This window comes from Lathamus discolor, chromosome 16 (assembly GCF_037157495.1).
Source record: "Lathamus discolor isolate bLatDis1 chromosome 16, bLatDis1.hap1, whole genome shotgun sequence".
NCBI lineage: Eukaryota > Metazoa > Chordata > Aves > Psittaciformes > Psittacidae > Lathamus > Lathamus discolor.
The window spans coordinates 3,884,169-3,954,735 of record NC_088899.1 but is presented as its reverse complement, the minus strand read 5'-3'; the positions used below and the strand labels follow the sequence as shown (position 1 = coordinate 3,954,735).

The 70,567-nt window shown below is 46.2% G+C and overlaps 3 protein-coding genes and 2 long non-coding RNA genes across 7 annotated transcripts; 1 reads left to right on the top strand and 4 right to left on the bottom strand.

The window, feature by feature from the left end:
• Window positions 1-18,902: 18,902 nt before the first annotated feature.
• On the bottom strand, window positions 18,903-19,522 carry LOC136022675 (uncharacterized). Its single transcript, XR_010616266.1, has 2 exons — window positions 19,412-19,522; window positions 18,903-19,277 (listed from the first exon to the last, which is right to left on the bottom strand). It is a non-coding gene; the product is annotated as an uncharacterized LOC136022675 (long non-coding RNA).
• Window positions 19,523-29,394: 9,872 nt separating this feature from the next.
• On the top strand, window positions 29,395-34,975 carry TARDBP (TAR DNA binding protein). 2 transcript variants are annotated; one of them, XM_065696283.1, is made up of 6 exons: window positions 29,395-29,502; window positions 29,944-30,196; window positions 30,643-30,806; window positions 31,718-31,858; window positions 32,503-32,673; window positions 33,051-34,975. In XM_065696283.1, the coding sequence occupies exons 2-6, from the start codon at window positions 29,959-29,961 to the stop codon at window positions 33,579-33,581; spliced, it is 1,245 nt and encodes a 414-aa protein (XP_065552355.1). In that variant the 5' UTR covers window positions 29,395-29,502; window positions 29,944-29,958; the 3' UTR covers window positions 33,582-34,975. The 2 variants fall into 2 exon arrangements, with proteins under 2 accessions (XP_065552355.1, XP_065552354.1); XM_065696282.1 differs by having other exon boundaries at window positions 29,417-29,526.
• A 3,577-nt stretch (window positions 34,976-38,552) lies between these two features.
• On the bottom strand, window positions 38,553-48,490 carry MASP2 (MBL associated serine protease 2). The gene is given in 8 exon segments (XM_065696284.1): window positions 38,553-38,712; window positions 39,782-39,903; window positions 39,906-39,938; window positions 39,941-39,976; window positions 46,378-46,509; window positions 46,740-46,917; window positions 47,919-48,138; window positions 48,425-48,490. Coding segments are annotated over 8 exon segments (804 nt in total). The 5' UTR covers window positions 48,433-48,490; the 3' UTR covers window positions 38,553-38,637.
• Window positions 48,491-49,323: 833 nt separating this feature from the next.
• Window positions 49,324-64,293, bottom strand: LOC136022674 (uncharacterized). The gene is made up of 3 exons (XR_010616265.1): window positions 64,144-64,293; window positions 55,022-55,119; window positions 49,324-50,645 (listed from the first exon to the last, which is right to left on the bottom strand). It is a non-coding gene; the product is annotated as an uncharacterized LOC136022674 (long non-coding RNA).
• Window positions 64,294-65,461: 1,168 nt separating this feature from the next.
• CORT (cortistatin) lies at window positions 65,462-70,259 on the bottom strand. Of its 2 annotated transcripts, none has more exons than XM_065696598.1 (3): window positions 70,171-70,259; window positions 68,802-68,922; window positions 65,462-65,801 (listed from the first exon to the last, which is right to left on the bottom strand). In XM_065696598.1, the coding sequence occupies exons 2-3, from the start codon at window positions 68,901-68,903 to the stop codon at window positions 65,586-65,588; spliced, it is 318 nt and encodes a 105-aa protein (XP_065552670.1). In that variant the 5' UTR covers window positions 68,904-68,922; window positions 70,171-70,259; the 3' UTR covers window positions 65,462-65,585. The 2 variants fall into 2 exon arrangements, with proteins under 2 accessions (XP_065552670.1, XP_065552671.1); XM_065696599.1 differs by having other exon boundaries at window positions 68,802-68,897; window positions 70,171-70,246.
• Window positions 70,260-70,567: the final 308 nt, after the last annotated feature.

Here is a 70,567-nt window from a genome sequence, read left to right as displayed (position 1 = left end):
ACCCAATATACAACTTACACTGATGTTTATAATCCTATTGAGAAATTAGTCCTGTTGTGGTCATAGTGCTGAATCTCATGGTTTTAACACCACCACCACCAAGTTAGATCTGATAACTTACAGCTGGCTCAACTTCATTTAAAAGGCAACAGAAGGAGTGGGGCAAGAGGGGATCCATTACACTAAAATGGAAGTCAGACATTAGGATATAGATTGTACGATCTATAGATAGAAAAGGAGTAAAAAGGTCCCATCCAGATCAGTTCACAGTATGTGCAGACCAGCCACTTACTGGTATTTGGAGATAAGACTAAAATGCATTAATGAAAGATAATTACCTCAAAGATCAGCATAGACAAAATGGTCTGTAGAGGGGGAAACAAGCAGAGTATTCTCAGAGCCAAGGGGAAAAAAAAGGGGGAGAAAAAAAAATCACTGGGAAATGATAAGAGAACCCCAAGAAGAAACTGGGAGGTCTTTGACATGGAATATTCGCCAGCATTTTTAAGGAGGGGTGGTGAAGAAAGTGCTATCACCAAGGAAAAAAAAACAAACCCTCTTTTCCAGTAAATCGATGTATTTTGCTCTAATTTTATTAGGAATATAAAAGGAGCCTTTAGAAAAGTGCTTAGAGAGCAGAAAGAAAAAAAGAAGAGATAGGGAAGGCTAGCAGTGGAAACATTAGTCTGTCTGTATTAGGAATCCCATACTCACATTTTATTGTTACTGTCAGGATGCAAAAGGCAGCGCTTAAAACAAAATAATACATAATGTATTACAGGGGCATAAACATCAGCAGTCATTTTTATTTTAAAAAGAAAATGCAAAAAAAATGGAGATAGCTTGCAAGTGAGGGATCCAAGGCACAGCATTTATATCTGTGTCCACTGAGATAATCAAAAAGGTATTAGAGCAGCTGATGGAACAAGGTACCACAACGGACTCCTCAGCAGTTTACCACTGCTCTCATTACAAGGTGCCTGTGGAAGGCTGTTCAAAGAAATCACGGGGGTCAGTTTTTAGGCTGGGTGGGATTTTACTCCAGCTCTAAAGATGAGAGGGTATTTAGGGAAATGAACTCCACACTTCTGAATGACTAGTAAAGAAAATGGGTTTTGTACATTTGTGCATGTTTTAGAAGGAGTGAGAGGGTAAGGAGAGAGAGAAGATGCAGAAATAGGAGTCACTTGTTTTCCAGCCAGCCCTTTTCAACCATTAGCTTCTGTTGTACTTGCCTTATCTATGCTGACTTCTGCTTTTTTAGAGTGAGCTTTCTTAGTTTCTGCCCAGCACACCTAAAACTCAGTCTAAATCCAGCACCTTTTGTTATTACCATAAGTAAATACGCTTTATAGTAACTGCCTGGCACAGAAGCAAGCAACGCATGTGCCATGTCTTGTCTGATGGGTCTACTGGGGAAAACTAGGGGCTTTGTTGCAGCAAGGACCCTCTCTTCCACAGACTCCACTGGTCAAACACCCGAATACTGGATGTTTGAATGAGTTGTACTGTTTCCTTCAGGTATCCATCTACTCACAAGGCTTGTATCCTACAGTCAGCTTCCAGCAGACTTTGGTCCCATATTTAATGGACTGCTCTCCTACTTTGTGTTAGCTACACTCTGTTGCTGCCTGGCTTTTCCCCACAGCATCATGGGCAGGGCTCTGTCCTGCCACTGCCTGGTCTTCCACACCCTGCAAACTGCACAGCTGGCTCCACCTGCCTTCTTCAGCTTCCTGGTTCCAACATTGTCCATTCACCAGGAAAAGAGGAATCCTTTTCTCTTAGGAAGTTTCTAGAGTCACACCTGCATCTGAGAGCAGCCACTGAAGTCAGGAATGCAAAGAACACCATGGGAGTAACAGTGGAAAGTGCAGGTGAGATGCAATGAAGCAGCACTGCAAGGAGAAAGGGGGCATTTTATATACATAAAATATCCCCTTGAAATATTTCAGCTGACAGCTGGATCTAACACTACCCAAAACAGCTGGATCCTCCTCTGTAAGAAACAAACAAAAGCCACCAAGAAACCCACAAAACAACTTTTCCTTCTCATTCCCTGTGGTTCTCTGAAGGCCTCAGGGGGTACTGGATCCCCTTGTTTCCCTATCTGGTTGTACTGCTTTTGTCACAACATGTGCACGCTACCAAGGCACAGCCACGGTTTGCTGATGGGATGATGTCAAGAGGATGATGCTGCTGGTGGCCTGCATGGGTAGTCGTCTGGAGGACAAGGAAAGAGGACAGGGGAGGCAGATTGGCCAGAGGGGTGGGAGGAGGTGGGTGAGAAAAGGGAGAGGCAGAAAATGTGTAAGAGACAAGTAAGTTCAGGAATGGCATAAGATTTGGTAAAATTGGAAGTAGAAATGCAATAAACTGGCTTTTTAACTGCCTGTCACAGTAAACCACGACGTAGACATCTGCCAGAGCTCATCTCATTTACTCTGCAAAAGTGAGTGGGGCAAATCATACCTACCACAGAGCAGAACCAGATCACTTCAAATGATCTGGAAGACACAGGTCAGGAGCTGGCTCCAGGAGCCAGGGACTACCAAAGCTTAGAAGTCCCTTATTGAGGTGATATGCAGAGATGGATGAATTAAGGAGTTCCACAGTTCTGGAGAACTTGCTCTTGAAAACTGGAGAGGAGTTAAGAGCTAAAGCTGAGTTTCATGCCCAGCTATGTTACTTGCTTCCCTTTTCAGCACCTGAGATCAGCTACAATGCTTCATGGCTTCACCAAAAGAATTAAGGACCTCTCTCTTACAATGAGAACTCTGGAGATCATCAGCAGTGTGTTTATCTTTGTATAAGCACAGGTATATGGAATTTGCTGATTTCAGGTAGTGTTTGAGCACACTAGTTCCTAAAATGAAAATAACTGCACACATGCTCGAATGCTCTGCTTGGGAGAGAACTGTGAGTGGTAAATCAGAGCAAAGATGGAACTAACCAGTTGCTGGATGGAACTGCTTTATGAGAAGCTGCTTCAGGCCTTGAAAGGCACAGAGAACTCTTCAGAGAGGAGCAAATTGAGCATGTGTTTGGACAGCCTTTGCTGTCTCCTTCCTCTCAGTAAAAATCACACCATTTAAAGAAAAACAGAAAAGAAAATCGGACAGAAGACATTCTGTAGTGCGCATCTGGTGACAATCCTGCCCCCTGCCAAGGATAACCTTCCCCTTTCTCCTCTCATGCCAGCTCGTCCCTGGGACATCTCTCTACTTCATAAATCCTTTCGTGATTGAAAGACAGATCTGGGAAACAGCCTCTGGGGAAGCAGTTCCTGAAAAGCCTGCATCCCAAGCTACAAGCATCTTCTCATCGAGGTACAAAGCAAATAAAGGCCTCACACTCATTGCAACTGCACGAGAGTTCTTGGCACCATCTAGTGCCAAGAAAAGAGACTACGAAAATCATGCTGGAGAGGAGAGGTGCTTGGAGAAAGCTTGGACTATGTACTTGGGTAGCAGTCAGCTCTGCTAGCACAAGGAAGCCAAAGTGAACACTTGCCATCTCCACATGCTCCTTGTACAGTGGATTCTTCCTTGTAGCAACTAACCTAGAGGAGATGCTACATTATAAAAGGAAGGTATTATGGAATCTACGTGGAAGGCATTACCTGCTGTTCTTACTGGTAGCTTTTCTACTACAGGAGAGGCCATACATGCCAAAGGTGCATACCCTCCCTACTGCCCTGCACACAGCAACGGTATAGCCAGGGATGGCTTCCAGAGCACATGCCAAACTCTGGAGCCCTCCAAGGAAACATGAAACCCTGAGCTGCAAATGAAGTTGCATTAAAGGAATATGGATGACAACAAAGTAATATCAAGGCCACAGACTGTATGAAAATGGGTCTGACAGAGGGTGTAACTATCACTTTATGAGCAAAGGAAAGGCATTCATCAGGGTGCATTACTCATCCACTTCCCTCCTCTCCTGTACAGCAAGCATAGTAAACAGTTGCCCAAGTTACACAAAACAATCAGCATTTAAAACAAAACAATACTTCTCGTTTTTCAAGTCTTCCTGGAGCCACCTCCCTTCCTGTCCAGGCACATCATTCTTCATCATTCCTGAACACAGCCAGGCACATTGAACTGCAATGACACTGAACCCTAGTACTGAACCTCCAAGTAAGTTCCCACCTGGAAAAGGCTTCTGAAGTTGACATACTGAGGCCTGTGTGCTTTGGAAGACTACAAGCATCACGCCTGCCTGCAGTCCTCGGAAAGCAAGTGAAGGAATCAATGAACTATCCAGGAGTAATGTTCTCAAATCAACTCAGCTCTTCATCTTTCTAAGGGAAGCAAGCCAAGGACCATGCTGAAACCTTAACCACAAGGCCCAGCCACTCTGTGGACACGAAGGATGCCAGGGCAGTTTCCCAAAAAGCAGGTGTTAGCTTTGGCATCCTTGGCCAATATTTACATTCCTCCTTGCTCTTACAAAGCAGCCTTTCCATGCAGTTAAGAGCCCAGATCCCCAAGGGAATGGAGGCGCCTAATTCCAACTTCACTGGGAATAAGATGTCTCTATCTCTGAACCTGGCCTACAGTGCTTCAGGGTGTGGGAGAGTTGAAAGCCCTTTCTACCCTGTCCTGAAATTCATGTTATTGTTCATTCCTTATGAAGCAGTCTTGAAAAGCTCCCAAGCCAAAACTTCCTGTTTGCACAACAGGGTAATGATTTACATTCACTTTGCAAGGGTGCAAATGATACCTTGTGGTGCAAGGAAGCAATGGGGACCCAGACCCTGTGACAGTTAAATGGGAAATTGCTGCCATGGTAGCGGATCAGACAAGGTGGGTATAATCCTGTTCCCTGCAAGGCTCAACACTGGAAACATGCAGCACAGTGCAACACCATCCATTCTGCAGTTCTGTCTCCTTTAAAGACACGGACACATGCAGTTTTAAAGTGCTTTAAGCAGCTAATTAGGGTGTCTTCCCCTCCTTTATCCCACAAGATGATAATTGCATTATAAAAATGAATATGTAACTAAGCAGAAACCACAGGAACGGTGATGGCAGAAAAGGAGATGGAACCAGCAGCAGCCTCACTCCGCAGTCACAGGTGGAAGCCCTCACATTAGAGAGACTAGTGCTCCAGTGCGGTTTCTGTAGCTGTGGGGAGGAAAACCTCGAAAAAGCCCCACATCATTTAGAGTCACAAGAGTCAGCGAATGGTTTAGTGCTTAAACAATCGATGTCAGGAAGAGAGAAGATCTGTGAGAGCGTGTCCGCCTCTTGCTCTCTCTGCATACATCTCCGCAGAATGTCTACAGGCATCAGGGTAATTTAGAGAGGGGAAAAAAAGAGACAGACTTGGCTTGGCCTAACTGGGGCTATCACTGTAATCGTGGAAGGAAGTGAGAACATACCAGCATGGCCCCAGGGAGTAAAGAGCAAAGTGAGGGGAATGGAGACTGTATTTGTGGGACCCTGTGAAGCTGAAGTGTCAGAGAGCAGCACAGTGATGGCTGAGGGTGGAGCACAGCTGAGGCAGTTAGATCCTCCCGAAACAGCAAATAGCAAAGGATCCAAGTTTGGAGCACAGCCTCACAGCTAACACACCCTTAGGTTCCCCCAGTAGCTACCACTACGGATGACCAGGGAACCAAGCACATTCTCTATGCATTTAAAAATCGAGGCATCACTGTAAACAGCTGCAGGGATGATAAATATCTTTATGCCTTCAGAGAGGAAAGGGGAACTCTTCCTACCGCCAGTTCGTCGCTGCCCCCTGCGGTGCACAGGCAGCCTCTGTTCTGCCAGTCCATTCTTCCCCATGCAGTGCATTATTATGAGCCCTCCAGCACACACAGCTAATTAGGGAAAATATCCTTTCTAGCAATTTAAATGATTTTGGCATTTTCAGGAGGGCACATGTAATATTCAAATTACTTCCACTCTGCAGTGCCTTGTCTTGCCTGGCTCATCTTCCCAGGTGAATTTGTAGTCTCTGAAATGCTCTAATTTCCCACACAAGCCATGTCAAATATAATTTTGGTGCAAAGTTGGTAATTATACGTAACATCAGTCTGATGTTAAAAACACTGAAAAATTTAGCAAGAAGAGACGAATGGAGAGACACAAGTCTGAGACCAGCGAAGGAAAAGCGTGCGGCCCCCTTAGTATTTGCGCTCGTTAATTAATAATAGCATGTTTTCAGGAACTGAAAGGATGTGTTTCCCGAACTGACTGGAATTCACTTATGTCCCAATTACATTGTCTCAGTGAAGAACTTCGGTCAGGTCTCACTGAAGAGCCACAGCTAAACCAAAAGCCAAATCCAGGCGCCCCACTGAAGTCCGTCACAGGTGCAAGGGTATGTAAAGGAGGAGAAATCTCCCCCTTGGGCTCAGCCCCAAGGATCAAATTGTCTCCTCCTCCACCACACTCTGCTGCAAACCCCTCATGGAAGCAGTCAAACAGATTTGCATCAGTGAGTCACCAAGGGTATGGATATGTATTAGAATAAGTGTAATTATAACTGCTGGCCCCAAAGTATTGGGCAAACATTTTAACAGACTTGTTCCTTGACTCCAAAGAGAAGAATTAACACAAAGAGTGAATTATCTGACCCCATCATCAAGTCTTCCCCAAGGATTCTTGGTCTGCCTATTTCAAGGAACATCCCAACTGAGCTTGGGTTTTGACACTATTATCACAGCAGAGTGGCTGCCTGTCAAAACCAGTTGAGAATCCCTGAGTTAACCCATTCCACTCTAAAATCCATGCCTGCAATAACTGCTGGAAGCCACAGAGCCATTTGCTCTGAAACTGTTGCTCTTAGTAATCTATTTGTGATGTTAATACATTATGGAAGGGGGAAACCCAGGTATCTCATCATCACTGTTTGAACAGCAGTTTCTGGCTCAGGTGAGAACTTGGACCACAGCTGGTAAAGAAGGCTTGCCTCATTTCGATCCCAAAGGCTCTATGCCAATAGTCAATAACCACCACGTAAGTAAATTCAGCACATTCAAGCAAGGGTTTGACCCCAAAGGGTGAAATGAGAGCCACTGAATAAAAGCTGTTATTTCAGAGGAATGAGGGTTTTAAGAACAGACGAAGCTTAAAATAAACTTGAAGCTCCTGGACATAGGCAGACCCTGCTTTTACCATATACTAGCCATGTGTGATTGTATAGAGGGATCCAAGAGCTAGTCCTGAATTTCAGTCTTAGTGTTTAGCACGTCACACCCCTCTCTGTCTTCAATCTCACATTAAAGAAGAGATCCCTTGTTTCACAGAATTAACACTCCCTGGCTTTGCAGCTCGCTCCATCTACTCCCTTAAAAATCAATTCCAACTTCTCATATTCTTTCTTGAGTTTGTGCTGCTCACTTAACAGTGGCTAGCTGTGCATAAAAAGAAAATCCATCATGCTCAGAACACAGGAGCCAGAGAAACCCAGAAACTTTCACCACAGCTTCATGTGAAGAGATTAAAAAAAGATCTGTGCAGCTCCAAGGAAACAAGGAACAGGATAGGATTACGGATCCAGAAAGCATGACCCACAGTCCTTTAAGGGTACTGCATGTGGGTACCTGTTGTAGGAAGAGGGGAAAAGAAAGAAAGCGAAAAGTTGGAAGGGGTCTACAGAAGATTAAGGTATATATCCTGAGCAAATACACACTGATATTAACTAGCCAAGAATATGTTACTCCTTAGGTAAAGTACCAACATTGCTATTGAAGTTTGCTGCATTTATAGATGTGACAGCAAAACAGGACAACACAGACTTTGAAGGGGAAGCTTTCCTTTTTGCCAGATCTCCCAGGATATCATCTCAAAGCTGTTAGACCCTATGCACTGACCCTTTACTAAACGTTCATATTTTGCTTTCTACTAAATGCATGGCTTACACTTGACAAAAAGAAGACTTGAATTTTCAATGAAAACTCATAGGAAGCATCTATCTAGCCTCTAAGGAAGGCTCCTCTTATGCAGGAACCCACTACATGTATCTTGAGATAACTATTTCATAATCAAGCAACCCATTGCAACACAACACTAGACACAATCTCTAACCCTTACCCACTGGCTGAACACATCAAGAAGATGCATTTATACACTAAGTAGATAATCATGCACGTAAATACAACTGATAGGCAGGATACATTAAATTACTTGCCTGTTCTTGAAAATCTTGTCTTAGCCATTTGGATTCTTTTACAGGATTCCCATCTCACTGCCCACTAGCTCATTCTGCTCACTGACTTACTTGGAGTTACCACAGGCTACCTCAGATACATGCACTGTCTGCAGCTTGCTGGTATCAAGAATGCAGTTTGACTGTTCACATAGCTCATCAAATGCCTTCCAATGCCATCTCAAGTTTGCCAAAACACTTCTTACAAGAGCACACAGTAAACTGCATCAATAGACTCATCAGAAATAACCTTTTTGCCCAAAATTGGTTTATTTTAGCTTAGATAACCAAACTGGCCTAGTGACTAGTCCTGCAAATGCTCTGGGGGCACAGTGAAGAGGGTGAAATGGGGGCACAAAAAAGCAGTGCTTCCTTAAGCTTTCTTTACTGCTATGAAAGAGACAGAGAACTTTGGGAAAGCTGCTAGGAACATCCCAAAACCAAGTTGAGCATGGAAAGTCCAATTAAGCATTGCCACGGTCCTTGTCCAAACAGGCACTTTAGACTTCTGTGCCAATTCAGTAAGAAACCCATGCTTTAGCATGTGGACTTTTAATGTAACTGTGATGACAGACATCTCATATTAATAGATTCTAAATTTTGGGGGTTTAGACTCTAAATTCTTCACAGCAAGTCCATGACTTTACACTTTTGCACACTATCTATGGATAAACAAAGGTGTGAGGTTGTGCTTTATGAAGCCCTAAAGACTCTCAGATAAAAGCAGCTTTCTAAATATAAAGAGCGGTTCTGCACAGCTTTTTCTTCTCAGTCTGAAATGATAATGTGCAAGAAGCAGAAGAATAGAATGATACTTGACCTCCAATTTCCTGAGTGCTAACTATCTTTCCTTGCCATTTTGAATCAGGTCTGCCTTTGTCTCCAGTGGAAGGCCCTGCAGGATGTGGCGAGGTAGCTGGACGAATAAATAGTTCCTTTACTGCCATGGCAATGGTGCAAACAGACCCGAGCACATGCCAAAGGAAGTTGTCATAAATTACAAGTTGGTCGATTCTGTTTAGTTTCCAAGCAAGAGTTATACACACTGGTTGAAAAGTGCCTCACTGAGGAGCCACTTTTCATTTTCTTCAGGAAAGCAAAATGTTTTCTCTCTCTTTAACGCACTGCTTTGCACGTCATTTAGTCTTCTCTCAACTTCGGACCCGGTTCCTCATCAGGCCTCCAAGACATTAATTTCAGAAATAACCCCTATTTCCAGGGTAGCTGGAGGTAAAGAGGAGCATAAGGGTAAGACCACATCCCAGTGTTCAGACTTTTTTAAGCTGTATTTTCTGTGGAAAATAGGCACTTCTCTGATTTTTACGCCTATAAGCCCATTCCTTTGGGACTGAGACGACAAACTGGGGACTTTCTGCCCTTTACACTGGAGAATAAAACTTCTATGTTGAATACCATGCAGACACCACCAGCAGGAAAATGAAACCCAGCTTGTTCTCTGACAGCTATTTTGGTTTTGTGGGCTATGATCATTGAAGTGTCTGGGAAAGGAGGAGGTGGTTCTGTTCTATCATTCAAGAAGCTTCACCCTCAGCCTGCTTTATAAGGTACCCACTTGGCAACTCTCCCACCCATGGCTCTGTTACCGCTTGGGGTGGCCAGCTAGCAAAACTCCACGGCAAACCTTGCTGAGTCCTGTCAACACTGCATCTCATCTGGGCTAATTTAAACCAGAAACTCACCCTTAATCCCCAGGAGGGGTCAGATATAGTTGTAAAGCATGAGAGTGCTGACAGGGTCTCTAGCAACATGCTCCTGTTGTATCATTAGGTCCATATTCACTGCACCTCAGACTCCTCCTGGATGATGCCTAGGTTCATTCTGATACCAGAGACATTCTGCAGGCAGACACAGACTTCTTTCCAGTTCAGCCAATTCCAGTCTGCCCAATTCTTCCCCTTAAACTTCATATTTACAGCCATGCTGAGAATGCAAAACTCTACCCAGTCAAAACAGTAGAGCCTTAGTTCTTCAGATGCCTGATGTTTAGACAGCACAAAGCGAGGAAGGTTTTGGCTTCTTCCTGCTCTTACTGATAATCCCTTCTTGACTTGCAGCTCATGGGACAGATAGGACAGATTTTTTTCACAGGCTAAGCAGAAACGTCCTGTCCCAAAGCCTACAGAAGTCAGTGGAAAAAAAGCAATGGATTCCAGCAGACACCAGCTAGGTGCCAGCTCCCTAAGAACAGGAGAAACAGCCTCATCCACAGAAATATTCATAATTAACAGATAAAATCTGACAGTATTTGCATAAGGATAGGCAGTCCCCTAAAGAGCAACAGCCTATGTTGGTACTGGACCAAGAGAAGGCCTCCATGACTTAGTGGTTCCTTGTGAAACACACTGATTTCCTGAAGGGTCTTCCTCATTCATGGTCATTCACCAGCAAACTGTTCCATCTAAGGCAGCAGCAAGGAAACAAAGAGCTGGAAAAGGGATTTTTGCCTTTTTGTTACAAATGTCCTGTGGCCTGGCACAAAATACAGGACACACTGATCACTGTCTTCAAGGGCTCGGAAAGAATTTAATGCTAACTGAAGTTAATTCTGGACTCCTTGTTTAGACAGAGAGGATGAAGGAAGAGACAGAGTGAGAGCGCCAGGGGAGAAACTGATTTCCCGTCATTTCATTTCATTATTACCAGAATCAAATAAGCAAAAAACTCACGCATCAGGCTTTTATAATCATGAGGTCTGAAAATGAATGAATACATTGGATTACTTTGTACTGACCTGACTTCAGAGCCTTTATGGTGATAGAATTGCAGACTTCTTTTGGAGACTATTGATGTCAGAACTTGCCTTTGACTCATGCAAGCAAGAAAAAAAATCTCACCTAACCATAAGATTCCACAGCTGGGTCTTTAAATAAAATGTCTACTCAGTTCAATTCTACTCTCATCACTGTCTCATGAGGTTTGAAAATGAGTTCCCATTAAGCAGGGGGTCAGAATTAGACACAGGAGAGCTAAACTAAAATCTAGCCACACAGAGTGATGTTTTTGGTGTTGGTACTTAAAATAAACTTCACAGCACATGACACCATAGTTCTGTGCTTTCATTTTCTCCTGTTTCACTATCTAGACTCAAATAATCTTATGAAGTAGGCTGAATGGAAATAGAGGGTACCTTTGGTCAGCAGTGATTGATCACAAGACAGGCTGTAGCCTACAGATGTGGTTTACTCAAGCAGTGTGGCTACGAAGGTCCCAGATCAAAGTCCTGCTGCTGAAGCAGGTGATGAGCCACCTAAAATTTGGGATACATTAATGGTTTTGACTATGTAACAGTAGAATGGTCTTCTATATTTTTTTATGCTGAAACCCAGCCAGCCTGTTACCAGCATGATATAATCCAGCAGCATCTAATCGACTGCTGCCACCCTCTGCCTTCCCCCACCCTCAACACTGGCGGATATGTCAAAGCAAAAACATCTCTGCATTTCTGATCTCCCTGGGGTCACATCTGGTTTGAGTAAGGCTTCTCATTTGGTTCCAATCCACCGATTTCCTGCTACTGTCCATGAAAAAGAGAGTGCGACTCTGTGGCTTCCCCTGGGTGTAATGGTCTAATCTGTACCTTGTTGTGCACTGTAGAGGGGAGGGGGAACCACTGCTACTTGGGACCAGATCCCTCTTCCCGTATGATTGCATCCTGTTCTTATGCAAAGCACCTTTATTCTTGCTAGCAGTGGCAGCCCCAGATGTCCTGGTGCCCTTCTTGTATCATCCATATTCCTCCGGCCTCCTAATTGAATCCTTCCCTGGCTGGAACAGGCTTTCCTCATTACAACGAGCTGGATCCAATTCTTCTCCTTCCCCTCTGTCTCCCAGCTTTTCCTTGTGAACACAGGGCAGCCCCAACAGAGCTTCTGTGGGTGGATGACCGCACCAGTGAACTGTTCTTGCAGCTACTGTAATGTTCTCATGAGGTTAACAGAGCAGGAAAGCCCTAGACAGGTACAAGGTGGTAAAGGCATTTGCTCTGCCAAGATTCCGGCAATATCAAGATTCAGTTTAGCTCCAAGAAATAATACCTAGTTCTTTTAATCTAGGGCTTTCAGAACTATTTGTCTAAAACATCATGGGTTTGCAGCTGGTGAAGTAGCCTAAAAGTTTTCACCAGAACAGTGACAGAGCCCAAGAGCTGAATGGTTCTTTTACATCCTCATCCCATAGAATGCCCTCAATAGGGGGTCAGTATCTGTGAGGCATGTTTTGCTCGTGCACTGACAAGGCATAAAACAGAATACATGATCTTTTTTCACTCACTCATCTAGTGAAACATCTGAGTATTGGGGAAAATTGTTCAGTCCCCTTACTTTATTTATCCTCTTATTCCAAGATGGATTACCCCATGTTGCACCACACAGCATGCATACAAATACCCAAGGTTTCTATGAATACTCTCATAGAATGGTTTGGGTTGGAAAGGGCCTTAAGATCACCCAGTTCCAAACCCCCTGCCATGGGCAGGGACACCTCACACTAGACCATGTCACCCAAGGCTCTGTCCAGCCTGGCCTTGAACACTGCCAGAGACGGAGCACTTACCTTTTCATTCTGGAAGCAGGAGCAATGTAGCAGTATTACCACACTTAAAATGATTCTGCCATAATCAAGTTGTGTTAGCCCAGGCAGAGCACCACACTCTGTGTTGGTTTTCAGACTTTAACTGGCTTGTTCAGAGCTAGTTAGGGTCTTATTGCACGGATTGCACCAGGGCATGCAGGAAGAGCCAAGCTTACATCAAGGAAAGCTCAGGTAAACTGAGGCACAAATACATTAGCTATATTGACTTCAAGGCAAGTTCAAGAGTGTTTGGAGAAGACCTAGTGCTGCAAATTTCCCAGTGCCACCACTAATCCACACTTCTGCTGCATTTCACACGTCTGGATTTCACCAGAGCCTGGGTATTATTTAAAAAAAAAAAAAACAAAAAAAAAAAACAAAAAAAAAAAACCCCCAAATCTTTGGAAAACAAGACCCCCCCAAACCCACCAGAACAAAACCTCTGATCTAGAAGGCTTTTTAGCATCTTGGGGAGTGAGAGATGCTATTACCATTGCTAGGAAGGCTCTAAAGGCAACAGCACAAGGAATGATCTGTAGGGCGCAAGTATGTTTGTTATGAAATAATTTGGATCCACAGAGGAATTCCATATGTGGCTTCCCCTCTGGTGAGTAGAGGTTCCCACCTTGGCAGTGATCCTGGAGTCCCATGCCTACAGGCTCAGCAGCATGGAAGGGGAGTGTGGACGCTGGAGGAGTAATGGGATCATCAGCCGCTGAGGCTGCTGCTTGGCACGCCAACAATGTTTGTTTGCACCTCTTTGAAGATGAGAGATGAAAGTGGCGCCCACATGGGCTGCCTTTGATTAGCTTCTTATTTTTAACATTGCAGCTGCGATTATTTTTCTTTTTCTTGAAGCATTTCTTCCCCAGCACCAGAAACTGAGGTTCCCTTCTCTAGGGAGGTTCAACTTCAAGGAAACATAACAAAGAGAAGTGTGAACGTAAAGGAGACTGGACAACTCAGGGCCAGTGGGGAATTATGTCATTTTATTTTTAATTTTACTTCCATTTTTTCCCCCAATCCCCCATCCTCAGTGGGTCTCCAAAAGAAAATACTTGTTTACTTCTTTTTTAATAGGGAAAATAAATGAGTCCTGGGAATGTACAGAGCTGTCATGAAGAGGAAAATGTCTAATGGTTCAATTCCCAGCTCTGTCACTGAACCACTCTGGGACTTGGGGAGAAGTCAGTTCGCCCATCTGTAAAATGGGATTTATAATGCGTTGCTTCTCAGGGGGATTGAAGGAGTATGAGTAGCATTGATGGAATGCTCTGTACACCTTGGATAGAAGGGGCAATAGCCCTGTGAAGTGCTGTCCTTAATAGATACTTAGAGGAGTTTCCTTCACTGTGGTACTTATCTGACCACAGCAGCCAAGTGCCTCACAGCTACTGATGGATACTTTTTTTTCCTATTACCTCTTTGCATCATAGGCATGTTGCACAGGAAAGCAAGGCAAATGGCAAACTGAATGAAACGGACCCAGTTACATAGAGAATATGTAGTAAAGTCAGGATTAATCCTTTATTGCCAAAATTTCTGCCACATCCATTAGACTTTGCTCCTAGCCCTATGGATTTTGTGATCTGAAAGCATGAGGGAAAGCTACCTTCCCTTCTTCTGACACTGTCAGTCACACTCTGCCTGTCTTCCTGCTGCATAAGGAGCAAATGGTCTGAAAAGGGAGTCAATGTTTATTATGCAATAGGCTATTTACTATCGTAATATCTGTGTTTCTTTCACCTGCTAAGAGACATTTTCAGCCAGGCATTTGGTGAGATGTTAATCCAGTTCTCCACAGTGAATGCTCTGGCTTTAGCGGGATGATGTCCAGAAAAAGTTTAGCCTGCTGTTCCTTCTTTTCAGGACAAAGGTGGTAGAAGAGCTACACACAAGTGACACTGGCTCAAGTTTAACTTTGGCCAGAGGGCATTAGAAAACACTAGGCAGAACGTGATAGCTGCAATGTCAACTAACAAGATGGAAAAAGTTGGAGTGGGGATAAGAGTAACAGCCACAGATAAATAGCAGTCAGGTTCTCGATACTCACACACTTTGAAAGAGACAACTACATATTTATATTTATTCCTTTGTTATCTACGAAGACATCTACCAGCCAAAGAGAAGTGGAGGCACATGGTCTGGGTTCAGAAAACAAAATGCAGCATGTGTACACAACTCCAACCAACTCTGAGAGCAAAACCTGTTTCCACCAACGTACCTCCTAAACACTCAAACACTTGAGCCACTTGGCACGGCCAGTCCAAAAAGCTTATACTGATCCAGTCAAAGCATGCAATTTAACCAGATCTCTTTGTCTTTATGGCATTTCACCTGCTCCTAGGAAGAGGCAGCCGCTTGTTCCAGCCCAGTGCACCATCCAGCTAATCCCAATGCCCAAGCACCATCATGCTCCACCCAGCTCCTCAGGAAGACATAAGCCAGTCTTATAGGCTCTTCTCAAGCATATTATAAAGAGATATACTGTACAGGACAGCTTATAGTATACATTTACTTCAGATTCACTCAGAGAAACAACATACTCCAGCCCAACTCCATCCAGTCACACAGACTCCAGGACATTAAATTAACTCCCTGCCAAATTTACTGCAAGCCATCTGACCATACCATTTAGCCACAGTAAAGACAAAATCTATACGTAGCTACAGTCAGGAAAGCGGGCAACTCTGTTGAAAACCTATTTATATCACTCAAGGAGATCAATGGAGAGCCCAGGCCTGGAGGCCACTGACCTTGGATTGACACAAAACTTAAAGGGAAAAATTAATGGTGTCAACTCAAGAGACCACAGCTCTTATTTCAGAGGATTCTGCAGGCAGCCCTGCGGCTCGCTGATCACAAAAAGGTGCTTAAGGAGGGATCCATTTTTAGGACATAGAGCAAATACTCACCCATTGCTGGTGCAGGAGCGGCTTCCCCAGACACCCCGAGGGCTGCCAGCACCACACAGCAGGTCCCTGGCAGCAGCTGAACCTCCCCAGGTCCGTGCCAGACGTCACCAGATGGTGCAGGACACAAGCTGCGGTGCTTCTGGAAGAAGTTTCTCCTCAGGATGTCCCGAAATGAGGTTGTGGCGAGCCTTCCATGGGCTGTCTCCACAAGATCCTCCCTCAGGGGCTTTCTGCCCAAGGAAAGGTGAAAACAGCACAAGGGGGAAGCAGAACACTTGTCCAGGGAGTCTTCAGGCCGAGGGTTTCTCAGTTTTGCCTCAGTTCTGCCTCAGCTCTGCCTCAGCTGCAGCAGCCCAGGGCAACAACAACCCCTGAGGAGCCATGCAGGCCTCTGACAGTCACAAAATGGCTGCCGGTGGGGGAGAAGCTGCCCCATCCCCACCTCACTGAGGTACCAGCACTTCACCATGGAGATAACAAGGCCATCACCTGCTGCATGGACAATGAGGCAAGGCTTCCATGCCAGAACACCAACACCTGTGCTGTGCCACCAGCTCCTGGAGGGAAATGGTGGCTGCTCCAGCCCGCCAACAGGCACCTCAGCCTCACACAGACACAGGCCCTGAGGAGACCCTGACCCACCAGCCACAACACCGGCTGCTGAGAAACCTCTCCCTGGGGTAAAGCCCAGCCATGCTGAGGTAAAACTGCTGGAAAGGGCTTTTGAAGGTGCAAGAAAAGCCCCGACCCTGTCCCAGCTGGTGCTGGTTTAGAGACATCATCTGAAATAGGATTTGCCTCACCTGGCATGGCTGTGAGGTAAGGCCTGGAGGAAAGGAACATGTTTATTAATGTATTTTGCTGTTTATTCTTCAGTTAAAAAGGACAAAAATGAAGTCCTGGAAGGAGCAGTTACAGGCAGGGTGATGTTCAGTGGATGTTACAGAGACAGGTTTTATGTTTGGAGTAGCCGCTGGCTGCTGCGCAGTGCTGGACATGGGGGGTGCCTCTGCTGCCATTAATACCTCTCACTTAGAATCATAGAATAGGTTGGGTTGGAAAGGACCTTGAGATCATCCAGTTCCAACCCTCCTGCCATGGGGATTCACATCACATTAATAGAAAAAGCTTTATTTGGTGACCTTTTATTTTATAGACCATATTTTTGGCTATACAGGGCTGTGCACACCAGGGCTATGCTCTCTAACACAGCCATGCAGGCCCACTGAGATGCAAGTGACAGCAGCATGGCCGTCCTCTGAGCTTTCCTTTGCTATGAGGCTTTTCTTTTCAATTATTATTCTGATTTTCATCACCTTTTTTGCACTGGGAGAGCCAGGAGGCTGCTCCCCCAACCCGGGACCAGTAGCTCCCAGTCAATGTCCAACCCCAACGCGTGCAGCTTTCAGCGGAGCTGGCTGCCACATTGTGGCCCGCTCCCCCGAACGTCCCATCTGGCTGATGTAAAACACACATGTTTTGACTGAAGCTTTTTCTTTAAAATGCCAACATTAAAGGAAGGTTTGCTTTGTAAAACTGAAACTGTAAAACTCTTCTGAAACCCAATCTGGGGGATTAAAAGAACCACATGAAAAGGGATAAATATGACCTGGACATTTACTTCCTGTGCAGAAGTTCGCTCAACATGTGCCTCCCAGCCTGTCAGTGCGAAACAAGACCTTCTGCTCGGATCTGCAGAAGGGGAGGAAAAGAAAGGAGAAGAAAAGAGGAAGACAGGAAATTTTGTAAACTGACAACTCTTTTCTACCGCATGGCTCATGTCAGAGGCATTGGTTTCTTTACAGGGGCATCTCAGGCACTTTAAGATACAGAAAAGTATCTTAACCAGATACTTTCTGGTTAAGAAACTTAACCAGTGTCTTAAGAAACTTAACCAGTATCTGACCAGAAAGATACACAACTAGTAATAAGAAATTTAGCATTAATAGGCAAGCTCTTCTTAATCGTACTGCATGGTAGAAAACGGCTTGATCCATCTTTAATTGGGAGTCAGTGGCAGAACTCCTTTGGATTTCAGTGGGAATAAGATCAGACCTAAAGATATGATGGACCGAGTCCAAAGATTCTCTGATGATGTGCAGAAGAAACACATGGACAGATAAACAGATCTTCAGTTAGTCAGAAAATGGCTCACTTTCAAACAAACTGATGCAAGATGTTTATATCAGTATTGCCCATTTCAACTATTAAAGCTCATAGTTGGGCTCCAAAAAAACCAACTTTACTTAAATATTATGAGACTCAAATGAAAAAAGTTACGGATTCTCTGTATTTGTTCCCTAAATGTTGAATCTTTAAGAAGATAGAGCATTTCTTCTGGTTTTCTTTACAAATAGTGAACTGCTGGAAGCTTGATCTTTTTTAACCAAAGCTGACGTTGTGATTTATTATAGTATGATTTCAGAAGATCAGACTTAGGGAAAAAGAAACCCAACAGAAAAAAGCAGGCAATAGATTAAAGTCACAAGTGTTCTCAAAATAGCTTTGTGATCTAAGGTGCCAATATATGAACTGCAGAGGATAAAATGCAATATAATGTAAAATCTGGCATTGCCATTCTGTGTTGGGAAAAAACAAATCCCTTTTCCCCAGTCAAGTTCTTTAGAAGCCAGTTACTAATTTGGGATTATATTTTCCCTTTGCCCCTCCATGCTGTGAAATTACACTGATAGTGGCTTTAGTTGCCCAATGGTCATAATTTAGAGAAACACAACTGAAATACATAGGGAGCACAGACACACTTCCAACAGAAAACACTGGAACTCCACACCTGCAATGTTGTGGGGCACCTTCTTGCACCACTGGCTTGTAACTGCTGCAGTAGCTGACCCTGTGGATGCACATGCAGGATGCAGCTTGAATCTGAGTTTGACATTCCCTGTAGCTTGGGGTGCTGGAATGAGCAGTTTGCTCAGTCCCACTATGGTTTGAGTGTTTTGGTGGTTTGGTTGGTTGTTACGTCTTGACTGCAATTGGTATTCTTGGCTAATGCTCTCTGTTCCCTGTGCGAGATGCAGAAACCCAATAATTCCACACCATAGCACATCTCTTTCCAAATATCCTCTCATCTTAACTGGGTTTCATCTTTGAGATGGAAAGTTCATCTCTTCTGCTTGCAGCCTTGGTTGTCTAATTCCTACTGAAGCCTTTCATAACCTCTGCTATTGCATAAAGCTGGTAAAAAAAAAAAACAAAACAAAACCACCTTCTGGCCAAATTTAAACAAACACTTTAATAGTTTCAAGCCAGAATCAAGCAAAAGAAAGGTGCATTTCAAAGTCATTGTTCAATGGAGAAAGACCAGTTCCCAAGTTCTTCCCAAATCCAAAGTGGACAGTTCCTCAGTGATTTCCAAGCCGGAAAGAGGCCATTTTATGAGCCAGAAAGCATCCATTTTCTGCGTCAGTCCTGAGCCAGAGAGGGTAGTGTCTGAGTCAGTTCCAGGGGGGAAATGTCTGGCACTTCTCCAAGCTTGGGAGTGTTGCTATCACAGCAATTGTTTGGTGATGCCATCCCAATAAAGCTTCATTATGGCGTTCCTCTTTCCATAAACTTCAGTGCCCTCCAGTGTCCCCAGCAATCACTTATCTAATATTAGGATATTAAAAAATATGGAAAGATTTTAAAGAGACTTATTAAAATGCAATTAGCGGCGTGTACGACTTAAGCAGCGAGATTACTTAAAAAAACAAGTTGATTGTGTGGAATGCCACGCACCTTACCCAGATAATAAAGCTGTCAGTCAAGCCCAGCTTCAAATGAGGAAATTTTCATTCCTTTTTTACAGCCCCCTAAGTGAAGATTAAAACTGATTATTAACCTCGGAGTGTAGCAGCGGCCCCTAAGCCTGCAAGCTCAGAAAGGAAGGTTTCATAACTGTTGGTAGCCTGGGCTTCATTCCCCATTTGGCCTGAGAGCTCTGTGCTTATTTAAAGGGGCAGTGCTCAGCCTTTGAATCAAGGTATCTGAAAAGCTATAGAAAGGGTCACAGAAAGGGCCAAAGCTCCAGATCTTGACATTGCAACTTGGGAGGCCTGTAAGGACCCTGCCTCGATAGGACAGAGCGGCTTTGCTATCAATAAACTGCAGGTAAGGCTGCCCCCTCATGTCCAATCTGGGAATCTCAGCAAGTCCTTAAACTCCAGCACATAACCTTCGTTTTGTCCAAGTGAAAACGTGTAGATTAAAGGGATGTTTATATGGGAACACGTACCTTTGTCAGTACCTACCTCAGGCTGCTGAGCACAGATTCTCAGTGTATGTTATGAGTCTCAGTTTCTGTTATGACTTCCCTTGCTAAATGTAGAACCATGGCATTTACCTTTCATTTATTGTTTGTCCTGCTGAGAGACAACCAAGTGTGACACTTCCTGCTATTTGATTTGCTGGCATTTTTATTTCATTTATAAAACGGATCTTTCCCTGAGAAATTAAGTCACATTTCCCTGACAGGTTACTCCTTTTGCAGCTCTTTACTCTGCTGTCAAAGTGGATTTATTGATGCTTCCTGGATTTCTCTCCTCAAGCTCGCAAACTGGAAATGATGAATTCTCTGGAAGGCAGCAAGCTAATTCTTGACTCGAATGCTTTATTTGGGGATAAATGCAATGATTCAAAGGGAGTTGCCTAAGAGGGGGTAGTCCCTGATTCTGAATCCAAAGCTATTTTAGCATGTATTTAAGTATGTGTTTAAATTTACATTTGCTGATCTCTTTGGGACCATGCGCAGGCCTGAAGGTATGTACTTGGGCACTTTAGCATACTGGTGCCAGGCTGCTCTGCAGGAATGAGAGTCCAGACACTATCAAAACAGGGAGAATGTCACTGAGTTTTGAAGCATCTAGGATGTAAGTTATTTTACCAGCATATGCATCTCATGACTGTAGCTCCCTCTGGAATCTAGCGATGGCACCTGGACCTATTTAGGATTCGCATGGAAGCTATCCACACGTTTTTTCAAAGTAAATAATCTGCCTGGCTTGGATGATGTGGGTTAGGAGGATGACAAATTGGGTTTACAGAATGTCAGCAAGTGCCAGGCTTTAAGTCTGGAGTAAGCCACAAGGTGAAACAAGTTTAGTGACCAGGGTTCACCCTTGATCTTGAATTGGTATTTGTCTGTATCACTGAATAACCACAAGTGATCCAGTATAATTTAGCATAACTGACGGTCCAGCGTCAGCGATATTATTGAGGTGGAGGAAGGGGAAAGATGTTGCTGTCTCTTTAGTCATGCCACAGTTAATAAGTGCTGAAGCAACAGAGGCCATAGGGATAGCATTAGGTTCCCCAGGTCTCTGGGCTGAAAAGCAGCATCTCCAGCACACAGAATGTCTTGTGCTGCTCCTGAAGCTGGCAACGTGCCTCTCTTCTCTCCCAGACTGGAGAAGTTCTTTCATGGCTCACACTTTAAGCTGGTCTAGGTGGTGAATGCATGGAGTAGTTCAGTATGTTCATCAGGATGAACTGGGTATTGGTGGTATTTTAGGAGTGTGAAGGTTAGAAGGGAAAGACAGGCAGTCAGACAGTATTGAGGTACACCAGTGAAGACACACAGAGACTCAGGGAGCTATTCTGCAGCTTGGTGGGTAGAATTGCATTTAAGAGTTCTGAAAATAATTGTTGGCAGTTGAGTTCTTTGTTGGTTTTGCTCTGTTGTTTGGGGTATTTTTCCACAACCAACCCATTCACTGCTAAGCAAAGTTTATGACTGGAAGCACACTGGCAATGACAAAGAGAATTAAGGAGATGTAATGGACACATAATCTTTGGGTTCATGAGACACAAAGTGTATGATAATGCCAGCACAGTAAATAACTTAGTTATTAGCATACCCTAAAATTAGATTGAGCAGAAACAGCATTCACAGATACTGAGACAACTCCTGGCAGAGGAGAGAGATTACTGAAAAGGTTTGAGTAAGTGCTGTGAATGGGTGCTTGCCAGCCTGGAAAGCAAACTCCCAAAAGCATGAAGACTTTGTCCCAGAAGCTGCCTTGCATTCCGTGATTAGGATCAGCTTCAAGAAAAGCCTCGCCATGGCTGCCGGCAGAGCCAGACATGAAAAGAACAAGCTCTACCTACTGCCAAATCTTCCAGCTGCAGCTTTGACAGCAGGAATTGCCCTGCAAGTCTGTACTCCAGAAACTCCCAGCACAGTTTCCCAAATGGCAAAGCAGCAGGAAGTCTCTTGTGCAGCAGTTCAAACACATCAGCCTAACCAGCTGAAAAAACAACCTTGCATTATTTGCAGCAGCCTGTTGAGCAAGACAAGTTTTGATCCAAACAGTTTTGAACATGGAAGAGGAGGATAACCAGCCGACACAGAGGTTGCTTCTATGTTCTCTGCTCCTAAAAGTAGACACGGAAAATCTGAAATATGAATCTGTATTTTTATTTCGTGCTGGATAAGGGGAAAGGGAAGAATATCTAAAGCACCCCCACACTAGAAAAGAGCAGTTCGCAAACCTGGGATCTTGCCACCTGCTCTGATCTTTCCCAACCCAAGCTGGGTGCTGCAGAATCCCTGTCCAGCTGCATCTCAGCAGTCCCCTCCAGGTGTCAGCCTTGCACTTCACATGAGATTCCCTTCCCTCAGCCACATCTGGAGTGAAGTGTTGTGGGTTCAGTGGAGAATCCTGACAAGAGAGCATCAGAGATCTTAAAATATTCAATGCACCCCCTAATTTTGTTTCAGTAACACTATGGAATAGCATAGCACCACCAGACCCCCCTCAAAACCGTAAACCCGATGCCATTGTGCAAGGGAGGGGATCTAAATGGGCTTTCTACAGCACCTGCCAAGAGAACTGTGAACATTTGCCAGCCCAGAAACAGTTCAGGAGCCAGGACTCTCACTTAAGTTTTCCTTTTTTAGGATGTAATTGACGTGACTGTCCTTTCCTTGGCCTTAATTCCTAACTGCTTCCCAAGATACTAAAAGCTTCTGCTCCCCTCTGCACTGGTGCACATAAATCAGAACTACACTGAGATTTTTTCTCAATTGGATCCCCTTGTGGTAGAGCTACTGGAAGCCAGAATGAAGGCAAGTACATGCAGGCCCGGCACATCATCTGACCCTGCTCTGATTTCAGGCTCAAGATTATTGGCAGTGCTATGGGAATGACAACAAATAGCAATGGGCATTGTCAGGCACACCCGTAGCTATGGGATAGGACAGATAGCCTGGATGTCAGAAGCAGAATTCCCCTTAGGATGCTGCTGTAGTTTAGGATATTATCCAGAATTGCTAGAGATCTTTAGGCAGGTCAAAGCTAAATGCAATGATGTGTGAAATCATGAAAACAGTGAAATCCTTTGACAACAGGAAAGGAGCTTTGTCAAGACTAAAGAGATATGTTTGAGATATAGTTTGGTATATTGTTTAAGATGTGTGATGTGGATGGAGAAGTCTGCAAGAATGCACTGTTTGCTTCAGACTTAACTGTCTTTCAATGTCATGAGTAGAAATTAGAAGTCTCAGCAGCCTGTTTGGAGATGATATCTGTGGATGAAAAACTGGGCTGAGTTCAGGTGTTTCATTCTTGTCCTGTAGGTCACCAAAGAGCTATTGGGCAGCAACAACTTTCAGTAACTACTGAGCTGGGAAGGCTTCAAATACAGGCTGTGGGTGGCTCAGAAGATCTATATGCCATTAATCGTCACAAGACAAGCAGCAAACATGATAATGGACACAGTTTTCCACAAGGGCTTTCATAAAGTCTGAGTGCTTCAGGATTTTAATAGCTGCTACAAGAGAGTCTCTCATACAAGCCCAAGTCTGGGTATCAGGGTTCACCAGTTTTCCACTATGGACTTTCTGAACGACCTTGGGGAACCTGCCTTACCCCAGTACCTCAGTTCTCCAAACGGTTGCCTACAACATTAACTGGCCACAGTTGGATTCATTGCATTATAAATGGAAGGGCACTAAAAAGACATGGAAGAATTCAGAGAGAGAAAGATAGACTTCTATCACCTCTGGCAGTTTCAACTGCACAAAAAGTCCATTTGGTCACATCTGGTTGATCGGTAGCTCTCACCACTCTCATCAAGAACCACTTGCAGTTCTACGAGCATTAGTTCTCCCCTTTCCTCCGCCATCAACTATTCCTCATGTAAAGGTCTTGCTCTCCTTTCAAAATTACCTGTATTAAGGCAAATTATGTGTTCTCTCCCTTTCCTTGTTGAAAGTCATTTACATGAAGAATCACAGAACTGAGGTTATAGATACTGGGGGAGGGAATGCTGAAATATAGCTAAGGCTGGAAATTTGGGTGGGCCTGGATTTATGGTGGACAGGCAAAGAACAAAGGTCTGATGTCAGAGTAAATCATTTCTATTGCAAATGATTTAAAATAATGAAAACCCATATGCATTAAATTTTGCCCTGTACATCCATTTGACATATTTTAAGTAGACAAAAGATAGATTTTACATAAATCTTCAGTAAATGTACTTCGAAAAAATATCACCAGGCAGTAAAACCTAAACCACTTTAAAATCAGCCTTTGTCTTATACTTGAGCTCCTGCTTCAGGGCGCAGGGCTTAAAACCACCAAGAACTACCCCAGACTGCCCATTCCTTGAAAGAAAAGGACAAAACAAAGAAGGAAAATGGGACAAAGCAGCTTTGAACAGATCCTGCCAACGTTGTCCTTCACTCTATTCCAGGTCTTACAGCTGCTGCATCTTACCCAAGCTACCTGTGGCTTTGCCTTTGAAGGAGCCTATTTCCAGCCTCCCGTGTAAATAGTGATGCTTGTGTTCAATAGTTGGCATCTGTCACACACCACACCTGCAACTTTACAGGCTCAAAGCTAGCTCTCTAGCACAGTTCCCAGTGTGGGGATTTTGTCCTTTGGTTTATGACCATCTGGGCTGATGGAAGTTCTTGCTCTTCTATGCTGGGAGTTACTACATGATCTAGGGAGAAAAGCCTCTGAATCACAGCTCCAATATGCTGTAAGAGGCAACAAATTCCTTTGGAAGTTGCCTGGCACATCTTCACCAGGAACTCAGCGCTGGGAACTGACTAGATACCTCTGAGAATCCCAGGCACCAATCCTTCCCAGGCTCTGCTGTGGATGGTCCAGAAAGGCAAGGGAGGTGACTTGCAGATGGTTTGATGTGACTCTGCCAAACAAAACAGAACGAAGTGAATTTTGCATTCTCTGTGTACGAGATGCAAACATCTGACAGTTCCCACAGGTACCAATCAAACAAGAGGGTGGAGATGTCAGATAGGACTCACCGTTGTGCTTTGAACCCTGATTCACAGCTCAGAAGCCAAAGCCCCAGTTGCCAGCAGCAGCTATAGAGCTAAGAGGGGCCTTTTATCACCAGTGTAGGGGCTTCAATTACACTCAATATGTCTCCAGTGGTAAAACAAGTAGCACCAGCAACTCTTTGTAGTGTGTCAGTTAAGGAAACATGGCCAAGGGTTCTGTTCTAAACTGCTACTAGGGCTGAAAGGCCCCACATTGACGGGCATTGAGTCCTTCTGGGTTCTTACAAGAGCCAAGCATGTAAAAACTCTGACTTTGTGTCTGCTGAGAGATTAAAGAACACATCCCCCTTCCTGATCGGGTTTGGAAGTTATTAAGGACATGAACCAAAAGGAATGTGGAAACTCTGCCCCTTTAAGAAACAGGACTAAACCATCTAAGGTGGATTAAAAATGAGGTAATTGAAATCATGGCTTTATAGGATCATGGGAAAATTGCCTGGAATATTTCAGGCACTATAATGAAGTCTTAGATGCTGTTTCAGTTAAGGGGATTAGCAGGAGTGTCACTGTGAGAACCGTGGACTAAGTGATCCTTCCAGGTACTTTACATGGGCGGAAGCTGCTTATTTGCTTTAAGGGAAGCTTTTCTCTAGCTGTTGTTTCTAGGCTGCTGGGCAGTAGTAAATGTTTATGTTGATAACTCACTTGTGTCTGGAAAGCTCTACCTGTAGTAGGTGTTCTAGAGGAGGGGAAAAGTGTCTATTGTGGCAAATGTCCTTGTGGTTGTGGCGAAAGATCCTTCAAAGAATGGGGGAAAAGTGATTATTGTGAAACACTGCTTTTGCTGTGTGTGAATGGCTTTTCAGTTGGAGCTAGGAAGAAGCCCCACTGATCTTGCTCCTTGAAGGAAACGTTGCCTCCTTCCCTGTGATACGGTATCTGTTTAGAGACTCAAATGGCTTTGAATTACAAACAAATGAACTGAAAGGTGCCCTGCTCCTTCAGGCAACTGCTTTCAAGGGGGGCTTTATTTGGTCCACGTGATAAAGAAGATTGTGCTTGGGTATGAAAGAGTAAGGTAATGCTGATGGAGAGGATGCAGACTACTCAAGGGTATAGTCCTAGGGATACAGGGATAATGTGCTGCTTTTCTGCCCTTGCTAAATGTACTTAGAACGAGAACCGACACAGGAATCTGACGTTTCTATATGCTCAAGACTTCTGCAGAGGACACTTGTTTCATGTCCAGAGAGGGGAAACTGTGCTCATCCTCCTTACACACAGAATGAAGCAGAAACAGCTTGATGTTAGAAAGACTTCCCTTTAGTAAGGGTGAGAGGTGTTTATTAACTGTCTGCCAAATCAGGCCGATTTCTGGTGATTCTCAAGCCACTCATTAAATCCTGCTTTTCACTACTCTGTGATTAGACACAGGCCCAAGCACTCCATGTTTTCCAGGACCCACACTTGTGTGGTGGTTTTGTTATCACGAGGTTATATTTAGAGGCCCATTGATGTTGTTTTTCATCCCGAGTGCTGTTGGGAGAGTGAACAGCTGATCATTACACTGAGTTTGCTTGTACCCATGAGCACACTTAACCTAGAGCAGCAAATAGTTATTGTACTGCGTTTTGTTTTGTGCCTGTGGGCACACTTAAGTCAATATATGTGATGGCTAGTACCTGGGTACTGCATTTGTCTACACCCATGGGCACCCTGAATTGCCAGTGTGAGGGAACTGGTGAATTAACTAGCTGTATGCACACTGGTGTAGTTACTTCAAGAGCAATGCCACTGTTAATTGCTTAACTTAAACCTAATCATAATGGTAAATAACAGAAGTGCTGCAAGAATCCAGGCTCTTACACAAAACAGGAACATTTGTTTTAATTCCAAGCCAAAACTGAGGAACAAGATTTTGGGGCAGAAATCTCTGTTGTGAATAATTACCCTTCTCTAACTGTCTGTTTTACAGGCAGCAAGCTGCATCAAGCTCATTGCTCTCTCTCCAAGCTTTTCCCTGCATGAAATCTAGCTCAGGGTTGCTGCTCGCTCTGCTCATTAGTGAAATTACCAGCAGATGCTTTGTTAGATAGAGGTCACTCTGGCTGAATGCCACCACAACCTCTTCAAATAGCGTGATTGCTAAAGTATAGCTTAGGCTCGGAACGGTGCAGGAGGTAATGTTGACACGCTGCAATTACTGCTCAGTCCTCCCAGCGTGTTCAAACAACGCTGCCTACCTCAGTGCTGACTTGGCAACCTCAGAACTGGATTTGGGATGTGGCTCGTGGATGACTAGAAAATGGAGGAATTTCAGGAGGACGCCTACGTGGAGCATTAGCTTATCTCGAGAGCCTGTGTCTAGTCAGGTCTTCTCAGAACTCTGCAGAAGAATGGTAATTAAATGATAAGGCTGAGTCTAAAGCTACATGGGCACAGATGGGCTTGGTTTCAGTGGTGCTGGCAGCCAGTTCTTGCAACTGAAGAAACCTTAAGAGCGGGTCTTAAGTACTCAGCAGAAGACACTACTGCAAGGGGCTGGATTAGCCTTTCCCAGCAGTAGGGCTGCCTTCCCTCACTAGTAAGACTTACCTTTTTTTACCACTTTTTAGGACATTGGTGCAAGGAAGGCCAAGCACTGGGAAAATGCCACATGTGGACTGGATGAGTGTCACAAAGGATCAGCTGAGGAGGAAGGAGAGAGAAGAAGGTAGAAGAATCACTGTCCTTATTACAATGTAGTGCAGCACGCTGGTTAAGTTAGGCCTGAGCTGGCTAGAGAATCTCTGCAGTGCGCTCTTCTCTCTGCTGATGGCAGGCAGGACTTTACAGCTCTGCTAATGACAACCCTGTGTGGCTTCCTGCTCATATGCATCTTGTAATGAAAACCGATTGTGTTGCAGATGTCTCTGGTGTGACAACTGATGTGACTGTGACTGATGGACCAGATAAGCTTACTCATGAAGGATCAGGCTAAAATAACTTGGAGATGTGGAATGGCAATTATCCAGCTACAAAATGATTGATTAAAACCGTGCAACAGTTACTCATTTCTAGCTTTATGGTATTATCACTGCAAAGTAAAGAGAGCTGGAGTGGTTACCTAGCTGAAAGCAGATGATTAATGACATAAAAGGAACCAGACCAGGTGGAAAATACCATATTTCTGCCACCATTGCTTTTTTCCTCCTCTGTGTGGTTCTTTTGAGCACAGATCTGTGCAAGCTTGGCAAGGCAGCAGCCCTTCCTGTGCTGCACCTCAGGAAAAGTGGATGAGGATGGGCTCTTCTGCAGAACATGAGTGTCCCTCAGGCATAATGGCTTTGGAGTTCAAAAGTCTCTAATACTGTATGAGATATAAGCATCAAGTCTTTCCCTCAAGTAAGGGGAGACTGGATCTAGAAAGTATTAAGCCACGTTATAGCAAAGGCTTGGTATTAAAGGGCAGGGCTAGCTTTAACTTCCAGCAAGCCTACAATGTTGTCTCATAGCAGGGCAGTGAATGGGGGCACGCAACAGCCCTCAAACATCCGGAAGAATGAATGAAGGTGTCAGTTGAGTGAACCAGCTGCAGAGAAGGGGGGAGTGTGTCAGACTAAGACCCTAACTACGACACAGATCAGCCAGGCTGGTTAATCTAGCTCTTCCCGCAGGGAGCGCCTGCAGGAGACCTGCAGATGGAGGCGTGTCGGACGAGCCCTTCCTACCAAGCACGGAAGGATGCGAGTGAAGCGGTGACGTGCCTCGGCTCGTTCGTGTCTGTGGGCAAGAGGCTTTGCCTCCTGCGCTGGCACAGATAACCCTGAACGTGGGCACCTCCAGGCTGGCGCTCAGACACTGCCGCTGCCGGTACCTGCAGCCCTACCCTCACCTTGCTCCGGGAAAGTGCAAGAGGAGGGCCGCCCTCTGCCAAGGCACCTCCCCGCAGGTCCCCGTTACAGCGCGACCTGAACGGGCCGGGGGCTGCCGGTGCGGCCCTGGGGTCCCTAGGAGCTACCGCGTTTACCTGAGCGACGGCCGCTACCTGGAACGCGGGTCCTTACAGCGCCCGCGGGCCTGAGCTCTGCTCGGGTCTATGGGTCGAGGGCGCTGCTGCACGGGTCTTAACGTGCCCGTGCCCGTGCCCGTGCCCGTGCCCGTGCCCGTGCCCGTGCCCGTGCCCGTGCCCGTGCCCGTGCCCGTGCCCGTGCGAGAAGCCCCGCCCCTCCCTTAGCACCGGCGCCGCCGCTACCGCCCCTTCTCTTCCCGGCGGCCCCGGCGCAGGCAGGGCCACACCATGAGCTCCACCGCGGGGGGGAAGGCAGTGAGCGGCCCCTTCGCCGGCTGCCGCTGACCCCGGCCCGGGGATACAGCCCGCGGCTCGAGCCGGCCGCGGCCGAGCTGTCTCCGGACCGGGGCCGGGGCCGGGGCCCGCGGCGCTCCCAGCGGCCGGGCGCGCTCCGCTGCAGCCCCTCCCCGCCACTCGCAGTGGTTCGCCCCGCGGCCCAGCCCGGCCTCTGAGGGGGGTGGCGGCGGCCATTTTGTGCGGCGGCAGCGGAGGGCAGCGGGTGGAGCGCGGCGGAGGCGGCGACGGTGTCCCGGGTACGCCGCTCCCTTCCCTGGCCGGTGAGCGGGGCGCCGCGGGCGCGCCTGGGGCTCTCGGGCCGGGACACCGGCGGTGCTGGGTGCGGGCGGCCGGGCCGCGCCCGGAGGTCGCAGGCTTGGGCGGGCCTTGTCGGGCCGAGGGTCGCTGTTCACTTCGGCCCGTCACCGGTCGCGGCCCCGCTGGGACGTTCCTGTGTGCCCCGCGGAGCTGTTGCTGTCGGCCCCTCCGCAGGCTCCGGGAATGGCCGGGGTGCTGGTTCGTGTGCGTGTCGGTCCGGCAGGGCCCGAGGCTTTAACGTCAATGAACAGCGCGTTTCGGTGTGCCCGGTTGTGTAATAAATACAGCTCAGGCTCTGCCTTCAGGCTAGAACGAAACCCCAGTGAAGGGGCACGGGGTGATCGCTTACGCCGCTTTTCCTCCCCTCTCCTGTACTTCAGTAACGTCCAGCCACGATGTCGGAGTATATCCGGGTGACGGAGGACGAGAACGATGAGCCCATCGAGATCCCCTCGGAGGATGACGGCACCGTGCTGCTGTCCACAGTGACCGCCCAGTTCCCCGGGGCGTGCGGGCTGCGCTACAGGAACCCGGTGTCGCAGTGCATGAGGGGGGTCCGGCTGGTGGAGGGCATCCTGCACGCGCCCGAGGCCGGCTGGGGGAACCTGGTCTATGTTGTGAATTACCCCAAAGGTTTGTCCTTGGCCCTTCGGCCTTTTTGTGCTCTTGTAAAGCCCAGAGGCCCATGTGAGTCGCTGCCTCCTGGACGTGGCAGCGGGGTTGCTGCCGAGCACACTGGTTTAGGGAAGTTAGCCATTTTATTCATGTGCTTCTGGCAAAGCAGATTTGCCCCCACTGAGCTTTCAGTAAGAGTTTTAGGTCTCCCCATACAAGCACTTTAAGGACATCCTTGTGTTATCCTTGGGAGCTTCGCAGCCTAATACAGACCTTCGGAGACTGTGGAGTAATAGGATCTCTGTGTACTTAACAGATGATTCTCAAGCCGTGGTTTAGTTAGAGGCGCCACTTTAAAATGCTCAGGTGGCACGTGGCTTTCTAGCTTCTGATTTTATGCGGTTGCTAATCAGAAGCCATCTCCCGAGCTGATGGTGATGTCCGATGTACTTCTTTATGTTCAGATAATAAAAGAAAAATGGATGAAACAGATGCATCGTCAGCCGTGAAAGTGAAACGAGCAGTGCAGAAGACTTCGGATTTAATAGTCTTGGGTCTTCCCTGGAAAACCACTGAGCAAGACCTAAAGGAATATTTCAGTACATTTGGAGAAGTGCTGATGGTGCAGGTAATACGCTTTTGCAGCTCACGTGAGGAGGGCCGTTAGGTAGAAATCACTCTTCTGACAAAGCCAGTAGAAAGCGTCAGAGCCGTGTAAACTCGGAGAAGACCTGAAGCTGAGTGTCTCTTCCGAGGCTGTGTTTTGTTCCATGAGCTTTCCAGCTGCAGGCTTGTGTAGGTACAGATGGCCAGGAATATTGGGGAGTGGTAATTCACACACATCAGCTGAACGGGTACAGTGTTTTAAGAGCTTTTTAATGTATATTACTCGAGTTAACTGTTGTAGCTGAATACGTGTTTGTTTGCGTGTTTACGTGTGTGCTGACGAATTGGAGTTGCTGTGATGGGAGTGTTCCCAAGCCTGATAAAACTCCCAAACAGGACTTTACTAAATCCATTCAGGAACAGCATGCTTCGTACCAGTGGTTCTCCTGGCTTGTCGCTGCCTGCCAGCCAACTGTTAACCTGCAACACACACGGCCCATGGCAGCTCTGCACGCGTGGTACCGCAGGCCTGGTGCTGCCCAGGACCTTGATGGCTGCAGCTGCTGAGGCTTGGGGGCTCTCTGACAGCAGGAGTTGGAAGACAAACCTGCATGATGGAGTTCTCACCAACCTGATACACGTGCCTTGTTCTTTATCTCTCGTTACTTGCACACTACACCTGTAGTTACACACTCCATGCATTGGCCCCTTTGGGGCTGCACTGCTCATACAGCTGGTCTGGCTGTGCCATCACAAGAGTACAGATTACTTCCATCGTGTTTTCGGTTGTGCTTGGGCTCAAAGACAAGCTCGTAACTTTAATTCCTAGGTGTCTCAGGCCCCTGCTTTGACTGTGTAACATTACAGTAACTTTTGTAAGAAAATGTAGGCATATACAGTGAGAGAAACTAAAAGTCTGCTTTTTTCCCTTAGGTTAAGAAGGACATTAAAACTGGCCACTCTAAAGGGTTTGGTTTTGTTCGCTTCACGGATTATGAAACCCAGGTGAAAGTCATGTCTCAGCGGCACATGATAGACGGGAGATGGTGTGACTGTAAACTTCCCAATTCCAAGGTACCTTGGTTTTTATTGTTGGATGTATTTTCACCAAGCACTTGAAGGGCACTTCTCTGGCAGCTCTGCTGGGTGAGCAGATGAACAGATCAATGGACGTGGCTTTTCAGTCTGTGAATGGACCGGACAGTAGGGAGCAAGGAAGGAAAATGGGGAGGGGTGGAGGAGCAGGAAGTGAAAACAGGTAATAGTTAGGTGGGGGAATTGAGTACAGATGGAAATCTGAAAACAATGTGGTTCGATGTCCAGCAGTACCTGCTTAACGTGTTGCTGCATGAGTAAATGGAGAGTAAAGCAGATGGAATAACTAACCTAGGGAAGAGCAGAACAAATCTGAATTCAAAACTGAACCCGAAGCTTCTATTTATTTCCTTTGTGAATATGTGCAGTTATTACCCAAAAAAGCATCCTTCTGCCAGTGGCCTCATCACTGTTCTGGTGGATTGCTCCCATCTTCATTCTCTTGTCACTTTTCACTTGTGCCACGGTGCAGGCGTACACTGAACAGAACTGTTTCTTACAGTCCCAGCCTTTCTTGATCTGCAGTCCTCAGAGCAGGCTAGATAAGGAGAGGCCTTCATCTGAGCATCACTCTCTTCTCAAGGGTAGTTGTGATCTTTCCCCCCTTCTTCACTTCTCTCCAGCAAAGTCCTGACGAACCTTTGCGCAGCAGAAAAGTGTTTGTTGGGCGCTGCACTGAGGACATGACAGCAGAGGAACTCCAACAGTTCTTTGCCCAGTATGGAGAAGTGGTAGATGTCTTCATTCCTAAACCCTTCCGAGCTTTTGCTTTTGTTACATTTGCAGATGATCAGGTATGGCTTAAAACATTTTAACTTCATAGACAGCCTACGTGTCAGTAGCTTGATAAAGAGTTAGTTCTGGAATTACACATGGAGCCTTTACTTGTCCACTGTCTTGAGAATTCCAGTGGTATTAGCTCGATTTGATTTATTGAATTGTCTGAGGTTACCCTCTTCAGATGCTGTTGTACAGATGGGTTTTTATACCGCAAGTTAGCGTAGCAGTGAATGTGAAGATAAAGCACTTCAAGCTGGATTAAGTATATGCATATGCTTCCTTTGCAGGTTAAAAACCTGCTCAGAGCATATGGGCTTTTTTTGTCTTGTACTACTGACATTTAAAAAAGAGAAGTCTAACCTACATTTAATCAATCCCTTATTTCTTATAGGTTGCCCAGTCTCTTTGTGGAGAGGACTTGATCATTAAAGGAATCAGCGTACATATATCCAATGCTGAACCTAAGCACAATAGCAATAGACAGTTAGAGAGAGGTGGAAGATTTGGTGGTAATCCGGGGGGCTTTGGGAATCAAGGGGGGTTTGGCAACAGCAGAGGAGGTGGGGGAGGGCTGGGTAACAACCAGGGCAGTAACATGGGTGGGGGCATGAACTTCGGAGCCTTTAGCATCAACCCTGCCATGATGGCAGCAGCGCAGGCGGCCCTGCAGAGCAGCTGGGGTATGATGGGCATGCTGGCTAGTCAGCAGAACCAGTCGGGGCCCTCGGGGAACAACCAGCCTCAGGGCAACATGCAGCGGGAGCAGAACCAGGGCTTTAGTTCAGGAAACAACTCGTATGGGGGCTCCAACTCGGGGGCAGCCATAGGCTGGGGGTCGGCCTCCAACGCGGGCTCCAGCAGTGGGTTCAACGGAGGCTTTGGTTCAAGCATGGATTCCAAGTCGTCAGGCTGGGGGATGTAGACGCAGTGGGCTCTGAGACTGACTCTATGGTGGGAAATCAAATTTTTCTAACTCCTGGTAAGTATACTGTAAATTACCTATATACAGAGTTTTCCAGCTCCGGTTGCTCAGTGTGCAGGATATGCAGCAGTATTTTTGACATTTTTCTTTTTTAAAAAAAAGAATTAAAGGAAAAAAAAAAAAAAAAGAAAGGTAAAAGGAATTTTATAAGTTTTGTTACCTATCTTGTTGGAATACTGAATGTTTGGAAGTGGACGGCTGTTTGCCCGCTAGGTGAACTAACACTACAACCGATAGGACAGGTTTCTCCTGTAATACTTTATTATCCCTTGTTTCCTGGCTAGCTGAACTCTTTGCATGTCCAAAATGGAAACCATTGGTCAGAAACAGCATCCTCTCCCCCTCTTGTTTTTAATTTGATCCCACCATAAGACTCTCCAGGTGCCCCAGCTGGAGAACACAGTGTCGTTTTTGTGTTGTGTTTCTTTTTAACGCTGTCTCCCCTCCATACTAAAGTACGATATGAAGGCTTCATTTAATCTCCGCAGTTCATCTCATTTCAAATGTGTATGGAAGAAGCACTTCATTGAAAGCAGTGCTGTAAATATTCTGCCTTAGGAATACTTCTGTCTACATGCTTTCTCATCCAAGAATACTTCATCACACCGCACATGCTGCGTCTTAGACGGTGGGTGTTCCATTTTTATCCGCTACTCTTTATTTCATGGAGTCGTATCAACGCTGTGAACGCAAGGCTGTGAGATGGAACCAGAAGGCTGTCTGAACTTTTGAAACCTTGTGTGGGATTGGTGGTGGTGCCGAGGCATGAGAGGGCTGGTATGTGCGAGGTACAGGAGAGAGCGCATGCAGAGACCTGGTGGTGCATTGGGGGGTTTTATTTTCCTTGCGAGATGTCTCTCCATCCTGTGGCTTTGGTGAGAGAGTGTGCGGAGAGCAATGATAGCAAATAAAGTACGAGTGTTTCTTGCATTCAAAGGACATCCACATGTGGAAGACTCTTAAGTGGGTTCTATACCTAGTTAATCAACTAGTTGAATGTGTTCTGTGAAATGAATATCTGTATTTTTTTTCCCTTATGTCAACTGCTGTGAATGCTGTATGGTGTGTGGTTTTTTTTCTGTTAATGATCTGTAAGTGTGGTAATGTGACTTGAAGACGATGGGGTTTGTGCTGAGAACATTGAGCTTGTGGTGTGCTTTTGCAGTAGCTCTTGGAGCAGAGATCACTGGTGAGCTCAGTGTGCCTCTGTAGGGTGGTAGTCCCACTGTCTGTAAGATACCCATAAGAATGCCGTTTGCTGCAGTTTTGTGTTTGGATGCTTTTTATAAGATTTGTCACTGTAGGAAATTCTTAAATAAAACTGGTTTAAGTAATATGTGTCTTTGTTTTGCAGCCCTGAATGCAAAGAATTCATAGCAGTTAATTAATTTTACCCTTTTGCGATGAAGTGCTGTAAAGCTTTGGTGCAGTTATGCAGTTTGTTTCAGATAAGCATGCTCTAAAAGCTGCCAAGGCAAACGGAGCCACCGCTCATCACCTATCGGTACCCGACACCCACCTTTAATCCATTTTTGCATTGGTCGGTGATACCTATAGATCTAAATCCAGTTCCCCCACGTTTGGGTGCCCGCACGTAGAATGGTAAGCAGTTCCCTCCACATTGCATCTGTACCAAGGAACGTTACTTGTTCTTTAGCAGTTGAGTTCCTCAGCAGCAGTGGGTTGGGGGAAACAAACACTGTTAAACTGTTTTTCTGGCCACAGCGTCTCCTTGGGGGATGCATGTTTTTAACTTAACTTGTTCTCAGACCAGTTGTCCACTTGGGGTTCCTGCAGCACTTCCCCCCCAGAGGACAGCTGTAAATTCATCTTTTAAGTCTCGTCAGGAAAGCCTTTCCAGCCAGAGAATGCGTTAGTAAATGTGCACAGACTTTTACAGAAGTCTTAATCTGAAAAACTAAGTTTACTGCAGGCATAGAAGCATCAACAGGCAGCTTCTTAACAAAGAGCAACATGTTTGAACAGTAACTGCTGGAAGATGATTTCCACTGGCCCTAAGAGCTTGAGGAATTGTTTAATCTACTTGTGCTTGAAACCCGTGGGAGCTCAATCCATAGTGTTTATACATCAAACTGCTATGCTGTAGCTGTAAACATTCTGAATAAGGATATACACAGCTGTAAACTAGAACTTTTCAAGTTTACCTTCATTACTGCGTGTGAATGGAAGAACATCTAAATAGTGGACAACCTGCACTAGTGGTAGTTTCCTACTTGCAGTATTGAACGAGCAGCTGGGTCTCTGTGGCCATCTCTGGGGTTAAAGAGGGGTTCTGAACACTCAGGCTGAACAGTTAATCCCACACTTCTGTTGTTCAGATCCCACTGCAAAGAGTGTCTTAGTTATTTTTTTCCTGCACCTAAGCCAGAATAATCTGCAAACTCTGTCCCATCTGTGAATTTTGCATTTTAGCACTTGCACTATTACCAGCTACTTCTGCTGAGTAACACTTAAAAATGGTATTCTTGGACCTCCAAAGCCTAAGTGTGACCCCCTGCAAGGAACCTCATGGTAAGTTGTAAGTAGCATGGCTTTCATTTTGTTTCCATTGTCCAGGGGTAGGTTTTGTCAGGCTGCTGGGCACCACTGAGTAGTCTTTGCTGATAATTTTAGCATTCTTCACCCTCAGCCAAAATCCCTGACAATTTTGGAATCATTTTCAAGTTCTAGTCATGTTTTCTACTTGCTTTGCATCCGCTATAGTGTTTATAAGTGAGCAAATAAACTACTGTTGAAAATGGAACAAAGTGTTTGGAGTCTTGTTTGGTGTTTGAAGTTACTTCATTTTCAGCTCTGTTATTTTAGGAACTGAAATACTAGTGAAATGTGAGATGCAGGCAAGAGGAAGTTTGTGTGCATGGGAAGGGGATATATAGCATAGTCACAACAGGGTTTTATAGCATTAGTTCTGAGAATCTGTTGCCAGTGAGCGTGTACACAGGAAACGAGCACCTCCAACGAGTACAAGATCAGTTGTGCCAGAGCTCTCAGAGTACAGGAGCTATGTTTTTCTCCTGTGATGCTGCTGCTTTCTAGTTCCATAAAGCTGTTGAGGGATCAAACACTATTTCCAAGGACACTACTACACTTCCTCCTCTCTTTAAGATTTGTTAATAACCATCGGTGCTTTTAGAATGGCAGAATTTGCAACATCTTCCAACTTACAAATATAAAAAGCACTTGGACAAGAACTGGAATAGTCACAAAGCAAGAAGAAAACGTTTCTCATACCACAACTTGTATGTTTTAAATACAAATGCTCACACCTATCACTTAAAATTCACAGATAGCACCGACTTACTGCTGCACTGTGCCATGGTTGGTTCCAGCAGGCTTCCTTTGACATTCTGTTACCGAAGGCTTCACGACATTTTAATTCTCCACGAAGCGCAGCTAGGAACAAAAGATCAAATTAATTCCACATTAAATGGAATTAATTAACCACAGAAAACCACCATCAGTTACACATTGATTTACTCATTCATAAAGGGAAAACAAAAACTAGGGTTTTATTGACTTAAAACATCTTTAAACGCACTGCTTTCAGGATAGGAAAAGATAAATCATTCCAATACCATCATCACATGGATTTGAATGTTGCTGGCTGAGAACACGAGGGACAGTGACCCTCTCTGGAACATGGAGGCTAAAGTTGCAGTTGTGGGCACCAGTTCCACCACTTACACCTGCCTTGTCACCAGCAAAGATGGCATCTAGTGCTGGTTAGTGTGTTCCAAGGACAGTGGGGAATACAGCCTTTCCATACGCACCCAGCTTTCCTGCTGCTTGTGTTGAACACTAACCTCCACATCAGTCCTGGGTTTCTACATATCACAGAATCACAACCTGGTTTGTGTTGAAGGGACCTTTAAGCTCATCCAGTTCCAAGCCCCTGCCACAGGCAGGGACCCCTTCCACTGGAGCAGCTTGCTCCAAGCCCCTGTGTCCAACCTGGCCTTGAGCACTGCCAGGGATGGGGCAGCCACAGCTTCTCTGGGCACCCTGTGCCAGCGCCTCAGCACCCTCACAGGGAAGAGCTTCTGCCTAAGAGCTCAGCTCAGTCTCCCCTCGGGCAGGTTCAAGCCATTCCCCTTGGCCTGTCCCTACAGGCCCTTGTCCCAAGCCCCTCTCCAGGTTCCCTGCAGCCCCTTTAGGCACTGGAGCTGCTCTGAGGTCTCCCCTTCAGGAGCCTTCTCTTGTCCAGGCTGCCCCAGCCCAGCTCTCTCAGCCTGGCTCCAGAGCAGAGCTGCTCCAGCCCTTGGAGCCTCCTCTGGACTCACTCCAACAGCTCCAAGTCCCTCCTGTGTTGTTACCCCAGAGCTGGGCACAGGGCAGCCGGGGGTGGGGGTGGGGAGGGATGTATCACAGTGAATGTGTGCAACTACCAAATCAGACTGGCTATAAAATAATCACTGAGATAAGCCTGTGCCTTCTTAAAATACAATCACCTAACTGTGATCCTCAGATTGTGCCATAAGCATACATGGACTGGAGTATCTTCCAAAACTGCCTGCTGGGAAGCAGGATATTGCTAAGAAATAAGCCTAAACTGCGGCATTCAGTAGGAGCAACCGAGTATTCCAGTTTTAACTTCCCTGGAGAGACGCAGTAACAAATGAAAGAACATTAAAATTTCTCACTACACTGATCTTGTGAAATCTTTTGTAAAATCATTCCTTTCTTCTGAGATAATTACGAGCAAATCTCTAAGCAGCAGTGCTCAAAGAGCATCAGTAGGGGCACACACACACGGGCACACACAGGAACGGGATTCTTCAAAGGAAGGATGACTGTGAGCAGATGCAGCGTTCTGAACACACCTCATAATTACAGTATGTGAACAACACAAACTGCTAATGAGGAAAGGCACCTACGTCTTTAATCCCTGAGGAATTCGGTTCCATAGGGCTGGCAGCTCCATGGGTCGCCTACTTCAAGCAGCACACATCCGATGTCACAGGAGAGAGCGGAGCTGTCACCCAGAAGGTACCGCACTGCACTGGTGCGGTGTGACCATGGGGTGGTGCTTCAGGACCGGGACACGGCAAACCTGCAAGGATCAGAAAACACAGTATTCCCCTTAGGAGCTAATTTGTGCCTTACTGCTAAAGGCTCCTGAGGGAGAACCCACCCTTTCTTTGCGCTTTCTTTACACTACCTCACTTGCATGGACACAGATCTACATTTACCGAGGGTGAAAGGAAGAACTGTGACTGGGATGCTCTCACACTGAAGGTGAGCAGTGACCTGCATGGGGCCAGGCTCTCTGGTGCCTCAACACGTACCTTGTAACTCTTGCCACACTGGGAAAACTGTTCCTTAAAGTAAAATTGTATGTCTGGACCTGAGCTCAACTGTAGGACCAGCTGGAATTCTGGATTCTCTTAAAGCTTCCCTTCAGAAGTGAGGTACCCAGTAGCTACACTGTTTAACAGGAACAATCCTGAAAACTAAGCATGAAACCACCTTCTCCAAGCACCACTATTTGGTGGCTATTCCGGCCTTTCCAGAATGAAGTTCTGGGAACAGTCTGGACTTGAGAACTAAGCACAGGTCTCCTTCCCACTTGTTGCCCATACTTCAGTTTCCATCCAGTGTGTGCTCCTGAGATTGCCAGTTAGAAAGGTCCTTTCTTGCACAGTTTCAAAGCCCAGGCAGGTGGTTAGAGTTCCTCACTGTGGTCACTCACAGCAGGAAGCTGTGGAATGCTTTTGGAATTTTTGTGGAATGGAGCTTTTCTCCAAGCATCCTAACTGCTAATGGATTTCCTGGGAAGCAGCCACTGGGTCCATGTTATAGACAAGGAAACTGAATGCAAAATGACTCCCCTGGCATCACGGATCCATGCTACAGGCACAAGTTGTGATGAAATTATCAAGTCATCACACCCGTGTGTGCCTGGGTTTGGTTGCGGTGAATTTCCCACAAGTGGAAAGTGTTGAAAGAAATGGAAAAAACCCAACAAAACTGAAGGGAGGAGGAGAAATAATGAATGAGGAGAGATAGAGGGAGATGAGGCTGTGAATTAACGTGGTGAAACCCAGGCTGAAGATGATGCACGAAAAGAACCGGGCCTGTCTCACAGAAGCTGTGATGCAATGCAATAAACCTCACCTTACCTTAAGGACATCGCAGGAGCACAACACTCCTGGGTGTATCTCCACCTTAAAGGTCTCCATGAATCCCAGTGTGATCAGGAAGCCATCTTCCACCTGGACACTGTAGCTGCAGGAGCCGAGCAGGGATAAGGTGTTGGATAGTTGGGGCTGGGGATTTTCCAGTTCTTTCAGTAAAAAACTGACTCTGGCAGTGGGCTGGGAGGGGAAAAAACCCAAAGCAACAGAAAACGGTGATCAGAACAATGAACTCAGCTCAACTGCGCTGGGTAAAGATAGTGGGTTTTTTCTACACTAGTCTACCCTTTCAGGAAGCTTTCAGAGCTACGTATCTACTACCTATGGAAAGAAGCTCCTCTCACACATTTCACCAGGGCACATTTGTTGCTGTGGAGAAAACTGCCTTCTCTGTGTCTCCCTCAGTGGTGGTAGCTGCAGGGCAGCAGCGTTATCCAGCACTCCTGCCGCAGGAGTGGTGCAGAGGACACCGGGGAAGCATCACTTAGCACAGTCCCAGGGCTGGAGGTCAGAAAGAAGTGCGATAGCTGGAAGCTCATCAGGAACACTCCGAGGTGTTCCATTTGCAGCCTGTCTGCTGTATCAGAGTGCAGAGTGGTGGGACAGCTATCAGCTCCTCTGAGCCTCTGAATGCAGCTCTTTCGTTTTAATGCCTTTGTTGCCAGACATTTAGACTGTAATTGTATTCTCTGAGCAAAACCAGCTGTGCCTCTTGCTGACACAATTGGAGCCACAAATGCTCCCTGCTGAAGAGAAGCAAGAAGGAACAGCCACAAGTGCCCCGAGGATCTCTGCTTGTTGACAGCATCTGATCACTGTGAAGTAGTGCTTTGATCAGCTGGGAACAAAGGCTTTATGATGTGCTGCAAAAGCTGTAGGAGCAATCCTTTAACTGAGGAGGAATGCTGCACTGGCTGATAACACCCTTGTAGTTTTGTACCTCTCTAACACTGAATTAATTGTAAGAGGGAAATTGTTTGACTTTGAATTGTAGCCTCAAACACACCATTACAAACAAAAATGCCATTATCCAGTCATTAAGTATAGATTATCACCTAAACCAGACCATACAGTCTCAGGTTGCCACTTCAGTGGGAAGGGACCAAGTTGTGGATGAGACATTCACATTTCCATCCCTTAACTGACCATGGATGTCATTAGCCAAGACTTTTACTCCAGAGAAGGAAACTTGCTTCTACCCTATACCTATGCAACAGCCCTGCTTCCTGCTGCAGGAAGTACTTGAATACAAACATGTACTTGGAAAGGAAAGCAGGATGGGGAGGAATGGGTGAAAGGATAATCTTTGTGTTTCGGGTTTGCGTGGCTCTTAGCACACCAGCAGTACCACAACACGACAATGATGCTCTGTGATACCAAAGGTTTCTTTTAGCACAGGCTGTAATTTTAGAGCAATCTTTCTGTCCATCTTCCCAGAAAGTTACGAGCAGCTGCTCTTATTGACACAAACCCACCCATCACCACCGTGACTGAGCACCTCTGTGTGTTCCACTCTGCATTCTCTGAGGCTTTTACACACAGGGTAAAAGCGTTACTATAAACACCTAGAAATGCCTATGCTGTTAAAACCCAGCACTCTCCTCATTTTCAAACCCTGTTTGAAATGCCTCTCTTGGTCCAAAGAAGCTTGGCTAATTCACCTGGAGCTTCTGGCTGCCTCTGACTACCCTAACAGCATCACTCTGCACCAGCAGAAATCAGCTGAGCTACAACGGGAAGTAAATCTCCTTCCATGCTATACTTGTACAGCATTATCAGCAAGTGAATTCTTTCAGAAACTGTTATTACCTCATTCTCCCCAGCTACATGCACGTTTCTGTAATTCCACTGATTGTCCCTCAAACTACAGCAGCACTTGATGGCTGTATTAAGAAGGAAGCATATTTCCAGCACACTCTCCTGAGCTGCTGCAGGTGCTGATTTAATTTCTCCCAGTGACACAGACCTCACTGCCTCTCCCCAGGCTAAGGTCCCACTACAATGCTTCCATCCATCCACTAAGGAACACCCCAAACCCATACAGATATGCAGCTTTAGCAGTGCCATGGAAGTGCAAAATAGCTCCCTCACTTAAAAGCTGAAATTTCCTCATGCTGCTAATATCTGTCCCAGCTCCACAGCCCCTACAGGAGCAGTCTGGAGGCAATTATAGGAAGAGAGAGGAAAGAAACCGTGAAATCTTTGGGTGTGAAAAAAAGGCTCAGTGGGAAGCCTTACCCTAAGCACACAAGCCACGATATAATGAGTACTATCCTTACACCCCTAACTCCCTGCTGAAATCATTAGGAAGTCAGGATTTCACATCTTCTGCTAGTTCCGCATCAGAATCCTTTCCCACTACCCACAAAACCATTTTTTCCTGGGCATGGGAAAGAAGGAACACTCAGAGAGGTTAAATTCTCTCTTACAAGAACCTCATAGTTAGAAGGCAGAGACACCTTGGCTTCTATTTACTAGGATGATGTTATATTTTTTCCTTAAAGTATGTTTAACGGGCTGGTTTTAGACTAAATCTCAGCATAAAAACACGCGAGAGAAATAGTGGAGAAAAGACCTTTGTGTGCTAACACACACATACATGCACACACACATATATATGCATGCAGAGACAGAAGAACACTGCATATAACCAATCACTATGGTTTCTGAAGGCTGTTTGCTTTCTGTAGTAACAAAAGGGCAAAGGGACACATGATGAAATTAAAGGCTGAAACCCACAAATCAGATACAAAACCAGGATTAAGAAATAGCATGTAACTGATCTGTGCAATGTGCTCTCACACAGAATTTAAGGCAAACTTTTATACCCTACTGCCATAAATCCAGCTTAAGCTAAGCAGCACACAGACAGCAGAGTCGCTATTGCACAGGACTATGCTGCTGTCTGGCTATACTTTTAAAATCACTTACTGAACTGTATCATCCACTGAAGCATAAGATGCCGGCCAGCATCAAAGACAGGAGACTGGACTTAAGAGATCCTTAGCCCAGATGTGTTCTAACAATGCATATTCCAGAATTGCACAGAGGTGGGATCCCCATAGGCTGCTATTCAAATACGAACAGTGCCCCATTACTACCCCACTCATTCAGAAAACTGGCCTTCACATTGTTTTGAAGGACTAAAGGAGACAGAGCCCAACAGTTCCTCATTACATGTTCATTCCTAATTTTGAGGTGAGATTTTCATAATGCAGTTTGAAAGATGTGAGTCATCCCCAGTAAACTCTCCTGAACTGTGCTCACACGAGTAGCCAAAACTGGCTGACCCAACAGAAGACACTCTGCTAGTCCAAGGGAATTCGCAGCATCAGCATGAAAAGCTTAGACTGGATCTTACTTTTCTCCCAATAGCCTGGATGTGGCCACTGGGAGTCCCCTTTGTCAGGGCAGGTTTTTTCCCATAAGCCTGCAAGTAAGAAAGTCATAAATGAGCCAGCACAAAAAGGATCAAATGGGGTTTTAACATCTGCCAGCAGAGATGCTGTCCCTTGACTGCTCAGTCCAAGCTTTATCGCTGCCCAGAGAGTGCTCAGTTAAGCTCAGGTCATATTTTTATTAAAATCTCAGTGAGCTGTTTGCTAGAGGCTTGAACTCTGAAAAATGACCCCCTCCAAACCTGCAAGTCCATTGCCAGTGGCTCAGGTCTCCAGTGCAAGGTGGGTCATAAATTGTACCACCCAGCCATGGCAAGATTTCAAGCTGCTTTGATCACAATTCACTGTGACCATGAAGAAGCTCCCAAATAAGATTAAAACCAGCACAAGTAAGCCCTGGTAACTGCCTATACAGCCATGCTACTCTAAACCAGTTCTCTAGGACCCCCACTAAGCACCTTCCCAGTAAGCCAAGGCAGTGATGTTACCTTTCATGTTGCTAATGTGTGTTCAAAGCAGGTATCAAGTGACTTGCTCAAGGTAACAATGTAAGTCTGCAAATGCAGTGACCTGCAATGTGTCAAGTATCTTATCTAAAAGAATCCATCTCCATCCCCTTCCATGTTCCTCTGGAAAAGAATTCCTGCCATCTTTAGGACTAAAGAGGAGATGGGGCTGGAGAAACTGAGCCTCCTAAATTATCATTCAAAGCAACACCTGCTAAACTGCAGAAGTGAGGAAATGCTGCTGGGCTGATGCACCTTCATCCCTGAAGCTTTTTAAACAAAGCATCTTCAGCAGTTCACCTACAGCTGCTCAGCTCTGACTTGTTCACCTCTTGTTTCCTCCACGGAGCTGGGGAGCTTTAGTCACTGACAAATTAAGAAGATAGTCCCTGCCCCAAAAGAGTACAGCCTGAAAGGACAACAAATGGGTATTAATGTGGCGCAGTGAGAGGCACTGTGAGGGACTGAGACATATCAATGAATGCCACAAGCAAGTGTGCTGAAGAACATACCTTGTGTTGCACCTATTGTGCGGAGGGCACTGCTGCCTTGAATGAAGGCAAGACATCTAAGCTCTGGTGACATCCATATTACTTTACCAACTGCCTGGAAGTCCGAGGCTTTGCTCACCAGAACACATTTCAGGTTCCCAATAGGAGATATAGCCAGAGTCATAATATTTGGATTGAAACAAACCTCAACTTCAAACCTCTCCAGAGAATGAATGGGCTCTGAATAGAAATAGTTTCAATTTCCAAGTCTGGCTGCACACAACAGCAAATCTAAAAGGAACACGTGTGCAGTTCTGGTCTTGTTACAGTTTAAAAACTATGGAAGGTCAAGCAACAAGAGCTGGACAAGAAATTTAGGAGTTTTCAGGTAGCTGCAATGCTTCAGAGACTTTCACAATGGCTTCTCTCTTATCAGTTTCTGCCTTATCTACCTTTGCTTTTTCCCCAGTAACACATGGGAAATGGAAGAAAATGAATGTCTCAGAGGCTGCCATCAGTTTTCAACAAGGAACAGCCTCTTTATTGTCTGCAGGAGGCAGGTCTGAAAGGCAAGGAACCAAGATATACAAGTCACCGAGCAAGAGAAGCCTGCAGCCCTTGGGCAGACTGCAACAGGCAGGTCAGGAGGGAGGGCAAACCAGCTCTTCCCAGCACATCTGTCTCCATCTCTGCCTAAGCGAGGAGAAGCTTTAATTATTTCATGCTGGAAAATAAAGGAGAAAGAAAGAGCCTGTCAATATCAGCCTGCTCAGACAGGAGCCCAGCAATCAAAGGGGCAGCTTTTGCCCTCATGAAAGCAATCCAGAGACTTTTGCTTTGCAGCCCAGCTCAGTGGCTTGTACCTGAAGACCTCTGCAATGTGAACAGGTTCTGGCACATCAGCTGCACCACAGTAATTCCCAGTGTGTACATCTCCACCCATCAGGATACTGCCCCTAAGCTCCCTCTGCTAGCGTGCAAGGATGGTGCCTAAGTGTGCACACATGAATGGGCAACACAAAGCTTCAGCCTGCTAGTTCACAGCTCTTCGTTTTGCACCTTCACATTAAGACCAGGCACATACTTTACAGCAGAAGTAAATCCATACACTTGTGCTAAAAGCTACCACTTTAGGAAGGGGAGGTTGAATTAATAGGTCTGTTCCAATACACTGGAGATATGAGAAGTCTGAATCCTGAATCAGACCTAGGCAATCGCATCTGAAACAAGGTTGTAATAGGTGGGAAGGTAAATGCCCAAACAGCCTTAAGCACTAGAAATTAGATCTAATTCTGGATTTCAGCACTGGGGAGCTCAAAGAAAGTATCTTCCCATCTATGCCTATATTTAGTGACCAGTATGTGTGCTGGTTCTTGCCAGGTGGGCAAAGCTGCACCCACAAAGGATGAATCTGCCACCACGTGCAGGCCCCATTTCACAGCAAAGTGAATCCTGAGGTGCTGATCAGTGCATTGCTCCAAGCATCACTTCAGTGCCTGACCACACATGTGCCTTCCCTGCTTGTGGCCAGAGCAGCAGAGCCAAGCAGGAGTCAGTCAGGCAAACCCCACACTGTGTACCCTTCCCAACAAGAGATCTGTGCCTGGCCTTGCCTCCCAGTTAATGAGTGGATCACTCGTGTCAGTGATCTGTGGACTGTGCTGCTTCTTGGCCTGTGTCCTTCTGGGGACAATAAGCAAACTACTTCTCCATTAGACTTCACAACTTGATTGTTAGTTTTTGCAACACATCCATTAACCCAGGTCCCGAATACTCAGTATCTCAGTACTCAGGGAGCAAGATATACTCAGTTTTGCAAAGCTGGCTGCACTGGCAGCCACAGAGACTGGAAGTGGTGGGAACTGTAGGACAAGTTTCTTGCTTCTGCATTTAATCTGTCTAAAGCTGAACACAGGTGGATGCTGCCTACGAAGCAACCAAAACCAACTGCCAGGCAACACATTACTGCTGTACCTAACAGCAACAAGTAGCCCATAGCCACCCTGCAAACCAGGGCCTCTGCTCACAGCCCTGACTAACCCCCCGCACCAGGTGCATAAGGAATACAGAAAACAACAACAAAACCCCACAGCTTTCATCTCAATGCATCAGTGGGTCTGAGTCAGGACTGGATGTAAGTGGATATTGTAGGTAGGGAAGCATCTCCTGATCTAGCAAGAGCTCACCTGTGCACGTCCTCTTGTTCTCATGCAATGTGTAGCCAATCCGACAGCTGCAATAGTAGCCCCCCACGTAGTTGTGACAGTGATGATTGCAGAGGGGTTCACCATCAGACAGCTCCTGACACTCATTGATATCTAATGGGTGAAGCACAGAATTAGGCAAACAGCACCCTTCAACCACACTGTGTCTGGCTCTGAGCCACTGTTCTGTGAAGTTGGCTTGTTTGCCTTCGGTTGCTGTGCCCTTTTGCATCTGCTGCCTTCTCCCACCTCACACCAGCAGCCACATTCTGTGAGAGCCCAGGGAAGCGCTAACCCCACCATACCCAAGTCTCTTGCACCTCCATTAGGGGGTGGTCTCTTACCTTCAGCAGCATAAAAGGCCTCAAAGCCTGTGAATGGTTTCTCATTGGAGTAATCAGACCGAAACACTACCATGAGGTTGTTGTCAATGGAGTTGTAGGTCTTGTTGCCCGGAGCCTCCTCAGTGTCTGTGCTATCCCTTCCACAAAGCGTGGCCAAGGTCCTCCCACCAGAGCTCAGCTGCAAAATGGGTAGACAAATCTACCAGATGAGCACAGAGCTTTGCTCTTCCCAACCTGCTGCCATGGCATAGAAAGCATGTGTTTAATGGTGTGAGGAAGGAGGCTTGGATGCTCTCTAAAGGTGTTTCTAGAGGCGAGTCCAGATCCAGGGACAGTTAAGAGAAGATTTTCCCTAGTCTCTGTGATTTAAGCCCATAATTTTGTCTCCCTTTTCCCTTTCAGAGGCTCACATAAAGCTGTGATGCAGCCTGGGCTATCAGCACCATGCTTTGTTTATAACCCTGTTGTTAATTTGGCACTCTGAGGGACAATCATATCCTGGTTTTGCATACTCCTGTGCAACAGCTCCCTCTGTAACACGTTATTATGCCCATGCAAACACCAGAAGAAGAAGAGAGGTAGCATGGCCTTAAGTTAGCACCAGGGCTGCCTGGACTAGAGCACAAGCCAGCACACGGAGTACAAAGCTTTCAGGGATACCACTGATCACTGGACCACTTCCCTAAGGAAGTATCTTTGCTTCTTTTCCTGAGGTTGTTTCTCACATTAGCTAGCAAACACACCACAAGTGGCAAGTGCGCGTTTAGACAAGCTGACAGTATCTTGTTTAGACTATCACTTCCACTTTTACAGTCTCCCATTATCCTCTGTGTAAAGCACTACTTGTTAATTTAAAACACACACTGTAACTTCAGCAAAATGAAGCTCAAATGTTGTTTTGGGCAAGATTTCAAGTCTTTTGCTTCATGAGAGGGGATCAGAATTCTCTGAGCACAAACTACTCAAGTTTCAGACATTTCAACATGACAACCAGTTCTACTTCCTGGTCCCATGGGCCTCAATAAACACATCATTTATACATCAGCTGAGCCTAAACTTTACTAGCTGTCTAGAATCAAGTGCTTACATCAGTTATGTTGGTCCTGCATGTGTCCCGAATCACATACACAGAGTTTTTAACAACTTAGCTTGCTGCACATCACCCTGCCCTACACATACCTTCACATAATCATATTCACACAGGTAGGACAGCTCCAGGTTGAAATGGGTGAAGTAAACACGGACAGAATATCCCTTGGGAACAGTAATATTCCAGATTCTCTCCTTGTGATTTGGGTAGATATTTGGGAAGTTGGGGGATGTGATCCTCCCATACATCTTCTGCAGCACAATGCTGCTGCTTACTCCACTGTAAAGCACAGCTAGCAAGACAACCAACCTGTGTCAAAGGAACAGAGATGAACAGAGTGAGCATCAATTCACATCATACACCAAAAGCCACACATCCAAGCTGCCAGTCTCAATACCAAGCAGGTACCTTGGTGCTAACCGAAATCTTCATGTTCAACACCCTTCTCATTTAATAAGAGAAGAAATCAGGAGGTATCAGTGAAGTAATACTGTAGGAGCTGTTAAACAAGAGGAGAATCACACTCATGCCTTCCAAGGCCTGCACAAAGCCAAGTGGCCAGAGGAGCTGGGGAGGTCCCTGTGACTACACTCACCTCATCATGCTGCTCTCCTGCCTGAGCCTGCTCTGAGCCCCAGGGAAGGAATCTCTCCTGATGTATTTGCATTTGGGGGCGGATGTATTTATTGTGTGAGCTCTGCTGTGTTTGTCTGGATGTTGAACTCTGATGTTTATCTCCCACCCCCTTCAGCCTGCTGAGTTCTGGGAACAGCAATCACTAAAAACCAGGCTTGTGCTCAGCACATGAGGCCTCAGTCAGTGACAGGGAGAGGCAGACAGAGATGGAGGGGATGGATTAGGAATGCTGCAGGCTCTTGGACCGAGCCATAGTATGGAAGCTCTGAGGGAAGGCAGGCAGTGGGAGGAGGTACAGAGTGGCTCCAGTGTCTTCATGGGGGAGTGAGGAGAGCTGGGCAATGCTCTTTCCCTCTAACCAACTGATCTGCAATTACTGTTAACGCAAACAGTATACTGCTGGAAGTATTTTCTTCCCTTGTCAGAGCAGGAATGTGTTGCAAACAAAATAATGGTGCACATGACAGGATTTCAGAATAGGGAGAGTCTGCTCAGATGGGCGTGGGTAACAGGACACTCAGGTGACACAACACCACAGTGCATATGGGCACGGGTTTAAGAGACACCAGTCTTCCAGTCCTCAGCTGCACATTTTAATCCGGTACAAGCTTGGCCCTGCTCCATGCCTTGTTTATAGGCAGGGTTTGCTTTTTATCCCACCCATCCTGGAACACCACGAATCCCTATTACTGGGGATTCTCTTATGAAAAGGAGAAAAAAAAGGAAAAATGAACTCTGATTTCTTGTAAACATTTGCAGATCCACACAGGGATTTCACACCACTACAAGACTCCAGGGAATTCAACCTGGAGAGCCAATGATATAGGACATACAGCTTTATTAATTCAGCTCCTTGCAGATGGCTTCTTTCCAAGACAGCATTTAGGTTTCCCACAAAAACCCTATTCCAGCACATACAGACATAGGTCTAAACTTATTTATAGAGGGTGAAAAGCCAGATATGTTAATGCCAATGCTAGGTCCCACCTCTTCCCTGAGAAAAATGGACAGAGAGCAGGAAAACTGATTTGCAGCAGGGAACGGAAGATTGAAATGGACAGGGACTGGCAGGAAATTTATACTGAGATACTCTGTAATTAAATGGACACCTTCTGATACTCAGGTTTGAACAGCCAAAAACCATTACCTCAGGCAATGAAGTTGGTGCTGGCAGGAAAGCAGGAGTTATTACATCAACAAAACTAAAGCCAACAAACCATTTAGCAGACTGCAAACAGAAAACACTATTTAATAAAAGTGAAGGAGAAACTAGTAGCAGCAATAACTAACCGCATTGCAAGCACGGTTAACAGACAAGAACCCAGAGGGGACTTAGCTCTTCCCATGGCCCACCAGCTGCTAAAATGATCCTATCAACACGTGCAAGATGTGGACTTTATAGTGGCCGGAAATAAGGGAAGCAAAAGAATATTTTGCAAACAATCTGTGCCTAACTGAGCTGGTGCCTGATTCCCACAGACATAAACACTTCCAGAAGCATTCCACATGAGGCTTCCCGCTCTGCTCAGTAGCAGAGGCATGGAGAGTCAATTCTGCTCCTAGGGCTGAAAAGTTTCTCACAACCCCAGAATGTGATGAGGCCCCTGAGGCTGATGGTTGCTGCCCAGCACTGAAATAAGAAAGCTGGCTTAATAAATTGTAATCCTGAGAGGCTGAATGCTGGGTGCACACACTGGCTTTCCTCTGGCATGGTCTGTGGACAGACCAGACTGCTGCGATTTTAGTCCTCTGCACCTGATGTGAACACCACCAAAAATGTTGTCCCTGTTTCACTGCCCACAAACCTTCTGCCTCCAAAAGGCTGTTGGGCATCAGCTAGCCAGGTGCCGCAGTATCTTGAGCGTATGGTGACAGCCAACCTCAGGCCTTACAGATGCTCCTCTTGCCCAGAATTTCTGTTTTGATCCACAAGACTAAGCCAGCCTGAAGGCTGAGTGGGCTTCCTCCATGTCACTGCAGTTTCCAGTGCTCTGTAACTTGTTGAGTTATTGATCTACTTTAGGAAGCTTGGGTGGCATCTGAAACAGCAGATGCCTCTTGAGAAGTCTGCCCTGCTATCTTCTTCTCTGTCTGCTCCCATGCTTGAGGGCTGAGCTAGCACAAAGGCAAGCCATCATCTTCACATGTGTGAAAGCCAAGGTTCAGAGAAAGGACTTCCCCTTGGAAAAAACAAAACTTCAATGGAATGAAGGAATATGGAATGACAGAGAGATACTGGAGAGAACTCATATGAGCCCATACTCTCCCTCAGACCCCATACAGTCCCCCAAAACATACTTTTACTACTTAACACTGATGTGTGTCAAGGAACTGTTTGAAATCCCTCCTGTGCAACAGCAAGTACAGACAGCTAAGCCAAGCTCAGCAAGAGCAGAACTGTTCAGCCAACACAGAGCCCCTCAGGCTGGTACCACTGAGATCCAGAGACATGATCTCCACTTCCCCTGCAAAACCAGCAGCAGGAACCAACTGACAAGATGAGAATGCTGGAAACCAGCTGCGCAGTGAAAGCCTCCACGTGTGAGAACCAGGCTAAGTCCTGGGGCAGCTCTACAGCTCACATTTCCCTCTGATCCCAAGTTTTGAAACTGCAAAAATGTTACCTGAGGTAAAGCTGCTAAAGCTCTGTTCCAACAGAAAGAGTTTCAGCTGTGACAAACTCTGAGATCCTGTAAAAATGAAGTCAATACAGCCCCACATCCACTTCATCACAAAAGTCCCAGACAGCTCTATTCTCAAATGGACCATGCAAAACCACACACTGCCTCAAAAAATCACCTTATACTACAGGAGAAAACCAGCTCTGGGCCTTTGAAAGGCAGCTCCAGCATTCTGACAGCAATTCCATGAGAAGCACTGCAATGCTTTTCAATCAGGACCAGATGTTGCAGGTGTAATAAACAGGACAGTGAGCATCTGAACGTGCCTCCAGATCCAAAACACAGGTACACTGCCAAAGCAAGAGGCTAGTTAATGAGTGGAGGATAAGCACGCATAGGTCTTCCTGGCTTCTAAGATGAGACAGTGCAGTCATGTAAGACAGCAGTGGCTAACCCTGCGTCACAAACCAGGAGAGCAAATAAGCGTTAATAGCTGCTTGCTGTGATCCCTGAAGACACTGCTCCCCACTGCCCCTTATTTCTCAAATGCCAGCTGCCTCTGCAGAGCCCTAAGAGATTGCTTGGATGCTTGCTGTTCCGTGGCTAAATCCAATCCTCCTGCATTGAGGGGTTCAGAGGACTGGGGGGGGGGGGGGGGGGGGGGCGGCGCAAATGCAGCAGGGGAAGACATTCTGTTTCCTCATTACAAATCAAACAGCATGACTGACATCGAAAGACAAGCACACAGACGGAGCAAGCAGAGCATGGAGTGGAGCAGGGAAGAGCTTGGCTGCTGTGAAACAGGGAAAAAATCATCTTGCCAGGGGGAAAATAGCAGGGAGAGAAAGCTCATGCAATAGGGCAAAATGCTTCCTTCAGTTAGAGCATGCTTTACTCCTTCCCATGCTGTCTACTGTTACTTCATTGTTTTATATTCCTCATATTGTTTTGCTCCTCTGGCATGAAGAGACCTCTCAAAAACAAGGTTAACCATCACCTGTTTGGGTCTGGTCTCAGGCTGGGAAACATGAACTCTCCAAGAGCACCACAAAGCTTAGAGTTCAAAGCATGTCTCTGAACACATGTGCTTGTGCACATGTGCATGTTAGAAACCATGCAGACATAGTTTGAACCCTATGTAAGTATATACACTCAAAATTATGATATTTAAGCTCCTGTGTAACTTCTGTTCAACTACACAGCTGCAGAACATAACAGTACACCATTTTCATGTATGCCAGCCCATTCCAATCACTGCATGGATGTACATGTATGTATATGCACATGACGACACAAATTCCAGGACAAACCCCTGCATGGCACACGCTCACCCCCTTGGGAAGAGAATATGACAGCACACCAGATGCTGGTCACATTACTCTGCCTTCTCCTGGAAAAAACTCCCACTCTGCCATGGGAGGACACCATAAGGATTGTGTAGGTCAGAATCTCTTTCCCCTTTGCCTGTCTCCCCAGTGCCATTAGCCTGGCTCTGAAAAATGGAACTAGCTCACACAACTACCGTCTCACTCCCACCCACATCCTTGGTAGCTGCAGCATGTCTGCTGGGCTAGCTCCAAGCCTGTGACTTCACTGGAGCAGCTGTTTGCTCTGGGAAGAGAATTTGGTTACAATTGAGATGCAACTAGAGCCAAAGCTGTGAAATACAGTGCTGTCTTCTCTTCAAGCAAAGATGCTACGCACATTACAGGCACAGCCAACACACTTTCCCTGGGTAAGGCAGCCTCCAAACAGCTAAGAGGAACAAAGAGGGGTGGGTGAATAACACACGTCTAACATGTACCTCTTGTCCAACATGAAGTCTCAAAGCAGGGAAAGCAGACTGGGGGTGACAACAGAGAAAAGCAAGAAAAATACAATAAAACTCTGTATTAGAGGACACAAAGAGCAACCAAGGACTGATCTTGAAACTCCCTACTGTGAACAGAGTGAAGCTGACCAAAGCCTCTCCTGACCACCACAGCCTCATCCAGCAAGTAGCTTGGCCCTGTGAGGTAATCATGAGACTTTTCAGCTCCCAGAACAGCACCCAGGAACGACAGATCATATAGAGAGAGAGTAGTTTGGGGTTACACACCTGCCACAATAACTGGAAGGCCTGGAAAGTCACTTGCCAGCTTAGAGAAGGCTATTGGCATGTGCCATTCCCTCCAGCACAGAGTCTCCAATGAGAGGATCCACTCGAGCAGTAACCTCTCTCCAAAATCATTCTTTGCCAAGAGAGAACTGGAAAGCAAGCTTGGCAGGAGTACCATATCCACCATATCTGTCTCCTGCTAGATTCCATAGAGCCCTCCACTGTTACATCCTTTCTTACACAAAGTTTAAACCATCTCCTATCTGCAGACAGTGACCATCACTAAATTTGGGATGAAACCCTGTTTTTTTCAAAGAAGGGGAACCCAGACTTTTATCTTCCACACCAAAACCACATCAGACAAGTTGCTGCCAGCTGAGTGCACAAGGTCTGCCTTTGGAAGTCAGAGCTTGGCTGCTTCTCTCTATTTCAATCTACCTTCTTTCTTCCTTACTCTTTTATGACTGTTTTTCCTTTACATGCAGTCATTAACTCTGTGAAGAAGTGTATTCACCTCCCAGATGTATAACTTGCTGAGACTGGAGGAGACAGTAAATTCCTGACCTTTTTTCTCCCTCAGAAAGAGGGAGAAGCTGAGAAACATGCTGAAGAATAGGTTTCAACAGCATTAGGATTGGCAAATTCATTAAAGCCACTTGCAGCAGGCTCTTTGTCCATATATACATCCAAATGCATTTTCTTCTCACCCTCTTCAACTCAAAACATTTTTCACCATTTCTCTTCCTCTGCAGTTGTCCATAATCTCATTTTTCTCTAACAAAGAGGCTATTACCCCCACTAATCTTGATAAACAATAAAGCCAGCTCAAAGCACTCCAAAGCAAGAGCTACTGCTCAGGCATTAAAGAGTTAGTATGATACACTGAAATGGACAAATCTTCCCTCTGGCTAAAACCCTTACTGAATACACACGACTTCATTCCTGCCTCGGAGAAAATAGATTGAAGGCCATGTCAGAGCCAACATTTGCATCAGTCAGAACCATCCATTAAAATGCCCACAGCACTCCAGGAAATAAAACAAACCTAGAAGCAACCAGCTGTGCTAAACTTTTCCTTATCACCCCAATGGAATAACGTGCCTTTCCCAACTATTTCAAATCAATACCCCTTCAAAGAAGTCCGGGATCCCCGAGTATTCTCTCTTTAGAGAAGAAACTAGGGATACCTTCTTGATACTAGGTACCTTCTAGATGCACTGCCTCTTACAAAAGCTGGCCTTATCTATCTTATTTTTAAGGCAGGAATGTCACAGAATCACAGAATCCCAAGGGTTGGAAGGGACCTAAAAAGATCATCTAGTCCAACCCCCCTGCAAGAGCAGGGTAACCTACAGTACATCACACAGGAACTTGTCCAGGCGGGCCTTGAATATCTCCAGTGTAGGAGACACCACAACCCCCCTGGGCAACCTGTTCCAGTGCTCTGTCACTCTTATGTCAAATGTGCTTCTGCCCAAAAGAACTGGAAGTGTTCAGCCCAGTGTCTTTCAGTCTAGGTCTAAGCTCATTTTTGCCAGAATTCCACTCTGAAGCTCTTGTTTCTTGCCTTAGGGAAAACAAACAGGCAAACAAAACCCGAACAAGCTCATGAAAATGCAGGGTAAGAGTTCTGTGCTGCATAGGCATTGTACTCCTCAGCATCTTTGCTTGTGTTTGCTACTCTCACAGAAATCTACACAAAGGAATAACCAGCAAAACATGCTTTGATCCTGTGTGCTTTTGTTTTGGGAGATATCAAACACTTGGATTTGAGGTGAAATTGCTGTTGTTTTATAGAGAAATTTAACTTTGTCTTTTAAATGAGTGGGACACTTACCTGGGCCTCCCTCTCCTCGCTTTTCATCACAGTTAGTGAAATCCACACACTGAAGTTTCCGTGGGAGTCATGACTAAATCCTGAACAATAGAGAGAATCTGCAAAAACAAAGTAACAGCTTTTAATCACAGTTTTCAACAAAACACAATTAAACAGAAGCATTACAAAGGAGCTCGTGCCAACACAGCACTTGGATTCTGTCTCAGAAATACCTGCATTTCAGAGCTAGGCAGAGCTATAACCTGGCTGTACAAACACAAGTGCTCAGGTGTTGATACTCAAGTACTCCCTGGATTAAGAAGTTACCTGACTGCTGAGCACAAATGATCACATATGTGACTTCTTCACAGCTGCAGGACACATTGCCATTTGGTTTTACCTTCTAACAGCAGGCCAGCCACTTGTTGAATTTCAAAGATGTACGGAGGAAAAGCCCACTAGAAACTTGATGTACCCTGGAAGCACTGGGCCTGTTGGCAAGAGAAGGGAGGCTACAGCCCTCTAATTTAAAATCAGGCACAGAGTCAATGCAATTGCCTCAGCCCTAATATCTGCCAGTGACTTCCACTAGCAACCTAACAGTTGCAAGAGCTTACTTTGTTCCAGCAATGCACTGGAAAGGCAAGCAAGATAATTTGGCTATATGCAGAGTTTTGGTACACAGATACTGGACCTAAGCTGGATTCCAACCTGAATGCCAAGGCACTCACAGCACACAGTACTTAGAATCATAGAATGGTTTGGGTTGGAAAGGACCTCAAGATCATCCAGTTCCAACCCCCTGCCATGGGAACGGATGCCTCACACTAGACCATGTCACCCAAGGCTCTGTCCAACCTGGCCTTGAACACCGCCAGGGATGGGGCATTTACCACTTCTTTGGGCAACCTGTAATGGTTTGAGCCAAGCTCTGAGCCTCCTTGGCTAACAATGGAAACTAAAACAAATTCTGCCAGGTCAAAATGAAAGTATTTCAGATACACCTCTGTGGGGCAGGCAAAAGGGAAACAGTCTTGCTAGAGCATGTGTTTATCTGAAGAGGCAAGAGAATCACAGAGCCACCAAGCAGCCAGCAAATTAAAAGCTTATTGCATGCAATTTAAATGTTTGGCTGGGATCCCCTGAGGCTGGGTAGGAAGAATCTCTGAGGAAAGGAAGATATTTGGTTTGATGCATGTTAGCAAAGAGGAAGCTGAGCCAGAGCACTGGCATGGCTGGAAGAATTCTTCTTGCTGAAGTCAGATTACTCCAAGTTGTCTGTTAGCCTCTGCTTAGCAGCACTGTAATGACCCAAAATTGCAGCTGACAAATTGGTGCTGAGAGTTTGTCTCATTGAGGCTACCGCATGTGGATGGGCCATTATTCTTTCAATTTTGCTCTCTGATGCTTCTTAATATACATTAGGCTTTTCCATATGGTGCTTTTTAGCTGGGTGTCCAGGGCAGCTGCCTGGGCCTCTGTCCACACCCACATGCTCAGGCCCTGCCTAATGAAAATAGATGATAGCCCCAGCTTAGTAATGGGACACAGATGGACCAAAATGGTTTTTTGCTTTGAACCATATTTGCCTTTAAGAAAGTCTCCAAAGACTGTTAGGTTTTTATTCCTGTATCCTGTAATATCCCCCCAATACCAATACACTGCAGTCTTCAGACAGGTGAGGAACTCAAAAGTTGAAAACTTTCAATTTAACTGGATCTGGAAGTCTACAGACTGATATCCTATTCTAGTACTGCTATCTGCTGACGGCCTCGACAGTAACCTGCATGTTCTCTCACTTTCCTCCTCTCCTATATCACCTTTTCTCCTCATGCTGAAAGCCATTCAGCACAAGAAGCAGCAGTTTCGGGGGCAGAGCTGTTAAAGGCAGACCTGACAGGCTGTTGAATCAGCCCCAGTGAGGGTCTGCACTGCCTCCTGCAATACAGGAAGTAATGATAAATTAAACAAGAGTTTTTATTGTGAAAGCCTGTAAGACACAGCAAAACCAGCCTCCACAGCCACACACTGAGGGGACTGTGCAACGTGCATGGCAATCAAGGGTCATTTCCCAGCAGGACTCCTCATTCTTCAAGTTATTCTTGTTAATAATATTTGTATTCCACGAACAGGCACAAGCAGAGTGCAAATGCCAGAGAAGAGTCAAACACTTCCATGTAATTTTTGGGAAAACAAAGCTCATCTTTTAGATGACACCAGTACAATATATCCACCAACAAACATAGAATCATAGAATAGTTAGGGTTGGAAAGGACCTTAAGTTCATCTAGTTCCATGCAGAGTAAAGGTATGCAGTAGGCAAGCATCTACTGCAAGATGGGAGCCATCTGCATCTTGGGCCACAAGTCCCATGTCACAAGTTGTCACTGCAAGTTCATAGCCCAGAAGTGCTTTGCAAATGGCATTTCACACACCTCTTATGCTAACTTGCTTTTGGTGGTCAGCCTGGAGCATCTCGTACTCAATTCCACACCGACTAGACAGGACTCACTTGCAGCCTCCACTGCCAACAGTGATCTGCGAGCCACACAGAACAAACTGCCCTGGGCTGATTGCTTTGGTGACCCACTTGTTCTGCAGTGCACATCCTAGGAGATGGAGTTCCCTTGCATGTGTACTCTGCACTGGGAAGCTCCCACAGGTTCCTGAGGCTGCTTCCAACTTTCCAAAGTGCTCCTTATTATTCATGGTTTCTGTGCTTGTGCTAAGTCATTTCAAATAATTGGGAAATAATCCCCTTACTGCTCGGGCAGTGTCTGCCTGTGACATCTCATTTACCAGGCAGTCTGTCTTCCCGGAGAGGTGAAGCTTGGTTAAATGTTTCTGAGGGACAGGGCAAGGGTCTGTATGTGCATGTGTGAAAATGGGATGGGACTCAGGAAAAGAACCCTCCTTGAATCTCTCAGCTTTCATTACAATTCTTCTTTTAAGTGCCAGCTCTGATTTATGGCCTGCCATTCAGGGCTATGAAGGCCTGCAGCCAGAGCTGACCAGCTGTCACAACAGGGCTCACAGGAACAGGAAACCTATTAACCTGTCTCTCTGCCTCCCTAGATCCTGCAATTGATACAGGAGCTGACAAAGATGGGCTGTCCTTGGTGCGTTATTGCCACCAAGAGCATTGCCTGGGGCTGTGACTGTTCAAAGACACCCAAAACTACATGAAGATTCCCCAGGTGCAGCAATTTGGACATAACTGTATCTTGTGCCCCAAGTGAGACTTCCTGGATTGCTGTGCTCACCCTCCTGCTTGCTTCCTACATTGACTGGTACTTTGGTTCGTCTGTTAAATAGGAATGATTCTTGTTTGATGCACAAGAATGTTGGCAAAGGTGGATCATCTCTCAAAGACTCCTTCATGAAAACTGCTAGTTAAATAAAAATGGAAGAATGTGCAAATACAGAGGTACACAGCCACTTTCTCCTGGCAGTGATAACACTGAGTAATTTCATATTCTATACCAAGGCACAGTAATAAAGTAAGAAGATTAACAAAATGCAAGCCTGCTTGTGACTACGTGGTTAAAAGGAGGGAGGACAGCCCCTTACCTCACCCTACTGGTTTTATGACCCATCTCACACAGCTTCTGGCTCACACATGGTTTAAACAGCTTTGCAACATGGAGACATCCTGGAATGAAGCAAAAGGCCACCAGTGGCATTTCTTCTGTTATTCTGCTTCTAGCCCACTCTGTCCCACGGCACGACGAGCTGCCTTCCAGCACTGAACAAGGTTCAGCTCTCCCTTTCGGAAGAGCAATCATAAGGCACTTTCCAGCCCTCTGGCTCCCAGCAGTGGGTAAATTCATCAGTTCACAGATGAAGATGAGCATTGTTTGCAAGCCAATATTTTAGAGCACAAAGACTGCTGTTTGCTCCCCATGGTTCTGGGCTCCTAAAGTGTAAATCCATGGCTTTTTAGGCAGCTGCAGCTCCCTGTGTGTACACCTGCACCTAAGCTTCTGGCACGGTACCTCTCACCATGGGACTGATTTACCTCTGACTAGCAAAGCAGCACAAGGCCAAGGACAGAGGCAGAGCTCTCGGAGTAAACCAGGCTTCTGTGGAGACATGTCCTAACCTCTGGGTTTCAATATGAACAGGAGACTCCCTGCACTGAGCCTTGTCCCAGCTGGAAGAGTTAAAAGCTCTGTATAAAACATTATCTCTTTTTCTATTAATGAAGCTGCTGCCTGTGCTGTGTTCACTAACTAATGCAGACCGACACAGCCAGTGCTATCTAGCAATCTGCTCTTCAAATACATGAGTAAAGTCACAGTGAAATCAAACAGATTTGAAGACTCTTCCTTCTGTGCAAGTGATCTGTGTGTCTAAAATGATGGGCATCATCTAAGTGATGAAAACTCTCCCTGGCAATTTCTGGAATGCACAATCCAGGAATGGGCAGCTTTCCTGGCTGTAAATCCTTGGCTTCTTCCTCTGTCAAGAAGAGCATAAATACACCAGCCAAGCACATCCCTGTGAAATTGAAGACGTTTTTAGCAGCAGACTTCTCTAACCAGCAACCAACCTTCCAATAGGAAGTAGGCCTGACCTCCAGCCAAACTCAACAAGGTCCCAGCTGTAAAGACTGCTTATAATGATTTTTTTAAACACTAAACATTAATTGGTTTAAAACAAGAGTTCTCCAGGTCCCCAAGGTACTGCTAGGACTGAAATTCCTCATGCACAGCTGAATGCCCAGAGCCCAGGGAAACAGCATGCTCTCTCCTCTGGCACAACTACTTATTCCCCTGTGTGCTGTGGTCCTGCTAGACAACAACCCCTCTCGAGCCCAGCCTACCACTTCAGACTAAGACAGTCTCTGGGGAGGTGAAAAACATGGATTTGAATTGTTCAGATTTCTTTCACCTCCCAGATGTTTCTTCTGAGACCTTCTAGGAGCCCTATATAATTTTAACAAGTGGGAAGCAGACATGCTGGAAGGTTTGAGTCTAGATTCAAATAGCTCTCTCCAGAGTTCCTATCTTAATGGACTGCAAATGCTAGCTTTTTTTCACCTGGTTCCTCCTTCCCAAGGCAGCAAAATGAGAGACAAATCTGAAAGTGAGAGCTCAGTCAGCTCCAAAGGTGCTGGAGTAGGCAAAGAGAAACACACAGATCAGATATGCCTGTTACAAGAAGGCTCCCAGGCTCAGCAGAGGTAGTTAAACTGATCTCCCTTTGCATGGGGTACAGCTGCTCCTCGGTAGCTCCTGGAGTCTCTGCTTGTATTCCCAGGTTCTGCACAGAGCTCATTCACCCCAGCTGATGAACAGCAATGTGCTGTTCTCCGTTACCTCCTGTCTCACTTACATGGCACAGGTCCTTTGTCTCCTAAATATTTCCTGCTTTAAAGGCTGAGGGATTTTTATGAAACGAAAAGCAGCCTGAACCACAATAGATATTCTGCAGTAAGGCTTGGTCAGAATCTTCATTCTGGAAGTTCCTGCTATGCTGACAAGTCCCAGTCTGCGGTGTCTCTGAATAACTGATTTTTACCTACCTACACTTCATCATCTGCTGCCTTAGCAGTAACTCTGACTGTAGCTCCTTATGAATCTCTGAAGAAAAGCTGCATCTCATAAATCCTTGTTGAAACAGTAGAGAGCACCTTCTAACTTCCCATCTCAGACATTTACAGCATAGACCTTCACACTACAGTCTCACCAAACCCCACAACACACTAACACTGCCTGTCCTTCTGACCTGGTCTGCAAAACCTTCAGTGCTCTGGAAACTCCTTGCTGCCTGGCAGCCTCCTCTCAAACCCCTGCAAGTTCTACCAGGGTTCAGCAAAGACAGAAAAATCCCTCTGTGTAAGACATCCTCCCAATTCACCAAACCTCAGGATTTCCTACGTTGCACATGTCTTACAGGAAGCTACTGCATGTTCTGAACGGTCAAGGTAACAGCTTCTTTCACTTAGCAGTCTTCATGAACTGTAAAACGCGTTTACAGCCCAGTTCTGAGCATTTGGTGAACACTGGAGCTCAGAGAAGCAACTGAAGTTACATCTTCAAAGCCCACTTCATAAGAGAGGCTTTAGGAGCTTAGAGAACAAAGGCACACGAACTATTTACAGCAAGAAACAGACAGAAGGTGAACAAATGCCTTATTTGACCTGTGTTATTCTTCCACTCAACAAAACCTAGTGGGGCAGGAAAGACAGCAGAGCTACAGAGAGAGGTACATGTGGCACCATGGCGAGAAGACACACAGGAATGTCTCTTGGATCAGGATCTCCCACCACCAAGCACAAAGCACAAGGCAAATCTGTGAGCCCATACTGCCAAGAAAGACAACTAAAAGCAGCACTTTAATTCATAGAATCAATAGGATGGTTTGGGTTTGAAAGGAGCTTAAGATCATCCAGTTCCAATACCCTGCCATGGGTAAGGATGCCTCACCCTAGACCATGTCACCCAAGGCTCTGTCCAACCTGGCCTTGAACACTGCCTGTGTCACAGGGATGTTGTCAATGTTGTTGCTGTCTAAACCACGGACTTAGCAAATGAAGGTTATCAAAAACAAGCAGCCCTTCAGAACGCGTTCTGAGAGCCGCTGCATCGATCTATGACCAAGAGCAACAGCAGAATTTGCTTAACTCAGTGAAAACTCCCCTTTAGTGCAAACCGAGTTACTCTCTTCCCAGTTTGTACCTGACTGCTCCCATCAACCTCAAAAAAGTCTTTTTAATTAAAGGAACTTACTGCTTTTCAGACACATGTTCAGTGTTTCTGAGCAGAGCCAAATACAGTAACAACAAAAGACAAAAGACACCCTGTGCAACCTTATGCTCCATTCTCCCTGCAATATAGATCTAACCTTATTTTTCTGTAGCTGTAATCAACACTAAAGGAGCCTCACAGGCCACACATTGCTTGAGAATGACAGAGGACCACCAGCCTGGGAAATACTGTTGTGTTTCCACTACATTTAAGTCCATTTGACAGCTACCTGCAGCCAGACAGTATCTTTGTGAAGTCTAGCCAGACTGCAACTCTCTCCATTGTCTGAGGCTGAAAATGCGCACAGAGAAGTATTGATTCCCTCCTAACTTACCTGCCAGCACGTATTAAAATGGGATGTTCACTACTAAAAGCACGTACAAACAAGTCACCGTGGAGGGTACTACATTGCAAACTAACACCTCTCTACCTCCTCTGTCCTATCTGGCCATAAATGCCCACACTTTGATCTCAGAGTAAATGAGATTTATATTGTTTTCATCGAAGAATCAGCTACCTTGGACTACTTCATGTTTATCATGGGATAGGATGTGCACACATGGAGTTACCCCTGGGTACTGCACATGTTGTAGGTCCACAGCTGAGCTTGTCCCCATGATAATTCCCTCCCTTGCCTGCAGCTTGATGTGTAAGCTCATAATAGATAAACACAGTGAATACCACTGGACTGTGCATTGAATTAGGTTAGGTCAGCACTGTGTGTGCAGCTGACTTTAGAAGTGCTCCTCCTGGCATCTTCTTTTACTTTTTAATGTGTCTTTTTCACTTTTCCAAAAACCTGGAGACAGCTCATAGGTATTATCCACCTGCTCACACACAATCACTCTGAGCAATGGCAAGATTTTAAAATGCATTGGCTATTGCATCTAAAGAAGAAGTAACATTCTTGCTTCTTTCCCTTTGCCATATACCATTAGAAGACTTACAATTCTCTTGTGAAAATGTAAATAGAAAATGCCCGTCTATTACGTATTTCTAACCCTTCATTTAGCCTCTCCCACTAACTCTGATTTATCATGTTACACTCCCCAGCATTAAACACCGTCATTAGGCAGGATCTGACAGCCCTTCAGCCTCAGCACATTGACTTAGTAGGGAAACTGCAAAATTAAATCCAGCTCAAACACTGATTTCAGCACTGATGAAAGAAGCTGCCTTGACTGCGTTGGCCCCTATCCACAGCACGTGCACTGGCGGTGCAGACTTCCCGCTTGGTGCTCAGCCAGTGTGCCTCAGCCTACATTAGCAGGAACCATCTGCAGGGATGAAAGGAGAGTTCCACTTCCAAATTTACAAGGAGAGTAGCTGCGCTACTCTCAGCTCCAGGAACCACTTAATAACACAGCGTACAGAGTCTGCCAAACAGGCAGCTCTCTGTTAGGGGCAATCCCTGTGTCCATGTGCTGTGGAGTTTCTCATTTTCACTACACATTGTCTTGAACATTATCATCACAGACAAGATTTAATGGTGGATAAGAAGGCAACTCTTATGAGAACACTTTTAAAGTACTAGCATCTTGGTTGGTCTCATAGTGCTACAGAGGTCTTACTAACAGTAATGGCTATTATTAGCTCTTATACAGCACTTGTCACCCACATACCTTAAGAAAAATTATAAGAGACAAGAGCTATCACCCCATTTGAGAGGCAGGGAAACTGAGGTATTGAAAGGGAGCTAATGATACAACGCAAATGCCAGGTCTCCTGCGCCCTAGCCGGGTGCTGCAGGCAACGCAGTTGGAAAGCTCCATATCCCATTACCCATATATGAGTCGTTGAGTTCCCCCAGCAAGGATCTTATTTTTCATTATAGAGTGAAAAATAAAACAAGCCACAGGGCTCTAACTCCTCCTGCAAGCCAGAGACACGCAGCCGGAGATCTCGATGGCAAACGACACAGTGCAAATGGAGTCTGACACAGAGCAAAGCGGCAGCGGCAAGCCAGCCCGACTAGGTGCCAGAGCTGCTGTATCGCTCATTATTCCGGGAGAGCGGGGGAGGTGGAAGCGTTGCTTCAACTGCAAGAAAACAGCCTGGCTGCTGATTAATCCAAAGTGCTGCTCTTGAGAGGAGCGACCTCATGGTCACCGTCCTCCAAACCCAAGTAAAGGTTCAAAAGCAAGCCATGATAAGTAACTGCCAGCTACTTCTCACCAGTGGCCAGGCGGGCCTTGGAGACACGATGTTACACAGGTCTTACTAACAATAATGGCTGTTATCAGCTCTTACACAGCACTTGTCACCCACATGCAGCTTGGTGACAAACAGCTGAAATCTGCTATTTAGTGAGGTCATTCCCAGCAGCACAGCTCCGAAACTCGACTTGTTAATACTAAGAATTAAAGCAAATAGAGCAACTGGATTTCATACCTTCTGCCAGCACGTGGGACCAAGGCCGCAGCAGTCTCCTTTAGCGCTGAACTCAGACACCTTTCATACCCCTACACTACCCATCAGTTTTAAGAATAAGGTTCCAAATACTCCTCAGCAAGTTTAAAGAAAGAAACCAACTGCAGCTCTCCAGACCCTACCCTTCTCCAGAGAACAAATGGCACCCAAGAGGGTAAATAAATCAGGTGCAATGGTTTTGATTTGGTTGGTAAGTAAATCAGGTGCAATGGTTTTGATTTGGTTGGTAAGGTAAGTAAATCAGGTGCAATGGTTTTGATTTGGTTGGTAAGGTAAGTAAATCAGGTGCAATGGTTTTGATTTGGTTGGTAAGGTAAGTAAATCAGGTGCAATGGTTTTGATTTGGTTGGTAAGGTAAGTAAATCAGGTGTAGCAGTTTTGATTTGGTTGGTAAGGTAAGTAAACCAGGTGTAGCGGTTTTGATTTCTTAAGCAGGAGAATGAAACACCAGGAAACCAGGAGAGAACCAGAGCAGGCAGAGCCTGGCAGCACGGCCAGCTCATTTCAATCCATTTCAGATGCCAGGCTGGACAGGGCTTGGGCAACCTGGTCTGGTGTGAGGCATCCCTGCCCACAGCAGGGGATGGAACTGGATGATCTTGAGGTCCTTTCCAACCCAAACCAGTCTGCGTTTCTGTAACTCTATGCATATGGAGCCTCAGAGCACTTGGAACTGCTCGGGAGATACCTGGTGGCAACCGAAAGGCCAGGGCCATGGCTCTGGGCACATCTTCCCTTCGCACAGCCCCAGACGATGCCCATGCCCTCCACCTGAGGAGCACCACTGGGTGCTGCACGCAGCCATCCCCAAGGCAAAGCCAGTGTGGAATGGAGCACCGGGGGATGCTTTCCCACATTCCCAAACCATCCTCTCCAAAGGGTGACATGGCACAGTACCCATGGGGGCTCGCACCCCTCAGGACACAACCTCTGCCGCCCAACACCTGCGCCTCACCTACCCACCCCATGGCAGGGACGCAAACACCCACCTGGTCCTTCAGAGGTTGAGCTGCAGCACCTTTAACGACAGTTGTGCCCCTGTTCCCACTGAGGGGCTCCTGGTGGGGCAAGAGCCTCCATCCTCACCACAGCCCCACCGCACACCCCTCACCCACGATGAAGCCCCTCCAAAATGGCCACCGACCCCCATAGCCCCCCACAAGATGGCGCCCTCCACCATGGGCACACACAAGATGGCGCCCTCCACCTTGGGCACCCACAAGATGGCCGCCACCTCCACCAGGTCCCAACAGCCCCACAGAGAGGCAGAGACGAGCCCCCGAGGCGCCATGCTTTATTCTGAGGGGTGAGGAAGAAAAGGAAGGGAGGCGGAGGGCCGGGGCAGCCGAGGGGAAGGGCTGGTGTTGGCGGGCGGTGGGGCGGTGGGGCCGGGCTGGGCGGCACTAGCAGGAGGTGAAGGTTTTCCAGAAGAAGTTCTTGCAGGGAGCCTTGCGGTCCCTTGGCGAGAGCTGGGCGAGGCGCCCCAGCACCGCCCGCTCCTCCTCCAGCTTGCCCTCCTCGTCCGCGTCAGGGGAGGCCGCCTCGCGCCCCACGTCCACGCTGTCCAGCAGGCCCGCCAGCATCTTCAGGATGGCGTCTTTCCGCACTGTGCTCTGCTCCTGCAGGCAGAGGGCAGGGAAAAGTGATGGATGGAGGCCCTGGCCCCTATAGCCATCAAGGATGGGGATGTAGCAGGGTGCCCGCCTCCACCATGGGGTCCCTTCTTGCTTCCCTGCTTCCTGTCCTTGGAGATAACACTTCTCCCATCAGCAAAGCTGGGCTGGAGCTGAGGGATCAGTGGCTGCCGGGGTCAATCCTCCCCTCTCCCAGCTGGAAGGGGACAACATGTGGGTTGTAACTGGAAAAGGGCTGCTACCAAATAGGCATGAATTGGCTGTAAAATCCCTCGCTGCCTGCAGTAACTGGATCTCTGCCTCCTCTCCTGCTAAAGCCATGCTCCCTTCACCGCTCCGACAGCTTAGCATCCTCTGTGGGATCACTGGGAAAGAGGCACCAAGTCCTCAGGAATATTAAGTGCACCGGGTGCTGCAACCCGATATAAAGTGCTGAGAATGAAACGTAACAAAGGGAAGAACTGGGTTAGTATAAATACCTTTAGTATTTGGAGCAAACTATTCCAGCAGTGGGGACAGGCAGCTTGTGTTTCAAGACCAAGGACCCATATTCCAATAGCCTGACCTTAGGGAAGGCAGGATGAAGTTCTGGGTTGCTGAGCTCCATCCCTTTGCCACAGCAGGATGGTTGGGGTTGAGGGATTTCCGTCAGTAACAAGCTGTGAGTTATCTTGTTTCTCTGCACTTTACATCCATCAAACCTAAGGAATTACCTCTTGCCTGAGCATCTCAGGTCTCTGAGGCTCATTAGCAGAGACATGGTACTGGACAAGCTGGGATAGATGGTTTGATAGGAACAGATCCTGTTTCCTATGCATATGGGAATCTTGGAAGTGCATTTCCATGCCGCTCCCCACAAATGCTATGTTTACTGCTGGGACGGCTGCGTTCATCCATTGACTCTCCTAAGGACCACTTGGTGAGCGACTCAAAAGATGGACAGATCCAGACAGCAGCAATTACTGTATGCTCCAGGGTGTTTTGGATCATTTCTAACCACTTTCTTAGCTCTAGTAACCAACCCCCAAGAGAAACTGAGGCATAGAAAAATAACACACTATGTTTGTAGCAGAAGAAAGAAGCCAGTTTATGCCTGTCCTGATTCCTACTCCTGTGCTGCAAGCACATAAAGGACTTGAGCCTTTAGGGGATGGACTGGGGAACCCAGCTCAAGATGCCTCTTGGGTCACGCTATCTTGTAAGCTTCCTTCCTAGCTGAGAGCCCTATGTCTTGAAATAACCTGCTGCAAGCAGAGCCAGCCGCTTCAGACTCGGGGCTGAGGAAGGCAGAAAGCCTGCTCTTAGGGGGTATTCCTTACGCATGATCGGCCGTGGCCGTTAGTGAAACTAGGCAGCTCTTCCCCTGCAGCAATCCATTCCTAACATCCCTGCTCTTCCTGAGCTGCAAGAGATCAGGGCTCTCACACCTTGGGGTAGCTGCTCGATTCCCTGTACCAAATCCAAGAGCGCATCTGAATGCACAGATCTTTGTTTCCCATTGCTATGCATTTTATGGTTGTTTATATGTAAAATCCAAATAGTTTTCATACTTAAACCATTTGTCTGAGTTACGGCAGTGGTGCCTGTGGGGACTGGTTCATTAGTATCTAACAGAATTAGTATTAGCAGAATGCTCTGAAGAGAATCATTGTATCTATTATTTTGTAAGCAACAGTGTGTAGAAGAGTCATTACACTTGAATTAATTCTTACCAAAGCCTTATTTACCCATTTATTCCCTACAACTTGGTTTTGTTTTCCCCAACACCTAGGATTTGTACAGAGAGTTTACTTTGTACGTACTGGATTTGTCACTGCAGGAATGTACAGCTGGAAGGTCACAGTTATCCCCAGAAGGGTTAACCCCAGCCAGCTGCAGCAGCCCTCATCTCTAGCACAGCGCTAGCCCTAGCACCTCATGCTGTACGCTTCTCTCTTGCAGCCAGTTTTGCTGTTAATGGGATGTAAGCCCACTCCTGAAACAGTGAGACACTGATGGATGAGCTGCAGCCAACGCCGAGACAGAAAAAACGATGTGGATACACACAAAGGAGAAATTACTGCCTTTGAAACCAATACTGGGATCCTTCACTTCCCTGGGTAGCTCCTTTGCAGGAATGAAGCAACAGCAGCCTTATGGATACAGCTATGGACCGGACTGGCAGAGTGTGGGGTGACTGACGACAGCTCCGAGGAACAGAAGGGATGGCAAGGAACATGCAGGTGAGAAAACTGCGGGGCGAGGGCAAGCAGAAGGCAGCTTGTGATTGTTACGCTCTTGCTTCCTACCCCTTCGGCCTCTTAGGGAAATAGTACAAACAAAGTTATTATAGTGCTATAGCCATGATAATATTAGAGTTTTGCCAGTTGGTAGGATAATTATATTGCTCTAATAAGTTCTGCCACTGCATCGAGCTGTGCTGGTTCAGAGTGTAATTATTCTAGCAGAACTATGTCAGTATAACTCCCCTTGTGAATACTACTCTGGAAAAAGCAATTTTATTCTGATATAATTACTTCATTTATTATTCCTCTGTTACTTTCCTACTGAGCCCATCTCTTAAACATTTGTCCTTCCCATGAGTCCTATTTAAAATATCATCTCCCTTGATCATTTTACCAATTACATATCTTTTCTCTCCCTCCCTAGCAGTGTTTTATTCTCTCATGCTGTACTCTTTAAGCAATATTATTGTCTCCTTTTTTCTCTGCTCTGTCCTTCTTGCCAGTTTTTTCTTAGCTCAGACTTCACTTTTGCATCTTCCTGTCATCTACCCTGGTACCTTTCCTAAGTAAATCAGCTACTAAGTTGTACTAATAGCCAGTGCTTTGCAGTGCAGGAAGCTTTAGTGCCTTGGAATATAGAGAGGTGGAAGAGTTTGCATCAGGTGAAGCCTAATTGCCCTTATTACCCCTCCCCTGGCTCCAGCCTGCTCCTGCGTGCTCCCACCTCACCCAGCTCCTGCCCAGGGTGCATTATACTCACCCTGGTGCTCTGTATTGCGAGTCTCTCATCTCCAGGCAGTGCCGTGGCTCTCACGCTCCACACCAGCAGCAGAACGGACACCAGGCTGGCCACCAGCTGCATGATGCACAGGCTGTGACTACTGTGCTGAATGAGGAAGACTGGGAGAGGGAGCTGTTCCTGGGCTCTCTTCTGCCTCAGACAATGGCTGCAGCCCCTTTTATAGCCCTCCCCCAGCCCAGTGGGTGACGCAAACAATTAAGTCTATATCAAAGGCAAATTAGACTTTGGAGAGGTTGTTAACACTTGGCTGCTTGAGTGGGATACTTCAGTGCCTCTGGGCTTTCCATGTGCCAGACCTGCAGAGGCTGAGGAAGCAAAGGACTGGGAATCTCCAGTAACATGCTGGTTCTCCACTCGGAGAAATGGTAGGCACTACCTGTGCCTCTCCTAGTTAAAACTGAGCTCTCTTTGGGAATAGAATGTTGGATAGAATAGGCCACCAGCTTGCATAAACCTCTGGTCAATGCTGGATGATTCGGAGGGAAGAAGTAAAACACTTCTGGCCACCAATATTCAGATAATGGCTTGGACCCTGAGTTCCAGACTCTGGGGGATTTGGATCTGGATCTCTGCATCCATTGATGCATCTCATTGGGGAAGGCCAAGATACTTGGCTTTCCTTGTACATGATCACAGGCTGCAGCTATGTAGTAACATAATCTGTCTTGCAAACCTACATAAGACTACCTGGAAGCCAGATGGAAGTTTCTGGCTTTTGCTCCTAGTGTTGTTTCAATATGACTTGAACCTATGCTGGAAGTAGAGATGAACATAGTGAACCCTGACTTGGAGATGTTAGGCTTAAATGTATTAAAGGGAAAACAGGGTACTGAAAGTCTGGTCAGAGCTGGAGCTGCTTTGCTCTTTGAGGCTTCAGAAGAAGGCTCAGGGTATGCTGGTGCTGACTGCAGGCTGCTTGGAGTAAGTTCCTACCATTTCTGATCTCTAGTTTACAGTTGTTAAAGCTTCTCCCTTAGCCCAAAAGGCCGTCCCCCCCACCAGTGGGATTGGTCTGTAGGCCAGCAGAAGGTGCTATCAAACACTTCTCACTGCTTTGCATTGTCCCCATCACCTGGGGATAGCAGCACTGCAGGTGAGATGCAGAGGCAGAGCTAAGGTCCCATCTCACCACTGGCCCCTGCTCCAGAAGCACTGCCTCAGGGCAAGTCCTCTTCTGACCCTAACAACAAACAGCAGTCAAAAGGTAAATTGTTATCCTAATTTAGCGCATGTAAAAACCCCACAGGGAGGCGATTTGGCAAAGGGATGCTGTGGCAGCACACAGAACAGAAGGCAGAAAAACCTGTTCCCCACTTCTACTGCTTACCAGCATTACAGTTCCTGGAAACAGCAGGATGAAGCTTTCCCTGCAAATAATGCAGCTCCTAACGCCAGTGACACCACCCCGGATGCTCCTGAGGGAAAAGATGCCATCACTTCCATGCACATTTGAAAAGAAACACTGGATTCCCTCACTGAAAGATACAAAGAAGAAAGCCTTTTCAGGGTCACACAGGCCTGCGGGGAAGGTGACAATCTAGCCATTTGTGGAAACCAACCTTCCTCAAAATACTTTGTAACCTCCTTGTTTCTCACCCCCTTGTGAGAGCTGCCCTCCACTTCCAGGTGCAACATGAGCTGTTTCCTTCCAAACTGATCTCCGCAGCTGATCAGAATTGCTGTGTTAGCCCTTAGAATGGATTCTGTCAAACACTTCCCAGCCA

What these genes read in the sequence shown, in the direction of transcription:
- TARDBP (XM_065696283.1), top strand. Translation starts at nt 29,959, where the DNA reads ATGTCGGAGTATATCCGGGTGACGGAGGACGAGAACGATGAGCCCATC. An exon ending in TGTTGTGAATTACCCCAAAG is followed by an intron (nt 30,197 to 30,642) that starts GTTTGTCCTTGG and finishes CTTTATGTTCAG; the next exon opens with ATAATAAAAGAAAAATGGAT. An exon ending in TTACATTTGCAGATGATCAG is followed by an intron (nt 32,674 to 33,050) that starts GTATGGCTTAAA and finishes TATTTCTTATAG; the next exon opens with GTTGCCCAGTCTCTTTGTGG.
- CORT (XM_065696598.1), bottom strand. Translation starts at nt 68,903, where the DNA reads ATGCAGCTGGTGGCCAGCCTGGTGTCCGTTCTGCTGCTGGTGTGGAGC. An exon ending in TCGCAATACAGAGCACCAGG is followed by an intron (nt 65,802 to 68,801) that starts GTGAGTATAATG and finishes CTCTGCCTGCAG; the next exon opens with GAGCAGAGCACAGTGCGGAA.